The sequence below is a fragment of the Sus scrofa genome, chromosome 2 (assembly GCF_000003025.6).
Source record: "Sus scrofa isolate TJ Tabasco breed Duroc chromosome 2, Sscrofa11.1, whole genome shotgun sequence".
NCBI classification, from domain to species: domain Eukaryota; kingdom Metazoa; phylum Chordata; class Mammalia; order Artiodactyla; family Suidae; genus Sus; species Sus scrofa.
In genome coordinates this window covers 70,990,701-71,061,313 of record NC_010444.4, presented here as the reverse complement: position 1 = coordinate 71,061,313, position 70,613 = coordinate 70,990,701, and the positions used below count along the sequence as shown (strand labels likewise).

The following is a 70,613-nucleotide window of genomic DNA, read 5'->3' as shown; positions in this document are numbered from 1 at the left end:
TGACTTTGGGCCAGTGCCCTAACCTCTCTGTGCCTCAGTTTCCTCACTCGCAAAAGGATAAGAGTACCCACCTCACAGGGCTGTTGAGGGATCAAACAAGTTTGTTTAAAATAGTCTCTGGGGAGTTCTTTTGTGGCTCAGTAGGTTAAGGACCTGGTGTTGTCACTGTAGCAGCTGGGGTCGCTGCTATGGCACAGGTGCAATCCCTGGCCCAGCAACTTCCGCTTGCCTCAGGAATGGCCAAAAAAGAAAAAATAAATAAAAAAAAGGAGATCCCATTGTGTCTCAGCAGTTTATGAACCCGACTAGTACCCATGAGGACAAGGGTTCGATCCCTGGCCTTGCTCAGTGGCTTAAGAATCTGGCGTTGCTGTAAGCTGTGGTGTAGGTCGAAGATGTGGTTCAGATCCCACGTTGCTGTGGCTGTGGTGTAGGCCGGCAGCTGTAGCTGATTAGACCCCTTGCCTGGGAACCTCCATGTGCTGCAGGTATGGCCCTAAAAAGACAAAAAAAAAATTTGGCACCTAACTGCCCCATGATGGTTTCTGGCTGATGTTATTTTTAATGGTTGAGAGTCGGAGGACAAGTCCTGCATTTGAGAAATGGTCAGTAAAAGCCATTTCCCCCTCCCCACTCTGCCTCTCTGTCCCCAGGCTACTTTGTCCCAGGAAAGTTTGGAGAACAAGTTCAAGGTCTGAATTGATCCTTCAACTGCTGACCTTCAGCCCCATCTGTCCAGCAAAATTGCTCCGTGGCCTCCCCTGCCTGGGTGCTGAGGGCTGCCCATCCCCCCTCCCCTTGCCCTCACCCACAGAGGCTGGCAGTCATGGGGCTTCCTGCTACCCCATGCCTCTCCCCCTGGGCTGACACCAGGGACACCGCACATCCAGCTCAGACAGACACACCTGATCTCCAGTGCCTGCCTCATACATATATCCAGATGTCTCTTGTCCAATCCAGCCCCTTCATTCCAACCTGTTGTTACCCTGTGCCCCCACTCAGCAGGGCACAGAGAGGGACATCGTGCCACATGCACAAAGTCTGCCCTGCAACCTCCCTCCCACCCCTTCTCCTTCTTTTCCTGGTCCCACCAGCCTCCAGACACCCTTAGAAAACAGGCCCCTTTCACTCAGTTAGCTCCATGCACTGCCCACGTGGAGCCCCGTGATTGCTAATCAGAGCGTGATGCTCTCCTATAAAAACCAATTGTGGCTCCAGGAAGTCTGAGCCCTGGCCCCCCAGGCCTGAGTGGACGGTCACCCTCCAGCTGCCCCCTCGGGGCACACTGGGCTTCTGTTTCAGTGGAACCCTCTCTTGCCCAGCCCCCTGCCTCTCTGCCCACCTGCCCCTTCAGCTGAGGGACATTTAGTCCTTGGGAAGTTGACTCTGACCTCCTACCCACATCCTGAACATCCTGTTCTCACCCATGCCTCCCCCTACCCCCACCACACTGACCTGGAATGACCAAGGTCATTCATTAGCTTCGGATCACGGGTCCCAAGAAAAGCCCCTCCAATTAACACAGGCACCAAAACCCCAGAGCAAGGAAATAAAAGGGTTGATGGGAAGGAACCGTAACTTTCCAAAACAGAGTCCAAATTATGACAAGGAATTCGTTCTCCTTTGCGGTGAACAAGATGTGGGTTACAGTGGAAACTACTGCTAATTACCTGAAACAAGTTCATTGGGCTTTGGGGAAGGAGCATCCCCCCATGAATTTGTATTTAGTAATTCACATGTATAGAGTTCCCATCGTGGCTCAATGGTTAACGAATCCGACTAGGAACCATGAGGTTGTAGGTTCGATCCCTGGCCTCACTCAGTGGGTTAAGGATCCCACGTTGCCATGAGCTGTGGTGTAGGTCGCAGACTCGGCTCGGATCCCGCTGGCTCTGGCATAGGCTGGCAGCTACAGCTCCGATTCAACCCCTAGCCTGGGACCCTCCATGTGTTGTGGGAGCGGCCCAAGAAAATGGCAAAAAGACAAAAAAAAAAAATTCACATGTAATATTTCAGTAGCATTCTGAAAAGAGTCATTGGAGTGGGGAGGGGGAGGACCAACACTCACACACAAGAAAATAAACAGAAGCTACTTGGAGGGTATTGTGAGTTGAACAGTGTGTTCCCCCCTCCAAATGATAGGTTGAAATCCTAAACCCCAGTAGCTGGGTGTGTGACCTTATTTGGAAATAGGGTCTTTGCAGATGTAATCAAGGTAAGATGAGGTCATCCTGAAGTAGCATGGGCCCTAAACCAAATAACCAGTGTCCTTCTAAGAGAAATTTGAAGGAGTTCCCATTGTGGCTCAGCGGGTTAAGAACCCAGTTAGTATCCACAATGATGTGGGTTTGATCCCTGGCCTCACTCAGTGGGTTAAGGGTCCTGGGTTGTCATGAGCTGTGGTGTAGATTGAAAATGTGCCTCAGATCCCACATTGCCATGGCTGTGCCATGGCTGGCAGCTGCAGCTCCAATTCAACCCTGGCCTGGAAACCTCCATATGCCATGGGTGCGGCCCTAAAAAGCAAAAAAAAAAAAAAGAGAGAGAGAGAAATTTGGGAGTTCCCACTGTGGCACAGTGGGTTTGGAGTCCACATACAGTGGCTTGGGTCACTGCTGAGGCATGTATTTGATGCATGACCTGGTATGGTGGGTTCGAGGATCCAGTGTTGCCACAGCTGCATCTCAGCGTCAATCCCTGGCCCAGGGAACTTCCATGAGCCTCAGGTGCGGCCATAAAAATATATTAAATAATTTTTTTAAAAGAGAAATTTGTGGTCTGAGGCTTCGCCTTGGTCCAACCTGGACACGTGGCCCTCTGTGCCCATTCTTCATTCCCTGTTGCTACGGTCCTGCTCTGCCTACCCGCCCAACCGCAGGATGGCTCCTAAGCAGATCTATTACTTGGACAAATACTTCAATGAGCATTATGAGTACCAGCATGTCATGTTACCCAGAGAACTTTCCAAACAAATACCCCAAATCCATCTGATGTCTGAGGAGGAGTGGAGGAGACTTGGTGTCCAGCAGGGTCTAGGCTGGGTTCATTACATGATTCATGAGCCAGAACCATACATTCTTCTCTTGAGACAAACTCTTCCAAAAGATCAACAAAAATGAAGTCTCTCTGGGGACCGTCAATTAAATCTTTGTCAAGCTTAATGTATATGTGCATATAAGGTATTCAGTGAATACTTGAAAAATATACGAGTTATTCATCCATACCTGTGCATGAGCTATATTCTTCACAGCAACTGAGCTCAGTTAAATGCAACTGCAAGCAGGTTGTCATAAGGTGTTTAAGATAAAAATGTCTTCTAGTCAGTTTTTCTCTGTCTCTTTCTTTTTTTTTTTTTTGTCTTTTTCTAGGGCCATACCCGTGGCATATGGAGGTTCCCAGGCTAGGGGGTCTAATCAGAGCTGTAACTGCCACCAGGCTACACCACAGTCACAGCAATGCCAGATCCTTAACCCACTGAGCAAGGCCAGGGATCAAACTCACAAGCTCATGGTTCCTAGTCAGATTTGTTAACCACTGAGCCATGACAGGAGCTGGTTTTTCTCTTAATATAAGTGCCTGTTTGACTTGACTTGTTACTTTTGTTAAAGTTTTTATGTTGCATTTTTTTTAATGATTTTTGCTTTTTTCAGGGCTATACCCGCGGCATACAGAGTTTCCCAGGCTAGGGGTCTAATCGGAGCTGTAGCTGCTGGCCACAGCCACAGCCATGCCAGATCCGAGCAGCATCTGCAACCTACACCACAGCTCATGGCAACGCTGGATCCTTAATCCACTGAGCAGGCCAGGGACAGAACCCACAACCTCATGGTTCCTAGTCGGATTTATTTCTACTGCACTGTGACAGGAACTCTAATGATTTTTTTAAACATTTATTTTTATTTTTTGGCTGCACCAGAGACATTCAGTAGTTTCCAGGCCAGGGATTGAACATGCACCCTCATGGATATGTGGGGTTTGTTAGCATGGAACCACAATAGGAATTCCCTGTATGTTGCACTTTTGGGAAGAAAAAAAAAAGAGAGAAATTTGGGCACAGAGAAAAAAAATACACAGAGAAGTGAAGACAGGCAGAAACTGGAGACATGAAAATAGGAGTGCCAGAAACTGGGAAGAAGCAGGAAAGTTTCTTCCCTCAAGCCATTGCAGGTAGCATAGCCCTGCCAACACCTTGATTTTGGCCTTTGAACTTTCCGAAGTGTGAGAGAATACGCTTCTGCCCTTTAAACCACCCAGTTGTGATGCTTTGTTTCTGCAGCCCCAGGAAAACCGTATTCTGTATTCCGGGTCTCTGAGTCTGATTCATTTGGTGTTTGCCTCCCCCTGGGAGCAGCCACTCCTGCCTTTTCCAATGGTCCCTCCCTCTGTGTTTAATTATTTTGGCCTGACCACCAAGTCTTTTTTATCAATGACTTACCAGTGTTTTGGGTCCTCCTCCACAGTTCCTTCCTTCCATTGCAGGAAATCTCTACGAGGTCGCCAGATTTGTTGTATCGTTTTGCAACCCACTTGCATTATGTTCTCATTGACTCTGTGGAATGTTTACAACATCCCACAGCCAGGGAATGACTGATCTCTCCCTGCCTCCTCCTCCCAAAAAAAAAAAAAAGTCACATTCCACTGGTGCCACTTGGTTCTGGAAAAAAAACAAAAACAAACCTGGAGATTTTGGTTGGGACTGATTTCTTAAATCACCAAACTGTTTAGTAGTAAACAATGTTTATGTTGTCACAACTCTTATTTATGTCTCTCCACACCTCAAAATTACCCTCCTTGCAGACATGACAGCTCTAGGGATCTTGCAAAACCGAATCTAAAAGATGGATAATGCAATGAGCACTCTTGGGACAACTGGGAAAACAAAGTTGGATCTCGATATCAATTCCTGATGCAACCAAGTTTTATATGGAAAAAGTAAAATCATAAAAGCACTAGGAAAAAAACACATGGGGGCTTTTTTAAAACAGTAATTTGTGGAAAAAAGGAACCCTATTATACTGTTAGTGGGATTGTAAATTGGTGCAACCACTGTGGAAAATAGTATGGAGATTCCTCAGAAAACTAAAAATAGAACTACCATTTAATCCAGTAATCCCACTCCTGGGCATCTATCCAGAGAAAACCATGACTCGAAAAGACACATGTACTTCAGTGTGCATTGCAGCAATATTTGCAATAGCCAGGACGTGGAAACAACCTAAATGTCCATTGACAGAGGTGTGGATCAAGATGTGGTACAGAGTTCCTGTCGTGGCTCAGTGGTTAACGAATCTGACTAGGAACCATGAGGTTGTGGGTTCGATCCCTGGCCTTGCTCAGTGGGTTAAGGATCTGGCGTTGCCGTGAGCTATGGTGTAGGTCACAGACAAGGCTCAGATCTCAAGTGGCTGTGGCTGTGGCATAAGCTTACAGGTCTAAGCTTAGAGGTCTTATAGGTCTAAGCTCTGCTTAGACCCCTAGCCTGGGAACCTCCATGTGCCGAGGGAATCAGCCCTAGAAAAGGCAAAAAGACCAAAAAAAAAAAAAAGATGTGGTACATATACACAATGGAATATCACTCAGCCATTAAAAGGAATGAAATAATGGCATTTGCAGCAACATGGATGGACCTAGAAATTATCATGCTAAGTGAAGTCAGTGAGACAATGAGACACCAACGTGAAATGTTATCACTTACATGTGGAATCTGAAGAAAGGACACAATGAACTTCTTTACAGAACAGATACCAACTCACAGACTTTGAAAAACTTATGGTTTCCAAAGGAGAGAGTTTTAGGGGGTGGGGGGATGCTGGGGGTTTGGAATGGAAATGCTATATCATTGTACAACTATAAATAAATTCATTAAGTAATATAAAAAATTTTTTTAAGTAATTTGTGGAGTTCCCTAGTGGTGCTGCAGCAGGTTAAGTGGCATTGTCACTGCTGTGGCTTGGGTTCAATCCCTGGCCAGGGAACTTCTGCATGCTATGCAGGCAGCCCAAAAGAAAAAAAAGAAAAAAATTTTTTCCAGGAAAAGAATATAGAATCCACCTTTTAAAGCTTGAGAAGAGGGAGTTCCCGTTGTGGCTCAGTGGTTAACGAATCCAACTAGGAACAATGAGGTTGCGGGTTCTATCCCTGGCCTTGCTCAGTGGGTTAAGGATCTGGTCTTGCCTGAGCTGCGGTGTAGGTTGAAGACTCAGCTAAGATCTGGCATGGCTGTGGCTCTGGCATAAGCTGGCTGCTACAGCTCTGATTCGACCCCTAGCCTGGGAACCTCCATGTACCGCGGGTGTGGTCCTAGAAAAGACAAAAAAATTAAATTAAAAAATAAAGGCTGAGAAGATGCTCAGCATCACCCAAAATAATGAAAATGCAAATTAGGGCTACAAGATTTTGTTTTGTTTTTTAGGGCCACACCCTCGGCATATGGAAGTTCCCAGGCTAGGGGTTTAATCAGAGCTGTAGCTGCTGGCCACAGCCACAGCAACACCAGATCCGAGCGGCATCTGCGACCTATGCCACAGCTTATGGCAAAATCCAGGTTCTTAACCCACTCAGCGAGGCCCCAGAGGCCAGGGATCGAACCTAATACCTCACGGTTCCTAGTCAGATTCATGCCCACTGTTTCACAAAGGGAACTCCCCAGAGCTACAAGATTTTTAACCTCTCAGATCTGCAAAATCTGATAGCACCAGTGTTGTTGAGGGTGGGGAACCTTTTGGCAACAACTATCAAACTTTTAGCCTCACACAGGCCCTGACTATCAATTCTGCTTCTAGGAATTTATGGTGATCTAATCACACTGGCTAGACATCATCTTTGCACCAAGTTATTCATGACACCTTTGCTTAGATTAGAAGCAAACTTCTTATCCATGGATAGGAAACTGGTCCCCTTAAAAGGAACACAGAGGTTCCCAGCTCTTTGGCTATATTAAAAACCCTTTACTTGGAGTTCCCATTGTGACTCAGTGGGTTAAGAACCTGACAGAGTGTCCCTGAGGATGCTGGTTCGATCCCTGGCCTTGCTCAGTGGGTTAAGGATCTGGCATTACTGCAAGCTGCAGCATAGGTGGCAGATGTGGCTCAGACCTTGCCTTGCTGTGGCTGTGGTGTAGGTCAGCAGCTGCAGCTCCAATTCAACCCCTACCCTGGGAATTTCCATATGCCGTGGGTGCAGCCCTAAAAGAGACAAAAAACTTTAAAAAAAAAAAAAAAAACAAGGAAAGAAAAGCAGGCGTTCATTTACACACAAAGACCATTTTATTTCAGGAAGCTGAACCAATAAGTTGAGACTTGGTACAGAGCTGGGAGCCTGGGAGACAGACATGGTAGATGAAATTTTACTGTCATAGGAAAGATTTGTGCAGTTTGTGGATGGTAGGTATTAACTGTTCTCCAAGGGAAACCTTTTTTTTTTTTTTGTCTTTTGTCTTTTGTCTTTTGTCTTTTTGCTATTTCTTGGGCCACTCCTGCGGCATATGGAGGTTCCCAGGCTAGGAGTTGAATCGGAGCTATAGCCACCAGCCTACGACAGAGCCACAGCAACGTGGGATCCGACCTACACCACAGCTCACGGCAACACCAGATCGTTAATCCACTGAGCAAGGGCAGGGATCGAACCCGCAACCTCATGGTTGCTAGTCGGATTTGTTAACCACTGAGCCATGACGGGAACTCCTGGAAAACATTTTAATCAGAGATTTTCATCTCCTACTTTTGAAATCCTTTTAAAATAGGAGTCATGGAGTTTCCACCATGGCACCTTGGGTTAAGAATCTGACTGCAGCGGCTTGGTCACTGTGGAGGCTGGGATTTGATCAGCCTCCACAGTGGGTTAAAGGATCAGGTATTACCACAACTGTGGCTTAGGTCACACTTGCTGTGGCTTGAATTCAGTCCCTAGCCTGGGAACTTCCAAATGCTGCAGGTGCAGCCCTAAGATTCAAAATAAAAATAAATAAATAAAAATAAAATAGGACTCCCAAGTTCCTCCCAATAAAACTTAAGAGAGGGGATGGTGTCTTCGATCGGTGGTTATTGGCCTGGGGGCTCCTGTCTTGCTGTGTCACTGCTGCAAATTCACCTTCCCTCCCAGCAGGATAACCAACCATCACATTTTGCTTGGGACCCTCCCAGTGTGAGCCCTAGAAGTCCCGTGTACCAGGCACCAGATGGTGGGTTGCAGTACCTCGGCGTCCAGGGGTTTTATTTGCTGAATTGCACAGACCCTGCAGGCGTGCAGGTGAGGATGAACAGAAATGGTAAGCTTCCCAGATGCTCTTGGGGTAGTGGGGTGCCAGGCAGGAGTTAATAACCAGGGCTTCCTGTGAGCGGGAAGGTAGAGGTGGGCAGCGATGGTGGGCATGCAACAGGTGCGGGGGCTCTTTTACTTGTCTAACCCCCCAGGGGACAGAGACAGTGGGGGAAGGAGAGACTCAGCCCTGGGGGATGTGTGACTGGGAGTGTAAGTGAAGGAAGGGTGAGAGTCCTCTGTGTCCCCACCCACCCAGCAAAGGGAAAGAATGCTGATGGAGAATAACAGGTCAGGAGGAGCTGGGTTTCAAGACAACTCCTCCCCATGGCTGTGTGTTCTAGGGCAGCTTCCTGCACCCCTCTGGGCTTGAGTCACCACCTGTGAAATGGGAATTTTCAGTGCACTTGCTTCACAGACAGGGCTGCATATGTTCATCTCTGTAAATCTCTCAGCACAGCGCTTGGCACCAACCTGGTCCAGCAGCTCAAACTGGTTAGCTGGCTAGTGCCGCCCCCCTCCCACCCCCAACCCCTGCAACTCAGAGAGCAGGGATGAGCCAGACTGGGGGCAGAGGGAAGCCCTGGGGCTCTGAGCACCTATTTGGGCAGGTGAGGACACAAGCATAGAACCAGGAGGAGGGCTCTGGGGTGGGAAGGGGGGAAGGAGGAAGCATCAGGATTAGAGAGGAGGTGGATGCGGTTCTGGGGGAAAGAGTAGGAGATCCAGCATCTGCTGGACTGGGGAAGCTAAGGCTGCACTCTGTCCACGTTCAGATGTGTACACACACACATCCCCACAGACAGACACATAAAGAAACACAGGGAGGAGTCCCTGCTTGCCTAGTGGGTTAAGGATCAGGCATTGTCATTGCTGTGACGCCGGTTCAATTGCTGGCCCGTGAACCTCTGCACAGAGAAACACAGAAAGACTCAGATGGACAGAGAGACAGACACATCCAGCCAGCCTTCTTTCTAAGCCTTTCTCAGACAAACTCCATTTTTTACCTTGCCTCGCTCTACCCTCTCTGCCCTTAATGAACATTTATGAAGTACCCACTGTGTGTCCAGCACTGTTCTAAGTGGCACAGAATGATTTGACTAAAGAACCAAGAGGGTGCAGGAAAGGGCCATATGGACAAGCAGGAAGAGTATTCCAGCAGAGAGCGCAGCCAGGTCAAAGGCCTCTCCTCCCCCGATTCCCCCCATCCCATCCCCTCCCCCAGCCCTAACTCAGGCCATTTGGATAGGGAGGGCAACATAGGGAGAGTGGTCTCTCTAGGATGCCCTGGCCCCAGCTGGCCTGGTTAGCTTCCATTCCACAGAATAGGATACTATGGGGCTCAGAGAGGCTGTGTCACACACCTAAGGACACACAGCACAGTGTGGGCTCAGGAGTTCCTGATGTGCCTCAGTGGGTTAAAAACTCAACTAGTATCCATGAGGATTTGGGTTCGATCCCTGGTCTCCCTCAATGGGTTAAAGGATCTGGCATTGCCCCAAGGTGTGGTGTAGGTCAGATCCTGAGTTGCTGTGGTAAAGGCCCGCAGCTGCAGCTCCAATTCAACCCCTAGTCTGGGAACCTCCATATGCCACAGATGCAGCTGTAAAAAGAAAAAAAAAAAAGTATAGCATCTTCCAATCTCTCTGACTGTCCTCCATCCCTCTTATGAGGACCCTTGTAATGACAACTGAACAATTCCCCCATCTCCAGATCCTTAATTTTTGTTGTTTTTGTTTTTGTTTTTGTTTTGTTTTTTAGGGCCACACTTGTGGCATATGGAAGTTCCCAGGCCAGGGGTCGAATCGGAGCTGCAGGTGCCAGCCTACACCACAGCTGCAGCAATGATGGCTCCTTAACCAACTGAGCGAGGCCAGGGATTGAACTCAAATTCTCATGGATACTGGTAGTGTTCTTAACCCATTGAGCCACAACAGGAACTCCTCCTTAGTTAGATGCAAAGATCACATAGTCATAGGTTCCAGGGGTTAGAATGTGTGGACATCATTATTCTGCCTGGTACAGGGCCCACTGTCCAGGTTGCAGGGTCCAGCCGCCAGGCCTGGCCATGATGACCTCAGGGCCTAGAAAAGGTCAATATGCTTGCAACCATCCATCTGACTAGGGGAGCAGGAGGGACAAAGAAGCCCTCAGCTTATTACCTGGATCAGGGCTTATCAGCATCCCCAATCCCACCTTCCCATCTGGCACACAAAGGGTGTGAAGGCATGGAGGTGGGGAGGGGGCAAGGAGCTTCCCCTGCCTCCCTAGGGCTCACCTTCCCACTGCCCAGACACTCTACATTGGACTCACCAGCTGAGAAATGGCTCCATCTCCCCATTCCCACCAACTAGGCCTCTTCTCATTCCCTAAACCCTGGCAATTTTACCTCTGAATCTTTCTGGAGTTCCTTCACTCCTATCTGCCAACCCAGATGAGACCCCAGTCGCTCCAACTTGTCTCACTATGTTAACATTTTATTTATTTTTATGGCCACAGCTGCAGCATATGTAAGTTCTCAGGTTAGGGGTCAAATCAGAGCTGTAGCTGCCAGCCCACACCACAGCCATGGCAACACCAGATCTGAGCCGAATCTGACCTACATTGCAGCTTTGCAATGCCAGATCCTTAACCAGCTGACTCAGGGCAAGGATCAAACCCACATCCTCACAGAGACAACATCAGGTCCTTAACCCAGTGAGCCATAAGGGAACACCTGCCGTCTTATTTTAAATCTGATTGCCTTTAAATTTAAATCTGATAGTGCCTCTCCCCAGGAAGCCCAGGAGGACCTCTAGTGACTGGTCCTGCCCTACTATCCTCTCCTCACTTAACTTTGGACCTAACTTAGCTGGATCCCTCATACACTCATCTCTCAGGGTACATTTGTCATCTCCTCCAGGAAGCCTGCCCTGAATACTCAATGCTCACAGCTGGGATGGAGTAGGAGGACAGAAGAAAGGCATGGAGCATCCAAAAAGCAGCTCAACTGCAGAAGGTCCAGCCTGCATCTCTTCCTGCCAGACTGAGCCCTTTTCAGCCTCCCCACCTTTGCCCAAGTAATACCTTCCACTTGAAATTTCCCCCTGACCCCCACCCACCCAAATCTTTTTTTTTTTTCTGCCCCTCAACATATGGAGTTCCCAGGCCAAGGATCAGATCCCAGCTGCAATTGCAACCTGCACCACAACTTTAGCAACACTGGATCCTTAACATACTGTGCCCAGCCAGGGATCGAACCTGCACCCCAGTTCTCCAGCAACACTACCAATCCCATTGCGCCACAGTGGGAACTCCCCAAATCTTTTTTTGAGGGCCTCTCCTTCATATCACCAGGGATCTGCTGGTTTTCTATGGGGTTTGGATGGCCCCATTCCACCAAGTCTCCGTGTCACTTTTTTTTTTTTTTTTTTTTTGACTGTGCCTAAGGCATGCAGAATTTCCCAGGCTAAGGATAGAACCCAAGCCACAGCCATGACAACACCAGATTTTTTTTTTTTTTTTTTTTTTGTCTTTTTGCTATTTCTTTGGGCTGCTCCCGCGGCATATGGAGATTCCCAGGCTAGCCACCAGCCTACACCAGAGCCACAGCAACTCGGGATCCGAGCCGTGTCTGCAACCTACACCACAGCTCATGGCAACGCGGATCGTCAACCCACTGAGCAAGGGCAGGGACCGAACCCGCAACCTCATGGTTCCTAGTCGGATTCGTTAACCACTGAGCCACGACGGGAACTCCAACACCAGATTCTTAACCCTCTGAGCCGCCAAGGAACTCCTCTGATGTCACCATTAATGCAAATGGCTGCCATGTTCTGAGCACCCCCAGAAAAGAGGCTTTATCTCCCGGTTTCCCCCAGTGCAAAGGAGCTCTTGGTCAGGGCAGGGGAGGGATAAAAGGGTGAATGTGGATGTTGGGGCAGGAGGGGGGATTCTGAGGAGGGAACTGAGCTGAGGGAAAAGGATGCACATATTTGAAAAGAGGAAGTTTCCATGTGGTGCATCAAGGTTAAGGATGCTGCTTACAGCAGCTGGGTGCAAGCTGCACCTGTGATTCAGGTTATAGATCCTGGCCCAGGAATTTCCACGTACTGCAGGTGCGGGGCAGGAGATAGAGGGAGAAAGAATAGTCTCTCAGAGGGAAGAGTAAGTGCAAAGACTGGGAAGCTGGATTGAGAGGCACACACTTGCAACAGAGGGCTCTTCCACTGTCTCAGTTTCTGTGTGTGGAAATCAAATCTCAGAGAAATAAGGCAACTTGACTAGACCCCCACCACCAAGAGAGAGCGGACTTCTCCCACCTTACCCTGGCTCTGCTTAAGAGAGACTTATTGTCCAAAGGTGAAGCCAATTGCCAAGACAAGGTGGGGTTAGCCAGTGGCTCTGGAACCCACTTCCCTTCAACTGGTGACAGCTGTACCATGAATCCCTCAGGTGCTGCTCAGGTGCTTACAGCTGACATCTGCCTGATCCCTCACCCAAGGTCCCTGTCCCTGCACGATGGAATCACTTTCTGTTCACCTTACAAGAGGGGGCCTGGGGCTTCGCCACCACCCACTGCCGGCCTATCTCCTCGCCTTATCTTCCCAGCTCTGCCGCCTGACCCCTGCACCCCACCGAACCGCAGCCTTTGCCCAGCCGCTCTCCACACCTCCCAACCCCTAGGGTGGTTCCTTGGGTTCCCAACTCAGCGGTTGGTCCCCTCGAGCGTCTCAGTCCGTGAACCACGAGCTGGACCAGATTGGCCTGTGAGCTGGGACGGGTCGCCAGACTCGGGGCACCCGAGGAGGCCTCTGAGGCCTGGGGCGGAGTCCGGGCCTCCCCCACAACGCCCAGTGGTGCTCTCGGGCGGATCAGGGCGCCCGCGCGGTATTATGGCAGATGCGCGGATGAATTAGAGCCGGGCGGTGAGAAGGAGACCCATGAGGGAGCCGAGGAGGATATGCAGCGAACGGAAGAAAAGCGGGGCCCCGACTGAGCGCGCAGCGGAAGGTGCTAGGTTCAAAGGCAAGAGATAAAGCTAGCACAGGGAAGAAACCTGCGTTGGATCCCGGGCAAGCGCGCCGCGGGGCGTGGAGGGGCGGGGTTGGAGGCGGGGCCTGGCGGCGCGGGGCGGGGGTCGGGTAAGCGGCCTAGTCTCACGGAGGGGACAGAGCGCCGCTAGGACCCTGCGCCCAGCAGGGCTCAGCTCGGCCCCGCCCAGGCCCCGCCCCGCCCTCTCCCCCAAGCCTTCTTCACCGGCCCCCCGCCGAGGCGGTGCTGGGAGCAGAGTCCGGTTCCCTCGTGCAGACTGCGCGCGTCTCCTTTTCCTCTGTATCTGCGCCAGGCGTGCTGTCCATCGCCCAGCCTCCGGTCCCCGGTGTGCCCGGCCACCCACGCTCCCAGGTAAGCTAGCCCCCCGCTCCCGGAACGCAGCCCGGAACGCCGCGGAGGGCTCGGGCCCCGCCTCCACGGCCATGGCGCCAGCGGCGGCCCCCAGACGCAGCCGTTGTCCCCCATCACTTCTCCCGGGACGGCCTCTCGGGGCTTCCCATCTGGTCCCAGGCCTGGGCCGCCTTCCCGAGAGAACCCCGCTCTCCTGAGAACGCGGCCGCGAAACGGGCGGGAGTGAGGACGAACCTAGAACGGTGACGCGGGGGAATCCGGATGTGTGAACGCAAGCACGACAGGAGGTGTCGGTCCGTCACCCGCGAATCTGTATCTACAGGGTGCTACCGATGTGCCAGGGCTGGGGGTGCAGCCAGGGCCCTGGCCTCAGAGCCCGCCGTTTGGCCGCGTAGATGGCTAAAAACCGCGTAAACAGTCACAGATAATTTCAGTCGGTACTGAGTGCTGGGAAGACAACACATCTGGGAGATGGGTTTAGGGTCAGGGAGGGACTTTCGGAGAAGGTGTCATCCGAGCCTGAGTGGACCACCCAGCGAGGGGTTTTTAGGCCCAGAAAAGAGCAAGAAGATTCCGAGGCAAGGCCCAGACTGGTGTATTTGCAGAACGGAAAAGAGGACAGCGTGGCTGAAGTGTGGTGAGCCGGGATCCGAGGTGGGAAGACGTTGGCCGAGGCCTGGAAGATGGCGAGGAGTGTGTGGATTACGTTCTCAAGTCTGTAGGGACCACAGAGGCTTAGAACAAATTGAGTAACCGGGTCCAGTGTGTTAAGAAGATCCAGCAACTGCTATGGGCAAGAGAGATGGGAAGAGACCTGAGAGGAGGCTTCTGGTTTGGATGGACAGTAAAATAGAAAGTGGGTGAATTGGGGTTCATTTTGGCAAAAGAACACCCCTCTGCGCCTTCCTGGTCTGCTCAAAAGTGGGGCATGAAGGAGAGTGCATGGAAATTTCTGGTGTGGGCAGCTGGAAGTGTGGAGAGAGAGGGAAACTGAGGCAGAAACAGGTCTAGGGGTGTGAGGCTGTTGTGGCTGAATCTGACTTGCAAAACCTGTGAGATGGAAAGTTCCCGAAGATGCACTAGGAACCCAGGCCAGGTCTCAGGTGACTGAGTGCAGGGGTCATGTTGGCCCTTTTGGGGAAACCTGGGTCTATTATATGGGGCACCCGACATAGGAACTCTGGAGTAGAGGGGTGCCTTGGAAACTCCCAGAGGCCCCAGCCTCAACTCTAGCCCCTTCCAGGAGCAGCTGCTGTGAATAAACTCGGCAGTAATGGGAGTGCCTGGAGCCTCACTTAGCGTGCCTGGATCCCTGCAGGCCCAGCCAGTTTGCAGGCAGAAAGGGTCAAGTCTTCCTTGGCTGCCCTCCCAGCTTCAGCTGGGAGCCTTGGTCATTGAATTAGCCTTGGGACCCCAGAGGAAGTTTTCTGAGCTTCAGTTTGCCTGTCTGTAAAATGGGCCAGTAGTACCTGTATCTGAGAGTGTCGTTCTGTCCAAAGGAAGCCTTGGCTAGGAAATAGGAAAGGGCTTGGCCAGGCCTAGCCGGCAGCCTTATGCCTCGGAGGATGGGGCGTGGGGGCTGCAGCACTGGTGGGAGTTCAGGGCCCTGGGAGCTTTCATTTCCTGCTCTGAGAAGTGGGGGGAAGGCCCAAGTGCTCCTGTCTTCAGAACCCACAGCCATCTGCAGATTGAGTGAGTCAGGCATGTAAAGTGTTGGGTTGGCCCAGTGCCTGGCATGGTGCTCCCTGGGCACTGGAGCCGCTGAGCTGACTGTAGTTGGTTGGGGGGAGTGGGCCAGGGTTCATGCTCACAGGAAAGCGGGCTCCAGGGTGCATGCTCCTCTCTTACCTGAGCACTGCAAGCTGTCCCCTTTCCAGTTCTCTGGAAGCTGCCTCTGACCTTGTCTGGCCAGTTTGAATTTGGTGCTCTCAGGCTAGTGACTTTACCTTCTGGTTCAGTTTCTTCATCATCCCAGAGGTGAGCACAATGCCCAGCTGGTGATACGAACCTTGTAAAGCAGAGTGGATCCTGGGGGGCGGGGGGGAAGCTGGGAGCCCAGAGAAATGACCTGACTTGGCCTAAGGAGGGGTCAGGGAAGGCTTCTTGTAGGAGGTGACCATTGGCCAGTTTACTCAGGATTATGAAGTATTCATGGGGAGTTCCCTGGTGGCCTAGCAGTTAGGAATTTGGTGTTGTCACTGCTGCAGCTTGAGTTCCATCCCTGACCTGGGATCATTTGTATGCCTTGGGTGCAGCCAAAAAAAAAAAAAAAAAAAAAAGCTCATGGTCAGAGAGACCAGTGAACAAAGATATGGTGGGGAGACACCATGGGGAATATGGGAGAAGCCGAGGGCAGGAGCATGGAGGTGACTGCACTGGTCCAGACCATGATGAGGCTGGACCAGTTGGAGGTGTGGCTCGGTGATGTGTGGATGGATCCTGAATAGATTTGAAGTTGGACATGGGAGAGCAGGTTCAGATTGCAAGTCGGCAATCTGTTTCCCAGGATCTGGAAATTGTAATGCCTCTAGACACCCAGGTGGAGGCAGGTGGGAGGTAAGCTTTGGTAAAGCAAGCCTGCAGTTTGGGTGACATCCCTGCCCTGGGGGGAATGGGTGGAAGGAAAGAAATCAGGAGTGGGTGGCAAGCCAGAAGCCAAGGGAGCAAGGGTTTCACCATGGAAGAAGAGGTCAATCTCAGCAATGTCTCTGAATCCCCTGTGTGAATAAGTCCTCCCAGTGGCAGGGGTCTTACTCCTTTATTTGGCACCCCTTCTCCCTCTCAACCCAACCCCTGTCCCAGGCCATTAGAAATAGAGAGTAAGAAATCTTGCTTCCTTTTTGGAGTTCCCGTTGTGGCTCAGTGGTTGATGAATCTGACTAGGAAAACTGAGGTTGCAGGTTCGATCCCTGGCCTTGCTCAGTGGGTTAAGGATCCGGCGTTGTTGGGAGCTGTGGTGTAGGTTGCAGATGCGGCTCAGATCCAGTTTACTCAGGATTATGAAGAAATCATGGGCTCTGAAGAATTGCTGTGGCTCTGGCATAGGCCGGTGGCTACAGCTCTGATTGGACCCCTAGCCTGGGAACCTCCATATGCTGTAGGAGTGGCCCAAGAAATGGCAAAAAGACAAAAGAAAAAAGAAATCTTGCTCCCTTTTTGCCACCCTTGGTTTGGCCCCTAGGACCCAGCCTGGCTCTGACCAGATTGGCATAGAGGAGGCCTTTCTCCTCCGTCAGCCTGACCTTTATACCTTTGTTAATATGATCCCATCACACTAGTTCTCCACAGTGAACCAGCAGGAGCTTGCCTTTCTCCCCACTTCACCTGGGCTCCCCAAACCATATTTTGCTGCAGGACCCCATGACTGTATCTGAGGAGGAGTCAAGCCTCTGCCAGTCACCCCTTGGCGATCCCCCTCTACCCTATGCTCAGCCCCAGCAACCTTCCATCCTGTCATTTATTCATTCAGCATGTACTTATGAAGAACCTGTGTGGGGAGGCACTGGGGACAAGCAGTGAACAAAATGAAGCTTCTCTGCTGCCCCCCACCTCATGAAGCTGATGTTTTAGGAGGAGGGCTGGAGGGAGAGGGGAGAGGGAAGGCACCCAAAGGATGAAAAGGAGCCAGCCAGGTGGACACCTGGAGGAAGAGCATTTCAGGCAGAGGGACCATGTGCAAAGGTCCTGAGGCAGGACCCAGCCTGGCCTGTTGGAGCTGTAGCACAGAGGCCACTGTGGCTGGAGCAGGATGAGCCGGGGGAGAGGGGCAGATGAAGAGACTGAGGGTTCTCCGGGCCTCTCAGTCCAACAACAACAGACCCTGGGTGGGCCCTTGCTTGAGGGGTGCAAGGTTGTCGGGCCCCATGGCTGTGTGTGTTGAGGGTGGTTTGCTTTGGTACTTTGTCTTTTGTGTGGAATGGTCAGTGTGCCCTAGGACAGAGGAAGCTGCAGCAGGAAGGAAGAGAAGGCCAGTGCTTTCCTGGTGGGCAAGGCTTCTCCCTTCCTCCAGCATGTGTTGGGGATTCAGCTGACCTGCGAGGCTCGCTGGAGGGAGTGGAGGGAGGAAGCCAGGGAGAGGGCGCTAATGAGGCAGAGAGGAGGGTCAGCAGGGAGGAGGAGGCAGGGCACAGAGCGGAATGCTGGGGCAAGATGTCCTCAGGGAGGTGACAGGAGCCCTAAGGGGCACAAGGCCTGGCTGAGCCTTGAGGACAGGCAGCAAAAACCAGAGCAGGTGTTTGCTGGTTGGTTGGTTGGTTTTGGCCATGCCCACAGCATGCAGAAGTTCCCAGGCTAGGGACTGAACCCGAGCCACGGCAGTGACAATGCCACTTCCTTACTTAACACAGTGTGCCACCAGGAAACTCCAAAGCAAAGCTGTTTTTTGGTTTTTTGTTGTTGTTGTTGTTTTTTGCTTTTTAGGGCCACATGTGTGGCATATGGAAATTCCCAGGCTAGGATTGGAATCAGAGCTACAGCTGCCGGCCTACACCACAGCCACAGCAACTCAGGATCCCAGCCATGTCTGTGACCTACACCACAGCTTGCAGCAGCACTGGATCCTTGACTCACTGAGTGAGGCCAGGGATCGAACCCACATCCTCATGGATAATAGGATGAGCCACAACAGGAACTCCAAAGCAGGTGTATTTTGAGGATGGCTCCTCCACCAGCCTGCTGTCTCTCTTTCCAGAGGTAGGAGGAAGGACTCAGCGGCCTTCCTTATAACCCTGTGGACAAGGACCCGGTCACCTGGGCCTGCTCGCCCTCCCCACCTCCACCACCGGCCCGGGCATGCACCACACCCCTCCAGTTTCAGAGGCTTCACAGAGGGGATTTGGACACTCAGATGCCCGGCCTACATCCCTGGTTTTGCAGAGCTGGAACCGTGTGACCAGTACTGTCCCTGCCCCTCCTCCAAATCCAGGATGGGCATGCCTAAGGGTGGCTCCCTTTGGCTCTGGCACAGCTATGACCATGATCCTGGCAGGCACAATGGGGCCACACAGCTGGAGCAGGGCTAAGCTGTTGGGAGCTGGCAGGAGGCAAGGACAGTGGCAAGAGAGGAGAGCAGGCAGGCCAAGCTGTGGAATGTCTGCCTCTGGGTCTCACGTCTCCACTTGATCTGTTGGTTAGCACAGGTCTAAATATAAGGCTGTCACCTCCCCTCTCTCACCTCACCCCCTTCCCCCCTCTGCTCCAGCCCCATGGACCTCATCTGTGCCTTGAATCTACCAGGCATGGGCCTGCCTCAGGGCCTTTGCACAAGCTGTTCCCACTGCTTAGACCATTCTGTCCCCATGCCCACCTCCCTCACCTCTTTTGCTCAAACATTACCTCAGAGAGGTCTTCCTGATCTTCCTGTTGAAAACTGCAGCCCCCACTGCCCTATTCCTGACCTCTTTTTCTTGCCATATATATTATTTTTTGGCCTCATCTGTGTCATGTGGAAGTTCCCAGGCCAGGGATCAAACCTGCATCATGGCAGCGACCCCAGCCACAGCAGTGACAATGCTGGATCCCTACCCTCCTTAGGCCACCAGAGATCTCCTCCTTGCCTTTTTTTTCTCTCCACTACCTGATAAAATGGAACATTTTAATAAAATACTTGGTATTTGCCGCCTCCCATCCCCTACCCTGTCTAGTACCTCAGCTCCACGGCAAGCAGAATCCCAATCTAGTCTATTCTTTGCTGGGATCCCCATGTGTAGCCCCACACCTGGCACACATGAGCACCAAATAAATGTTTGTGGGAGTTCCCGTCATGGTGCAGCAGAAACAAATCTGACTAGGAACCATGAGAGGTTGCGGATTCAATCCCTGGCCTTGCTCGGTGGGTTAAGGATCCAGTGTTGCTGTGAGCTGTGGTGTAGTTTGCAGACCTGGCTTGGATCCGTAGTTTCTGGAGCTGTGGTGTAGACCAGCAACTGTAGCTCCGATTTGACCCCCTAGCCTGGGAACCTTCATGTGCTGCAGGTGCAGCCCTAAAAAGACAAAAAAAATGTTTGTGATGTGACAACAGGCATCTCACATACTTCGGGCTGTGGTCTGGGAGGCTTGGCTTGGAAGGGGAGGGTATACGGGTGGCAGGCTCTGGAGATAGGCTTAGATTGGAAAGATGCCCAGACCTCAACTTCCTACCCCGTGCCTCAGTTTCCCCAACAGTGAAACGCAGACAACAGAAACATCCAGCCCTGGACACCAGCTGCAACTTCCCCAAGGCTTGACTGGTGACTGGAAAGGGTTGGGGACAAGTTGCACCCCGAGGCAGAACACTCAGGACTTTCTCATGTATTCTAGAATTTTCCAGAAATTCTGACGTGTGGAGAGCAGGAGATTTGCTTTATTTCTGGTGGTCAGACGCTCTCTTAAAGATCATTCCCGCCCCGCCCCCCCATAGATTTTGAATCTTTCGCTTTAGGATAAGAAGAAAACACTTTTTGTGGCCCATCCTTCAAGACAAATGTGGTGACCCTTTAGGGTGGTGTGTTATTGAGACTGTCTTTTTTTTTTTTTTTTTTTTTTTTTTTTTGGCTTTTTCTAGGGCCTCACCTGCAGCATATGGAGGTTCCCAGGCTAGGGGTCCAATTGGAGCTACACCTGCCAGCCTACACCACAGCCATAGCAATGTGGGATCCGAGCCACGTCTTCAACCTACACCACAGCTCCCAGCAACACCGGATCCTTAACCCACTGAGCAAGGCCAGGGATCAAACCCAAAACCTCATGATCCCTAATCGGATTTGTTAACCACTGCGCCACGATGGGAAATCCTGAATGGCTAATTTTTAGCCATCAAGTCCAAGTTCCCCTCCACTGCTTAGTGTCAGGTTTTCTCATGGACTTCAGGTCATAAGGCAATTCTTTTTTTTTTTTTTCGGTGATTTTTTTTTTCTCTCTCTCTCTTTTTTTTTTTTTTTTTTTTTTACACCCATACCTGGGGCATGTGGTAGTTCCCTGGCCAGGGATCAAATCTGAGCTGCAGCTGCGGCCTATACCACAGTATAAGGCAATTCTTGGAGGCGGCATCAGGCTGTACTCAGATACCTGCCTCCCTCCTTTAATGTAGTTCTTTTCACTGGCAAAGAAGTGATTCTAGGGTGTTCCCATTGTGGCTCAGCAGGTTAAGAATCTGACTAGTATCCACGAGGATGCAGGTTTGATCCCTGGCCTCACTCAGTGGGTTAAGGATCCAGCCTTGCTGTGAGCTTCAGTGTAGGTCAAAGTTGCAGCTTGGATTTGGTGCGACTGTGGCATAGGCTGGCAGCTATAGCTCCAATTCAGCCCCTAACCTGGGAACTTCCATATGCTGCAGGTGCAGCCATAAAAATTTTTTAAAAACTAAAAAATTGTTGAGTTCCTGTTGTAGCTCAGTGGAAACGAATAGGACTAGGAGCCATGAGGTTGTGGGTTCGATCTCTGGCCTGGCTCAGTGGGCTAAGGATCCAGCGTTGCTGTGAGCTGTGGTGTAGGTCGCATATGTGGCTCAGATCCTGCGTGGCTGTGACTGTGGTGTAGGCCGGCGGCTGTAGCTCCCATTCCACCCCTAGCTTGGGGACCTCCATATGCCATGGATGTGGCCCTAAAAAGCAAAAAAAAAAAAAAAAAAAAAAGTTCAAAAAGAAGCAATTCCGAATTTTGAAATTGAACCTTTTTTACACAACCACATTCATCCGACTCCGCATACATGTTGTGGTTTATGGAAAAGGATGCGTTTATTTGATCTAAGAGCCTGTAGGAAGAGCCCAGGGAGGAAGGGTGTTTCCTCGAGAGCCTGAGTTTTGGGTTCTGGGTTTGGTGCAGTTGGCTCCAAGGGTTAAGGATTTTCAGAACCTTTTCCAAAGGGTACAGCCTGAGTTGTCTCTAAAATTAGGAAGATACTTATGGTGACTTTGGGAAGCCAAAAGGGCAGGAGATGCTCACCTACTTCAACTCCCTGAGATTTTTGAAATTAGGTGAAAATGTCATACCTTTAGACCTTCGGAAGTCCAAAAGTTACACGAGTCATTTGCATACAAGCCTTGCTCAAACTGCCTAGAAATTGGTCACAGGATATTTAGAAACCATTGCAGCGTACACATTTGCAGCCACTGGCTTTTACTCAGAGCAGGTTTTTTGTTTGTTTTTTTCGTGGTGCCTGCGTCATACGGAAGTTCCTCGGACCAGGGATTGAACCTGAGCCACAGCAGTGACAGCACTGGATCCTTAACCATTGAGCCACCAGGGAATTCCCAGAGTAATTCTTTTCTGAGAAACAAGCTAGATCTCTCTCTCTCTGATTACTGAAATATTCTGTAATCACCCTCCCTCCCCTTGTAAATGTTAGCGGTATTCTGTTTGTTTTTTTGCCCAGGCATTCGTTCTCCATCACCTTACTCATGCTGTTGTAACTAGGCTCCTCTGAGGAGGTAATATTTGAGCTGAGGCCTGAGTTGGACCAGGAGGTGGAAACCCACAGGAGTAGCCTTCCCCCACCCCCAGAGCCTCCTCTTCTTTAGGGAGATAGACGTATCCCTGGGCAGTTACAGCACAGAATAATCTGGACCAGATAGAGGAACCACTGACCCAGCCCTCTGACCCAGCAGTTCTGGAAGGCTTCCTGGAAGTAGCGACGGGCAAGCTGTTTACTGGAAGAGTCAGAGGAGGGTAAATAGTGTGATTCAGGTGGAGGGAACTGCCCAGGCAAAGGCTATTGCATTAAGCATCCAGGTATTGCGTTATAGCCGTGTTTTCTGAGATTTGAACAGACCCTGGGCATCTGGCCATGGACCCCAGCATGAGAACTGTGGGGTCTGTTGGCTGCAGGAGGTCAGCAGGGTAGGTGGTGGGGGGAGGGTAAAGCCAGATCCCAAAGGATAAATGCCAGGCACAGAGGGAAGGGTGCCCCCCAGGTAGTGGGAGGGCTCTCTGGTGGAGGGAAGGACAGGCTTGTAGAGTGAGCCACTGTGGAGCTGAGACGGGTGGGTGGGGAAGAGGCATCTTTGGAGAGGAAGTGCTTGGCCTCTATAGTTACACAAACACTCCAGTCCTTAAAGGGCCCACGACCAGAATCCCCCTGGGGTTTTAGAACTCCACCCACCCAGAGGATGAGGCTTCTTGTACATCTCTGTGGCTCCCCCCCTTGACCTGCGCAGGCGGGCAGGCAGGCACTAGGCTATTGACTCATCTACCCAAGGGGCTGCTCCCCTGAAGCCACCCAGCAGGTAGATCTGCCCAGATGAGCTGAAGTTCATGGTTTGCCTCTCTCTCAGCCCTCTGGCTGGGTGTCTGCCTCAGCTCCTCTGGGATCTGGACAGGTCTGTGGGCCTATGTTCAGATGCATGTCAAGTAAGGGGGGGGGGTTGCTGGGGCTCCTGTGTCTTGAGGCCATGCCCTCTCCCCATCCCCACTGTGACCCCTCTTCTCAAAGGCTGTCCCACATCCAGAATTGGCCCCCAAAGAAGTTCCTCTTGTCCTCTCCCACTCGTCAAATTCCTGCCCAAGCTGGTAGTTCCCAGATCAGGCTGCCTGCCCCAACATACTCTACCCTCCTAAAGACACCCCTATCCAGCTGTGCCTCCCCCACCCCACCCCCACTCCCATCACCTCCCAGACACCAGCCACCGGTGACCTCTTGGGGTAGCACTTCGCTCATCCGTGCAACCCCCAGGTTAAGCCCATGTGCTGGAATTAGTCACGGGAGAATCACCCCCTTCTGGGGATTTGGAGGCCCAAGGCTCCCATTGCTGATGCTGTGTCTTTAAGGCCCAGGTGACAAGCACTCGCCAGCTTCCCCTCAAACAAGGAAGGCTCAGAGCTAGGCTGACAGGCTTGCCAGAGTTCAGTACTGGCCAGGACTGGGTGTCATCCTGTTTTCATGGTGTTTGTTTTATAACCGCTGTCTGCATGTGATGCTGATGTTGGCTTTCTTGCTCTTTTTTTTTTTTTCCTTTTCCATTATAGTTTATTACAAGATATTGAATATAATTCCCTGAGCTCGGCAGTAGGACCTTGTTTATGTCTATTTTATAAGTAGTAATTTATATCTGCTCCTTTTAAACTCCTACTTCATCCTCCTCTCCTTTAGCAACTATAAGTTTGTTTTCTAGGTCTTTGAGTCTGTTTCTGTTTTGTCAATAAGTCTGTTTAGGAATTCCTGGGTGGCTCCACAAGTTAAGGATCCGGAGTTGTCACTGCTGCGGCTTGGATCGCTGCTGTGGCATGGGTTTGATCCCTGGCCCAGGAACTTCCACATGCTGTGGGTGCCGCTAAAAAGAAGAAACATTAAAAATTTTTTTTAAAGTTCATTTTTCTCCTTTTTTAGATTCTGCATATAAATGATATCATCTTAATTTTTGTCTTTCTGTGTCTGACTTCACTTGGTATGATAATCCATCCATGTTGCAGCAAATAGCATTATTTCCTTGTTTTGATGGCTGAGTAGTATTCTGCTGTATATATGTACATCTTCTTTATCCATTCCTCTGTCAGTGGACATTTAGATTGTTTCCATGTCTTGGCTATTGTGAATAGTGCTGCCATGAACATTGGGGTGTATGTATCGTTTCGAATTAGTGTTTTTTTTTTTTTCTTAATACATGCCCAAGAGTGGGATTGCTGGATCACATGGTAACTCTACTTTTAGTTTTTGGAGGACCCGCCATACTGTTCTCCATAGTGGCTGCACCAATTTATATTCCTACCGACAGTGAAGGGGGGTTCCCTTCTCTCCACACCCTCTCCAACGCCAGCTTTCTCTGTGGCAGAAGGAGATGTGGATGGAAGGAGGCAGATGGCCAGAGTGATTGAGGATGAGAGACGGGGCCTCAGCAGTAGGAACTGAGTGGACTTGCTTGATTGTTACCAGGGAGATGGATGCAATTGAAGGACTTGGAGTAGCTGAGTGTCCAGGGTGGTGGCAGGGGGGAGGCGTGGAGGGATCCAGGATGACACCTAGATTCCTGTCCCCAAAAACTTGGTGCATGCTGGGATCTTGGCCAAGGAGTACACTTGGGGTGGAGGGTGACTTGAGTGTGACCTGTCTGGGCAAGAGATGGCCAGGCGATCTTGGATTAGCAGGTTTGGCATTGGAGGAGAAGCAATTGCAAGAATCTGGAAAACCAAAGCCCAGGCACGCTGGTTGTAACCTCTGGGTGGGTAAGGTTTCCCAGGGAGCAAAGCTGGTGCGAGAGGGTGCAGTACTGGCACCATTCAGGGCCAAGGGTGAGGCAAACCAGCGTGGATTCCATTGGCCAGGCTGCCACAGTCCCTGGAAGGAGGGATAGACAAGAGGGAAGATACACCACCGGGAGGTCAGGAATCCCCGGAAGGGGAATTGACCACTGGTATTGGCCTGGACCAGGGGGTGGTCACCAGTGACCCAAGCAGAGTCCAAAGTAGTAAAGTGGAGATGGGATGAAGCACAGGCATTAAGGCAGCAGGTCCTGCTTTCTTTTTTTTTTTTTTTTTCCTTTTGGTCTTTTTAGGGCCGTACCCGCAGCATATGGAGGTTCCCAAGCTAGGGGTTGAATCGGAGCTGTAGCTACTGGCCTATGCCACAGGCACAGCAATGTGGGATCTGAGCCTCGCCTGCGACCTACACCACAGCTCATAGCAATGCCAGATCCTTACCCCACTGAGCAAGGCTGGGAATTGAACCTGCATCCTTATGGAAGCTAGTCAGATTCGTTTGCACTGAGCCATGGCGGGAACTCCAAGTCCTGCTTTCCAAGAATCCTGAGGCTGCCGCTGCTGGGCTGAGGTTCTAAGAGCCCACGTCCTTCTAGAACACCAGGGTGGTGGAGAGCGGAGTTCACATCCAGCCTGACCCTTTACCAGTATGACCCTGGGTAGACAAGTCAGTTCACCTGTACAATTCAGATGGTAACTGTATCTTCCTCGGCATGTGGCTAATGTTTCTACTGGAGGGTGGCAAGGTATGTCGGATGGTTGTTGGCACAGGGCCTGCTCCCAAACAAGTGTCGTGGGCAACACCTGGAAAGGTACCAACACCAGTATGTTGGGCAATCCCCACTGTGGGTGAGGACAAGGCCTGCTGTCCCAGAAAGCTATCTGACTTTTGCCCCTGCTCGGCCCTATCTGAACCAGCCTCCGTGTATGCTGTCACCAGGGGGCGGCAGAGGGGCCTGGCAGCCAGCTGGTGGGAGAAGAAGGAAGGTGTTAGACCAGTTTGGGTGGAGATGGGAAGCCATCATAGTACAACCTGGAGCCCACAATGTCCTCCACCCTCGAAGGTGCGAAGTGGCATCACCTTGGAGGCGGACCTTGATTGGGAATTGGTTTCTTCCTTTTTTTTTTTTTTTTTTTTCCGTCTGTGGCTTGTAGCGGCTTGATCTCAGTCTCCAGACCAGGGATTGAACCTGGGCCACAGAAGTGAATGCGCTAAATCCTAATCATTAGTCCACCAGGGAACTCCCCTGGGAATTGGTTTCTTAAATGGTGAACTACGAATGGGGGGCTCTTTGTTGGCCAGAAGGGCCCCCTCTGAGCCCTATTTCCTCTTGTCCACCACCCCTTCGGTGGAAACTTTTTCTTTTTTTCTTATATGAATATAATTTTCTATTTGAAAAGTCACCCTTGGAGTTCCCACTGTGGCACAACAAGATTGGTGGTGTCTTTGGAGCACTAGGACGCAAGTTTAATCCCAGGCCCAGCACAGTGGGTTAAGGATCCGGCATTGCCACAGCTGTGGCTTAGGTCACAAAAGCAGCTTCAATCTGGAATTGCTGTGGCTGTGGGGTAGCCTCAGCCGCAGCCTCTATTTGACCTCTAGCCTGGGAACTTACATATGCTGCAGGTGTGGACTTAAAAAACAAAAATTTAGGAGTTCCCATTGTGGCACCTCGGAAACAAATCTGACGAAGAACCAAGAATTTGTGGGTTTGATCCCTGGCCTTGCTCAGTGGGTTAAGGATCTGGCATTGCCATGAGCTGTGATGTAGGTCACGGACGTGGCTTGGATCCGGAGTAAGCTGGAAACTGTAGCTCTGATTAGAGCCCTAGCCTAGGACCTTGATATGCCAAGGGTACGGCCCTTAAAAAAAAAAAAAATTTGGAGTTCCCGTCGTGGCGCAGTGGTTAACGAATCCTACTAGGAACCACGAGGTTGCGGGTTCGGTCCCTGCCCTTGCTCAGTGGGTTAACGATCCGGCGTTGCTGTGAGCTGTGGTGTAGGTTGCAGACGCGGCTCGGATCTGGCATTGCTGTGGCTCTGGCGTAGGGCGGTGGCTACAGCTCCAATTCAACCCCTAGCCTGGGAACCTCCATATGCCGCGGGAGCGGCCCAAGAAATAGCAACAACAACAACAACAACAAAAAGACAAAAGATTAAAAAAAAAAAATTTAAGTCATCTTGAAATACACTTGCAAAAATCAGTGAATCATGAAACAAGCTGATCAGGAGTTCCCGTCATGGCTCAGTGGTTAAGGACTCCAACTAGGAACCATGACGTTGCAGGTTCGATCCTTGGCCTCACTCAGTGGGTTAAGGATCCAGCATTGCTATGAGCTGTGGTGTAGGTTGCAGACGCAGCTCGGATCTGGCATTGCTGTGGCTCTGGTGTAGGCTGGTGGCTACAGCTCCAATTTGACCCCTAGCCTGGGAACCTCCATATGCCAGGGGTGCAGTACTAGAAACAAACAAACAAACAAAACCCAAACAAGCTGATCAGTTTCCCCTCCCCCACCCTCCTGATAGAATAATTCTCCTGAGGACTGTATCCTTAGAGCAATCCAAATGTAAGTATGTTGGATCTTTTGATATTGTCCCAAGGTCACTGAGACTGTACATTTTTTTTAAATTGTGGTAAAATATACATTACATGGACATTTTAACCAAGTTTTTTTTGGCCACTCCTGTGGCATACAGAAGTTCCCAGCCCAGGGATTGAACCTGCATTACAGTAGTGACCTGAGTTGCAGCATTGACAATGTCAGATCCTTAACCCACTGAGCTATCAGGGAACTCCCAGATGCATGTTTCTATTCAAGCTTTATTTTTTTTCTTCTCTATTTTTCCATTTGGCATTTACTATTATCTAGCTCTAAATTGCTCTTTCTCCTACCATCTCCAATCAGCTATCAAGCTCACAGTGAAAAAAATAATTTTTTTGTTTTTTCTTTGGATAAATAATGCCACCTTCTTCTTTTTTTCCTTAATTCATTTTGAGTTTATTTTTGTGTATGGTGTTAGAGAATGTTCTTTTTTTTGTCTTTTGTCTTTTGTCTTTTATCTTTTGTCTTTTTAGGGCTGCACTAACAACATATGGAGGTTCCCAGGCTTGGGGTCTAATTGGAGCTACAGCTGTGGGCCTACACCACAGCCATGGCCACACAGGATCCGAGCCACATCTGCGACCTACGCCACAGCTCATGGCAATGCCAGATCAAACCCTCAACCTCACGGTTCCTAGTCGGATTTGCCTCCACTGCACCATAATGGGAACTCCTATTCTTTTTTTTTCTAGTTAGTTAATTTTATTACATTTATAGGTGTACAGTAATCATCACAACCAAATTTTACAGATTTTCCATCCCAAATCCTCAGTACATCCCCCACCCCCCAAACCTGTCTCATTTGGAAACCGTAAGTTTTTCCAAAGTCTGTGAGTCAGTATGTGTTCTGTAAAGGAGTTCATTGTGTCCTTTTTTTCAGATTCCACATGTAAGTGATAGCATTTGATGTTGGTGTCTCCTTGTCTGACTAACTTCACTTAGCATGATAATTTCTAGGTTCATTCATGTTGCTGCGAATGCCATTATTTCGTTCCTTTTAATGGCTGGGTAATATTCCATTGTGTATATGTACCACATCTTCTTGATCCATTCCTCTGTCGATGGACATTTAGGTTGTTTCCATGTCTTGGCTATTGCATATAGTGCTGCAATGAACGCTGGAGTACATGTGTCTTTTCAAGTCATGGTTTTCTCTGGATAGCTCAGGAGTGGGATTGCTGGATCAAATGGTAGTTCTATTTTTAGTTTTCCGAGGAATTGCCATACATTTTCCACAGTGGTTGCACCAATTTACATTCCCACAAACAGTGTAATAGGGTTTCTTTTTCTCCATACTCTCTCATTTGCAGACTTTTTGATGATGGCCATTCTGGCCGGTGTGAGGTGGTACCTCATAGTAGTTTTGATTTGCATTTCTCTAATAATTAGTGATGTTGAACATCTTTTCGTGTGTTTTGTGGCCATCTGTATGTCTTCTTTGGAGAATTGTCTATTCAGATAGTCTGCCCATTTTTTGGTGGGATTGTTTGGGGTTTTTTTGGTATTGAGATGTAGGAGGCGTTTATAAATTTTGGAGATTAATTCCTTGTCAGTCAATTCATTTACAAATATTTTCTCCCATTCTGTGGATTGTCTTTTCATTTTGTTTAGGGTTTCCTTTGCTGTGCAGAAACTTTTTGTTTGTTTGTCTTTTGTCTTTTTTAGGGCCGCATCCATGGCATATGGAGGTTCCAGGCTAAGGGTCTAATTGGAGCTGTAGCTGCCAGCCTACGCCAGAGCCACGGCAACACAGGATCCGAGCCGCGTCTGTGACCTGCACCACAGCTCATGGCAACGCCGGATCCTTAACCCACTGAGCAAGGCCAGGGATCAAACCCGCAACCCCATGGTTCCTAGTTGGATTCGTTTCTGCTTCGCCACAATGGGAACTCCAAAACTTTTAAGTCATATTTATTTATTTTTGTTTTTACTGTCATTACTCTAAGAGGTGGATCTGAGAAGATGCTGCGGAGGAGAGTTTATGTCGGAGAGTGTTTGGCCTATGTTTTCCTATATAAGAGTTTTATAGTGTCTGGTCTTACATCTAGGTCTTTAATCCATTTTGAGTTTATTTTTGTGTATGGTGTTAGGGAGTGTTCTAATTTCATTCTTTTCCATGTGGCTGTCCAATTTTACCAGCACCACTTATTGAACAAGCTGTCCTTTCTCCATTGTATATTCTTGTCTCCTTTGTCATAGATTAGTTGACTGTAGGTGCGTGGGTTTAATTCTGGGCTTTCTATCCTGTTCCACTGATCTATATTTCTGTCTTTATGCCACTACCATACGGTTTTGATGACTATAGCTTTGTAGTACAGTCTGAAGTCAGGGAGCCTGATTCCTCCAGCTCCTTTTTTCTTTTTCAGGATATCTTTGGCTATTCTGGGTCTTTCGCGCTTCCAATAATGCCTTTAAAAAACAAACAAAAAAAACCACCATGGGTATTGCATTTTATTTATTTATTTTTAAGGCAAAGTTAATGTATAACATTATATAATTTTCAATGTGCAACATACTGATTCACAATTTTAAAGGTTATGCTGCATTTAGTTATTATAAAATATTGGCTCTATTCCCTGTGCTGTAGCATATATCCTTGTAGCTTACTTTATATATAGTAGTTTGTACCTCTTAATTCCCTACCCCTATCTTGCCCATCTCCCTTACCTCTCCCCACTGGTAACCATTAGTTTGTTCTCTACATCCTTGAGTCGGTTTCTTTTGGGTTATAGTCACTAGCTTGTTTTGTTTTTTTAGGTTCATGTATAAGTGATATCATATAATATTTGTCTCCATCTGACTTCATTCACTAAGCATAATACCTCCAAGTCCATTTTTTGTTGTTGCAGATGGCAAGATTTCATTCTTTTTTTTGGGGGGGGTGTCTTTTTTTGCTTTTTAGGGCTGCACTCGCAGCATATGGAAGTTCCCAGGCTAGGGATTTAACGGAGCTACAACTGCCAGTCTACACCACAGCCACAGCCAGGTCCTAACCCACTGAGCAAGGCCAGGATTGAACTTGCAACCTCATGGTTCCTCTTGGTTTCGTTTCTGCTGTGCCACAATGGGAACTCCAAGATTTCATTCTTTATGTCAGAGTCCACAGTGAATTTTATTTCAACTACTGTAAATTTTCAGTTTTAGATTCTCCAATTGGTGCATTTGTATAATTTCTGCTTCTCTCCTAAGCTTTCTTATTTGTTCATTCAGTAGGAGGTAGCTTTTTCTTCACATCCTTGTGTATACTTATACTAGCTACTTCAAAGTCCTTATCTGCTCCTTCCAACATCTGGGTCACCTCAAGGTCAGTCCCCATTAATTTCCTTCTTTCTTGAGTATGGATTCTATTTCCCTGTCTCTTTACATGTCAAGTAATTTCGGATTGTATTCTAGATATTGTGGAAGATATGTTGTACATACTCTGGATTCTGTTGTGTTCCTCTGAAGAATATTGATTCTTTTTTTTTTTTTCCATTATTTTTCCACAGGCAATTAAAGTGTCTAGACTCAAGTTCCAAAGTCACTTTCCCCTGTGGTGGGTAGCAGATGAAATCTTACTTCCATTTAGTTATTAGCTCGGCTGATTGAAGTCTGCCCTGCACATGGTTCAAGGGTTAGCAAGAGACTTGCACAGCAATTTGGGGTAGAATTTGGACCTTCCTCTTTTTTTCTTTTTCTTTTGGCTTTTTCCTTTCCTGCATTTTCTGTCCCATTGTCTCATTGTTGAACTATTGTGGTTTCTTGGATCTCCGTCTTCTCATTTCTTGAGCCAGTTTCTTTCTTACTTTCTTTTTTTTAAAAATAGTTTCTTTTTATTTTTTTAATTTTTAAAAAAATTACAGTTGATTTACAATGTTCTGTCAATTTCTGCTATACAGCAAAGTGACCCAGTCATATATGTATGAGTATATAAAAGAATATGTATACATTCTTTCTCTCATATTATCTTCTAGCATGATCTATCACAAGTGATTGAATATAGTTCCCTCTGCTGTACAGTAGGACCTCATCGCTTATCCATTGAGCCAGTTTCTATCCATTAGTAAATAACAGTGAAAAAAGGGAAACTCACCCTGTGCTGTTCCCTTATTGCAAGTATAGACTTCCCTCCAACTTCTGCCTATATTCGGTCACTCTCCAGAGCAGTACTGCCCAGTAGAATTTTCTGCAATGATGGAGACATTCCATTTCTTTTTTATTTATTTTATTTTATTTTATTTTGGTCTTTTTGCCATTTCTTGGGCCGCTCCCGTGGCATATGGAGGTTCCCAGGCTAGGGGTCCAATCGGAGCTGTAGCCACCAGCCTACACCAGAGCCACAGCAACGTGGGATCCGAGCCGCGTCTGCAACCTACACCACAGCTTACGGCAATGCCGGATCCTTAACCCACTGAGCAAGGCCAGGGATCGAACCTGCAACCTCATGGTTCCTAGTCGGATTCGTTAACCACTGAGCCATAACGGGAACTCCAGACATTCCATTTCTACTCTGCCCAATATGGTAGCCACAAGCCACATATGGCTATTGAGTATAGAAATGTTGCTGGTCTATTCCGTGATAATCTATGTGGGAAGAGACTTTGAAGGAGAATGGATATGTGTATGTGTAACTGAATCCCTTTGTTGTGCCAAAGAAATTATCACAACATTGTAAATCAATTACACTTATAGAATTTTTGTTGTTGTTGTTGCTATTTCTTGGGCCGCTCCCGCGGCATATGGAGGTTCCCAGGCTAGGGGTTGAATTGGAGCTGTAGCCACCGCCCTACGCCAGAGCCACAGCAATGCCAGATCCGAGCCGCGTCTGCAACCTACACCACAGCTCACAGCAACGCCGGATCGTTAACCCACTGAGCAAGGGCAGGGACCGAACCCGCAACCTCATGGTTCCTAGTCGGATTCGTTAACCACTGCGCCACGACGGGAACTACACACTTATAGAATTTTTAAAAAATGAAAAAAAGGAAATGTTGCTGGTACAACTGAGGAACTGAATTGTAAATTTTATTTTATTTGTTTTATTTTTTTTTTCTTTTTAAGGCTGCCCCTGAGGCATATGGAAGTTCCGAGTTTAGGGATCAAATCAGAGCTGCAGCTGCCGGTCTACACCACAGCCACAGCCACAGGGGATCTGAGCTGCACCTATGAGCTACACCACAGCTCACGTCAACACCAGATCCTTAACCCACTGAGTGAGGCCAGGGATCAAACCCGCAACCTCATGGTTCCTAGTCGGATTCGTTAACCACTGCGCCATGACGGGAACTCCTGACTTGTTTTGTTTTAATGGCTGCACTTGAGGATCAGGGAGTGAACCCAAGCCTCTGCAGTCAGATTCTTAACCCACTGGGCCACAGCAGGAACTCTTCAGGTAGTTTTTTAATGTGTAGTCCAGAGTTTATCGTTGTTATCTCTGAGAGGGCTGGCCTGATGTTACCAAAGGCAGAACTCTTCTGGTGGTTTTCTGTTGCATAAATTACGAGTCAGGCCATTAGTGTCTCTGCATTTGGCTTTCATTTTTTCAATTTGGTGATCTTCCCACGTCCATGAGCATAGCTTTTCTTCCTCCCCACCCTACCACACCCCATCCCAATTTGGTAATTATTTTAATTAAAGAAATTTTTTTTTTCATTTTTGGCCATACCTACAGCATGTACAAGTTCCTGGGCCAGGAACTGAATTTGAGCTGGAGCTGTGACCTATGCCAGAGCTTCGGCAAAGCCAGAGCTTCGGCAAAGCCAGATTGCTAACCCACTGAAGTGGGCCAGGGATTGAACTGGCGGCTCCACAAAGACAAGCCAGATCATTAACCCACTGCACCACAGCAGGAACTCCTAATTAAAGAAATTTTTGGAGTTCCCGTTGTGGCTCAGTGGATTAAGGACCTTAACATAGTCTCCATGAGGATGTGGATTGGATCCCTGGGCTCAGTGTGTTAAGGATCCAGCGTTGCTGTGAGCTGTGGTGTAGGTCGCAGACGCAGCTCAGATCTTGCGTGGCTGTGGCTGTGTAGGGCGGCAGCTGTAGCTCCAACTGGACCCCTAGCCCCTAACCTCCATATGCTGTGGCTACGCCCTAAAAAGACCAAAAACAAAAAAAGCTAAGCTGAATCACACACTGTTCCATGCATGGTTTTTGCATGTTGGTTCAACTCACTGTAGTCATGTGTTTTTGTTTTTAATTGTAATAGCCCAGGTGAGCTCCTCTCACACGCCCTTCTGTATGCTTATCTCTCCTGCACAAATATCAGATCCTGCTGCCGCCCTGCCCTGCCCTCGTCTGCCGCTGGGGCTGCTCCTTTTCCCTCCCAGCCCCCAGAGACCTGATCCCCTTTCCCCCCTCAGTCCTTCTGGAAACTTCCCTGACTGGGTGGTGCTGGGGACCCCAGCCATCTCTCCTGGGTCTGACCCTCACTGTGGAAGGGAGGTGAAATGACTCAGCTCCCTAAGCTCTGTGGGGCCAGCCAGCACTAAACGAAAGCTGAGAAGAGAGGCCCAGGTGGGGATGGGGACGGGCCAGGGAGGGGACCTCTGCTAGGTGAGGGTGGGAAGGGTAGAGAAGGCCTCTTAAGTAGGGAATTTAATCTGACTCAGGTCTTAAAAGACGAGTATGAACTGGCCCAGTGAAGGAGGTGAGGGCCTTTCAGGAAAAAGGCACGTCTGGCAGTTCCCACTGTGGCCCAACAGAATCGGAGGCGTCTTGGGAGCACTGGGATGGCAAGTTCCATCCCTGGCCCAGTACAGTGGATTAAGGATCTGGTGTTGCCCCAGCTGCAGCTTAGGTCATAACTGTGGCTCGGATCTGATCCCTGGCTTGGGAACTCCATATGCCATGGGGGTGACCAAAAAAGGAGAAAAAAAAGACACTGTCGGTGCACCACCTGTGCAAAGGCCTGGAGGCTGGACCACTGGGAGGCACTCTTGGGAATTCTAGCACCTGGGCATGAAATAGTGCAAGGGCTATAACAGGGAGGGAGCAAATTCCCGAAGGCATGTGTGCCCCCAGCCAGCTCCCAGGCAGCTGCAGAGCAACCCTCATGGCCCCACTGTTGGTTGCTTTATTGGGGGGCAGAGGGGAGGATGCATTGCCAAGAGGTGGTCCCGAGAAGGTGTGGCTAGGGGAGTGGGAGGGGCAGTGGGTTGGAAGGCAGGCTGTGTTGAGGTGGGGTGGCCAGTGGGCTGGGGATTCTAGAGGACGTGACCTGGCTCACCCCAGGCCCTGAGCCTGCTGGCGTGTGTAGATGTTACGAAAGCAAAGTTAAGGAGTTCCCATTGTGGCACAGTGGAAACGAATCTGACTGGGAACCATGAGGTTATGGGTTCGATCCCTGGCCTTGCTCAGCAGATTAAGGATCCGGCATTGCCATGACCTGTGGTATCTGGCGTGGCTGTGGCTGTGGTGTAGGCCAGCAGCTGTACCTTTAATTAGACCCCTAGCCTGGGAACCTCCATATGCCTCAAATGTGGCCCTAAAAAGCAAATAAAGAAAGAAAGAAAAAGAAAGCAAGCAAAGTTAAGAAATTATGTGTAAGCTCCTGGTACCCTGAAAAGGCTCTAGGGCAACTTAACGGGGAAGAGGGATATAGGATCTGTTCCCTGGGAATGCGTGATAGGAAGAGACAGGCCTGGGGAGGTCTGCACAGGGTCCTCTGGGTCCTGAGTCCGCTGGTAGGTAAAGCAACCCCCTCCCTACCCTGGGGAGCTTCCAGCCCTGGTTGGCTTCCTTGTTGTCTGGGTGGCCTGCATTCAGCCACTTCTTGATTTGAGCCACAGGTTTCCCAGTCCTGAAACAAGAAGGCAGTGGACCTGCTTTATGGGGGTCAAACTAATCTTGACTGTTAGAGCAAGAGGTTTCTTTTTCTAGAAAATTTGACCACCTGGGAGTTTCCTTGTGGCACCGCAGGGTAAGTCACTGCAGCAACTCAGGTTGCTGCCATGGCACAGGTTCAATCCCTAGCCCGGGAACTTCCACATGCCATGGGCACAGCATCCCCCCCCCCAAAAAAAGAGAAACAGAAACAGAAAACAAGGAGGTTTGACCACCTGAGCTAAAGTCCTCCAGTCTACCCACCTGTCCAAGTGTTTGTTCTGCCCATTCCACTTCTTCATCTATTTCACAAACCTTTAGGTGGTACCCAGTGTCGTGGCAGGCCCTATCTAAGGACACAGCTGTGACTAAACATTCTTACTGTCATGAGGCTTTTGCCTTGGAATGAGGCAGACAAATAAATAAGAAAACAGGAGTTCCCCTTGTGGTTCAGTGGGTTAAGAACCTGTCTAGAATCCATGAGGATGTGGGTTTGATCCCTGATCTCACTCACTGGGTTAAGGATCGGGTGTTGCTGTGAGCTACAGCCTTGGTCACAGATGCAACTCGGACCCCAAGTTGCTATGGCTGTGGCGGAGGCTGGCAGCTGCAGCTCTGATTCTACCCATAGCCTGGGAACTTAGGTATGCTGCAAGTGCGGCCCTAAAAAGCAACAACACAAAGCAGATTGGATAAGGAGATGGAATAACATGGTGGCTTGTTTGGTAGTTACCTGAGAAGACTTTGCTGAGGAGGTTAAGAGCAATCTAAGATGTGAATGATAAGACAAAGATTAAGTATGGTAAGAGCACATGCAAAGGCCCTGGGGCAGGAATGAGCTTGGTGGATTGGAAATCCACCAGGCAGCCATTGCAGTGAGTTGAGCTAGTGGGAGAAGGAGGGGTGTATACAGTAAATTGAGCTAGTCAGGGGGAGGGAGTTGTATCAACAGGGCCAGGGTGTGGAGGGCAGGAGCGAGGCAGATCCTTAGCTTGAGGTTGTTAAAGGGATCAGCATGGTGGTGTCTCCTGGACCAGCTGCCTCTCCAGTCATTAGAACCCTGAGAGGACCCTGCTTTGAGAGTCCAGGGTGGAAGAGCCAGGGCCCAGTGCCGAGGCAGCTGTGGTTATCTACAAATAACCCCTGCTTAGCACATCATGTGTTCCCTGCCTGGGCCTCCAGCTGAAGGAGTCAGGTGACCCCGGGCAGCAGGCCAGGCTGCGGGGGCCTGGTGAGTGTGTATGTGTGTGTCTGTTCTTCCCCGGGTGCCCCAGACATCTGGAGTTGGAAATGATTTCCTTTTTTTCACAGGCCAGGCAAGCCCTGGGTTTCCAGTTAGATTTAAATAAAACAGAACAAACCTTTGTGCAGAGCCCTGCTCTGCTGGGTGGTGCTGGGGTGTTTTGCGGGGGGGGGGGTTCAGGGGAGCAGCGGAGAACCTCTGCTCATCCTCCCCCTCCCTGTGTCAGCACAAAGCCCTCATCTCTCTCTGTCCCCTACTCTGGGGTATTTTTAGTCACTGAGAAGGATTATCAGAGTCTGGCTCCCAGGTGGCAGGGCCAGGGCTGAGAGTGGGGCCAAAGAGCCTTCAGGAAGCAGCCAGGCTGGGAGATTGGGGGTGGGGGGTGGGGTGGGGGTGAGGATGAAGCCTCAAGCTGGTTAGGCTGGACCAGCCACCCACTTGGTGATTCTCCAAATGACCCCTGGGCAGCTCTGGCTGAGCCAACCAACCTGAGCTCATGCAGTACAGCTTCAAGGGAAGGAAGGCGGCAAGAGGGTGGTGGTGGGGGGACAGGACAGACAGAATGTGGGAGAGGATGGAAGAACCACCTAGACCCTGGGCAAGTGCACCAGCATCCCCCTTTCCAGGCTGCTCCCCCTCCCCTCCCTCCTCTTCTCCACTGCTGGAAATAACAGTAACTACGGGAGTTCCTGTCGTGGCTCAGTGCAAACAAATCTGACTAGAAACCATGAGGTGGTGGGTTTGATCCCTGGCCTGGCTCAGTGGGGTAAGGATCCTGCGTTGCCATGAGCTGCAGTGTAGGTCGAAGATGCAGCTTGGATCTGGCATTGCTGTGGCGTAGGCCGCCAGCTATAGCTCTGATTAGACCCCTAGCCTGGGAACCTCCATATGCCATGGGTGTGGCCCTAAAAAGACACACACACACACACACACACACACACACACACACACACACAACCCCAACAAAACAGTAACTGCGGTTTACTTAGTGCCGACTCCACTCCTAAGTATCCTTGGCAGACACTCCAGGCAGAGAGGGGCTATTGTTAGTCCCATTTTACGGATAAGGAAACTGAAACTTGAGCAGTGATGTCAATGACAGGTAAATTACAGGAATCAAATCCATTTCCATACCAGCTCGGAGTGTTTACAAACTGCGCAGCATCCTAAGCCCCCATAACAGCTCAGTAAAGTGGAAGATCTGGCTTTACCCATTTTTCGGATGGGGCAGCTAAACCCCAGGGAGGCAGCATGTCACAGGGAATGAACGGAGGAGCTGGGGTCCAAGAGAGAAAAAATAAAAATTGTCTCAGGCAGGAGTGGAAGAGAAGTTTGGGCCTTGCTGGCTGTGGATGCCTGGTTACAGCCACACCTGAGCCCCTTCTGTGTGCCAGACCTTGCCCAAGTGCTGCACATGCAGCCTCACTGGCCTGCTTGACCATAATGCAAGGAGGGCACCTGTCCCACCAACAGGTGAGTGCAGAAATCGAGGCACCCAGGGCTGTGAGCACAGGAGCTGGGACTCCAGCCAGAGTCTGCTGGGTTCTAGACCCTTTGCTTTTCAAACCTCAGTGTCTCTTTCTCTTTCTCTCTCTCTCTTTTTTTTTTTTTTTTTGTCTTTTTAGGCCGTGCCTGCAGCATATGAAGGTTCCCAAGCTAGGGGGAACCTAGCCTATGCCACAGCTGCAGCAACATCAGATCCAAGCCACATCTGTGACCTACACCACAGCTCATGGCAACGCTGGATCCTTAACCCACTGAGCAAGGCCAGGGATCGAACCTGCATCCTCATGCATACTAGTCAGATTCATTTCCATTGAGCCACGACAGGAACTCCCTGATGTCTCTTCTTTATCAAGAGGGTGAAGAGGAACAGACAGACACAGGTTAGAGAAAAGATACGGCATCTGGGGCTGAGGGCCTCTCTAGTCAGGGTGTGTCAGTCTGCAGCTCCTCTGGAGAGTTCTCAGGTTTGGAAAGTACATTTCTGTTCCCCCTCTGACTTGGGGTCTGGAAAATTACCCCTTCTGATGTGGGGGCCAGAAAAACCTAATGCCTGCTTCAGCTGAGGGGACTGGGGTTTGAGGCCCATCATGCTTCCTTCCTTCTCTTCCCCGCTGCCCAAAAGACTGCCTGGCCAGCTTCTACTGTCACAGTGAATGAGGCAGGGCTGGCAGAGGGTGCGCTACCTGGATCTGAGGTGGGGGCAATCAGGTGGTGGCTCCAGGAGGAAGTGGCAACTGAACTGGGTTTTGAAGGATGCATAGGAGTTTGCCAGGCAAACAAGGAAGGTAGATAAGCCTTGTGAGAGCTAAGACCTTGCTAGCTTTCCTCACCATTTTGTGTCCTCAGCACCCAGCATGGGGCAATAAATATTAGCTTGGCATTCTAAGCACAGAAGAGCATTTGTAAAGGCTGGTGTATATGAAATCATACACTGTGGTGGGAGCAGAGATTACCGAGTGAACAGTGGGCTTTGAGGCTGGGGATGTGGATAGAAGCCTGGGATTACAAGATGCCGTCACTCTTGTGTGTTCTCTCATATGTCCCCAAAACTCATGGCAACATTCAAGCACCACAAGTGCAGTCACCCCCATCTCAGCACCCTTGGGTGGGGGAAAAACATGGGTTCAGGGCCTGGGCTCCTGGGTTCCCACTCCAGCTCTAGCTGGATGGGGGCCTTCTTAGGACACCCAGCCCACTTACATCTGCAGTGGAGAGGTCTTCAGATTGGGGTGAGGGCCCCTAGGAGAAGGCTGTAGACAGCCATGCATTGGGTGTGGCTCTCATGGGTGCGGCTCTGGCTAGAAGGCAGTGTGGGAATGGGGCCAGGAATTCCAGGCTGAGCATGTGCCCTTGTGCCCCAGGGAGTGCACAGGATCAAGCCAGTTTTGCCCCTGAATGAAGTTGGTTTCTTTTCCTAGAGAGCTCAACCCCATGCCCCCCTCACCCCCCAGGTAGAAGTCTCTTGCACCCTTCTGTCCATCTGTCTGTTCTGTATGGACCTCCCCTTGTGGGTCTAAAGTAGCCACTGTATCACACCTGTCTTTTTTTTTTTTTTTTTTTTTTTTTTTTTTTTTTGGTCTTTTGTCTTTTTAGGGCCACACCCACAGCATATGGAGGTTCGCAGGCTAGGGCTCTAATTGGAGCTACAGCTGCTGGCCTACACCAGAGCCACAGCAACATGGGATCTGAGACACGTCTGGGACCTACAGCACAGCTCACGGCAACGCTGGATCCTTAACCCACTGAGCGAGTCCAGGGATCAAACCTGCAACGTCATGGTTCCTAGTCAGATTCATTTCCACTGTGCCACGACGGGAACTCCGTCACACACCTGTCTTAAAGAAAAATGGAGAGGTGCAAGTTTGTTTTATTCAGGGTTTTATGAAGGACTATGGCCCTGGAGGTAGCCACTCAGTAGCATTGAGTAAACTTCTCCAAAAGGATAGAGGAGTGTGTGTGTGTGTGTGTGTGTGTGTGTGTGTAAAATTTCAATTGAGTAGGGAGTTCCCTTTGTGGTCATGAGCTGTGGTGTAGGTCACAGACGTGGCTCAGATCCTGCGGTGCTTTGGCTGTGATGTAGGCCAGCAGCTCTGATTTGACCCCTAGCCTGGAAACTTCCATATGCCTCGGGTGTGGCCCTAAAAAGAAAAAAAAAAAATTTTTGAATTGAGTTTAGGAATTTTTTGGCTAGGAACTACATGTGGTCCGTGACTGCTTATGATAAAGAACAGATATCTCAAGTTAATGATTTGGGGCTTTTGTGTGTATGGGAAGATGCAAGAATCTGAGGTCATTGAAATTCTTCCTGCTGTGCGTCTTAACTATCCAGGGGCCCTTTTATCCAAAGCATAGAATGCCTCATCCTGTTTTTTCCATCCTGAGTTCCCCTCAGGGCACGCCATCTGTGGGCCACAATTTAACTCTGTATAACTGCCTGGTGAGTGATGCTCTTTGTTCCTTTTTTAAAAATCTCTTCACACCCTTGCTGTCGCCTTTTCATGTCTCTGCCGTACTAGAGTGTCTGGGGGTGGCAGCCACGGCTGGTCACTTCTCTGATGCCTGTACCTAGACGCCCATGGTGTGTGGGCTGTTCCTTCATCGACACTCCACCCCCCGACCTGGGGGATTCCCTCCATCCCTGTGGATTGATTGATTGATTGATTGATTGATTTTTGTCTTTTTAGGGCCGCACCCGCAGCATATGGAGATTCCCAGGCTAGGGGTCCAATCGGAGCTATAGCCGCCAGCCTACGCATCTGCCACCTACACCACAGCTCACAGCAACGTCAGATCCTTAACCTACTAAGCAAAGCCAGATATTGAACCCACAACGTCATGGTTCCTTCCGCTGAGCCACAACGGGAACTCCCCATCCCTCTGGATTTAAACATCAGCCATGCGATGGCTGACATGTCCACCCACCCCATCCCCATCTCACCCAACCCTGAACCCAACCCCTGGCTCCAGATACCCTCACTGTCCTGGTTTACCCAGTTTCTCAGATTCTGAGAATTTTTCTTTTCTGTACGTGATTTGTGATACTGTGATTGATAACAAGAAATATATATTTGGTCTTCCTCTGCTCTTGGCACAGAGCTTTTAAAACCCTGGGAACTTCTGGAGTTCCCACTGTGGTGAAACAGGATTGGCATGTCTCTGAAGCACCAGGATACAGGTTCCATCCCCGGCCTGGTACAGTGGGTTAAAGAATCTGGCATTGCTGCAGCTGTGGCACAGGTCACAACTGTGGCTCTGATCTGATCCTTGGCCCAGGAACTCCATATGCCATGGGGTGGCCAAGAAGAACCCTGAGAATTTCCTAAGTGAGGAGAGGAATAAAGGTACCTTTTGTCATATTGATAAGGTGACTTTTGGGAAACCCCCAGGTCACCTATAGATGGGACTGGTTGCCACCTGATTAGGGAGCGGGACTAATTAAGTCCCTCTAACCTCCGGTGGCTGACTATGTAATGAAGCCTCCATAAAAGCCCAAAAGGACAGGGTTCAGAAAGCTTCTGGGTTGGTGAACGCATGGAGATTTGGGGAGAGTGGAGCATCTGGAGAGGGCACAGGAGCTCCGTGCCTCTTCCCCATGCCTTGCCCTGTGACCCTTTCCATTGGGCATTTCCTGAGTTATGTCTTTCTATAATAAACCAGGAATCTAGTGAGTAAACTGTTGTGTTCGGTGAGCTGCGGGTACAAATTAATCAAAGGGCTTGTGGGAACCTCTGTCTTTGGCCAGATGGTCAAAAGCACAGGTGAAAACCTGGTCTTGTGCTTGGCATCTGAAGCGGGGTGGGTACAGTCTTGTGGAGCTCAGCCCTCAACCTGTGTCTCTCCAGGTAGAGAGTGTCAGCATTGAGTTGAATTGTAACACCCAGCTGGTGTTGCCGGGGGGGGGGGGGGGGGGGCACCCGTCAGAATTGAAATCAGATCATAGACTTTTAAAAAAACTTTATTTTGGAATTCCTGTTATGGCTCAGCGGGTTCCAAACCCAACTAGTATCCATGAAGATGCAGGTTTGATCCCTGGCCTCATTCAGTGGGTTAAGGATCCCTCATTGCTGTGAGCTGTGGTGTAGGTTGCAGACACAGTTTGGATGTTGTGTGGCTGTGGCTGTAGCATAGGCCAGCAGCTGCAGCTCCAATTCAACCCCTAGCCTGGGAACTTCCATGTGCTGCAGGTGCGGCCCTGAAAAAGCAAAAAACCGTAATTTTATTTTATTCAAGTACAGTCGATGCACAGTGTTGTGTTAATTTCTGCTGTACAGCAAAGTGATTAAGTTATAATATACTTAATCATACATACATACCCATATTTTTGGTCATGCTTATAGCATGCAGAAGTTCTGAGGCCAGGGTTCAGACCCTTGGCACAGCAGTGACAATGCCAGATCCTTAACCCACCGAGCCACCAGGGAAGGCCTGTATATACATTCTTTTTCATATTCTTTTCCATTATGGATGATCACAGAATATTGAATAGTTTCCTGTGCTGTACAGCAGGACCTTGTTCTTTATCCTTTTTCTGTATCCTAGTTTGCATCTGCTAACCCCAAATGCCCACTCCATCCCTACCCACCCCACCCTTCCCCCTTGGCAACCACAAGTCTGTATCTGTGAGTCTGTCTTATATGAATTCATTTGTGTCATATTTTAGCAGAATTGTAGGCTTGGGTTTTTTTTTTTTTTTTTTGCTTATGGAGATCCTGGGCCAGGAATCAGATCTGAGCTGCAGTTGTGACCTGCAGATCCTTAATCCACTGTGCCGAGCCAGGGATCAAACCCACATCCTCGTGAATACTAGTCGGATTCATTACTGCTGAGCCACAATGGGAACTCTTTGTAGACTTTTTAAAGGCAAACATTTTCATCTGCCCAAAGGACCTATAACAGAGGCACAACTTAGTGAATTTTCTCAGTGAGAATGGCACATCAATCAGGAGACAGAACCTTCCAGCCCCTGGCAACTCCTGGCCCCTCGATCACTGCCTGCCCCTAAGAGCAGTCACTTTTCTTTCTTTCCTTCTTTCTTTCTTTCCTTCTTTCTTTCTTTCTTTTTTCTTTCTTCCTTCCTTCCTTCCTTTCTGTCTGTCTGTCCGTCCTCCGTCCGTCCGTCCGTCCTTCCTCCCTCCCTCCTTTCTTTCTTTCCCTTCTTTCCTTTCTTTCTTTCTTTCCCTTCTTTCCTTTCTTTCTTTCTTTCTTTCTTTCCTTTCTTTCCTTTCTTTCTTTCTTCTGACTGCATCCACAGCATATGGAAGTTCCCAGGCCAGGGATCAAATCTGAGCCTCAGCTGCAACCCGAGCTGCTGCAAAGGCAATGCCCTTAACCCACTGTGCCACAGTGGGAACTCCTCCAGCAATCATTCTTTTGATGTGTCAGTGTTGGGAGGGTGGTGCAGAATATTGCCCCCTTGAAGATGTCCACATCCTAGAGTTCCCACTGCGATATGATTGGCTGCATCTTTGCAGTGCCAGGCACAGTGGGTTAAAGAATCAGGTTTTAACACAGCTGCGGTGTAGATTGTAAATTCATCTCAGATCTGATCCTTGGCCCAAAAAAAAAAAAAAAAAAAGTCTACCTCCTAATCCTGAACCTGGGACTAAGCTACCTCATGTGGCAAAGGGAAACTGAGGTTGCAGAGGAGATTAAGTTTGCTCATCAGCTGACTTTGAAATGAGGGAATGGTCCTGGCTTATCTGGGTGGGCCTCCATCCTGACCTCCAAAGCCATTTCCTGCACAGCCACCCACAACCCACAAATTGTCATCTTGCCTAGAACAAAACCAAGGGTCACAGAACCCCCAGACTCACAGGCCAAAGTGTAAAATGGTACAGCCACCCCAGAGGGCAGTTTGGCAGTTGCTTATGAAGGAAAACATGCAGCAGGACCCAGCCATTCCATTTCTCGGGTCAGACTGAGGAGACAGGAAACTTCTGTCCACCCAACATTCAGACATGAATGTTCTTAACAGCTTTGCTCATAACTAACCAACACTGAGTACATCCCCAAGGCCCCTGAACAAGCAGATGGTAACCAATTGCAATATATTCATTCAGTACCAATGATTCAGGAATAAAAAAGAAGCTAGTGATGTTGCAACAGCAAGGATGAATCTCGAAAGTATTACTCAAGTGAAAGAAGCCAGACATAAAGACGAGGTGTGTGATTCCACATGTGCAAAATTCTGCAAGAGTCAAAAGTAATCCAAGCTGAAATTCCCTAGGGGCTCAGCGGGTTAAGGATCTGGGGTTGTCACTGCTGTGGCAAGGGTTCGATCCCTGGCCTAGGAACTTCTGCATGCCACAGGCACACACACAAAAAAGGTAATACATTATGGAAAAAAAAAAATTGGAGCAGAGGTTACTTTAGGATGATGGAGATGGATATTGACTGGGAAGGAGCTGGGAAGGAGCTGGAGAGAGAACCTTCTGAGGGGACGGGAATGTTTGTGGCCAGAGGTCGGTTTACACAGGTGTGTGTGTTTGTCAGAACTCAACCACTGTACACAGAACATGAATGCATTTCATTCTAGAAAATTTTACCTTGAGTAAGGAAAAAAAAAAAAAACCTAAAACCTCTGTAAGTCAATATTGGACTCTAGTTAATGATCTGCATGCTGAAATATTTGGGGGTGATGTGACTTGATGCCTGCTGCTCATTGTGAAATGCACCCAGAAGAGGGACTGGTGTGTGGACTGAGGGATGGATGATTTGATGAAGCAGTAGAGCAAAGTGTGAATGATAGAGTTTGGTGGTAGATATGTAGACATTCGCCATAAATTCTTTCAACCTTTCTGTAAGTTTGGAATTTTTCATCATAAAATGTGGGAGGAAATCACCCAAATTCTCCCCCAAGTCCCACAAGCACCTGTATGACCTGCCCCGTCCCCTCCCCGCCCTCACTTCCTCCCTCTCTCCCCCTTGCTTTTTCTGCTTCAGCCACACAGGAATCCTTACAGATCTTCCAACACTCAGTTTTGCTCAGTCGTGCCTCAGGGCCTTTGCACCTGCTGCTTCTCTCTCTGAAAAGTCCTTCCCAGCTCCCTTCCCTCCACCACGACCCTCTTCTGCACAAATCCAGGCCCTCCTCACCTCTAGGTCTCAGCTCAGATGGTGTCTCCTTCCTTTTTTTTTTTTGCTTTTTAGGGCCACACCTGTGGCATATGGATGTTCCCAGGCTAGGGGTCTAATTGGAGCTATAGCTGCTGGCCACAGCCACGCCAGATCTGAGCCATGTCTGTGACCTACACCACAGCTCACGGTAACGCCAGATCCTTAACCCAACTGAGTGAGGCCAGGGATTGAATCCGCAACCTCATGGTTCCCAGTCGGATTCGTTTCTGCTGTGCCATGACGGGAACTCTGAGACTTTCCTTGATAAATCATGCCACCCTGTTTATTTTTTACCAGGCCTCATCACACTGTATTATCTCATTTATTTTTGAATCTATTTACAGCCAATAGGCTGTCTCCCCTGCGGGCTGTGAGTTTTGTGGGGACAGGAATGTGTGCTTTGTTCCCTGCTGTGTCCCCAACACCCAGCCCCAGGCTGGCAGGTACAAGCCATTCAGAAAACATCTTGTTGATGGATGTCAGACAGGAAGATGGATGGATGGGTAGGTGGATGGATGGATGGATGGACGGACGGACGGATGGACAGACAAGTAGATAGGTAATTGGATGGATGGTGGATGGATGGACTGAAGGACGAGTAGACAGCTGGATGGGTAGATTACAGGTGGGCAGGCAGGTGGCTGGCTGGGTGAACAGACAAATAGGTGGAGAGATGGGTGGATGAACAGATAGATGGATGGGTGGGTGGGTAGACAGTTGGATAGATAGATGTACAGGTGAGCAGGCAGATGGCTGGATAGATGAACAGACAAACAGGTGAATGGACAGATGGATGAGTAGATGAACAATGGGTGGGTGGGTGGACAGACAGGTAGGTAGGTAGATGGATTACAGATGGATGGAGGGATGGATGGGAAGATAGAAAAGTGGGTGGATGGGTGGTGGATGGATGGATGGATGGGTGAGCGGATAGATGGGTAGATGTACAAATAGGCAGGCAGATGACTGGATGGGTGAATAGATGAACAGGTAAATGGATGGGTGGATGAGTTGATGGACAATGGGTGGGTGGGCAGATATACAGATAGGTAGATGAATGGATGGATGGGAAGATGGACAGGTAGCTGGCTGGTTGGCTGAGTAGATGAAAAAATGGATAGATAGTTGGGGATGGATGGATGGGTAGATGGCTGGATGGATAGATGTACAGATGGGCAGGCAAATGGCTGGCTGGATGAACAAACAAGTGGATGGATGAATGGATGAGTAGATGGAACAGGTGGGTGGATGCACAGATGAACAAATGAATGAACAAACTTTCCAAGTAGGGACCAGTGTCGGGGTTTGGGCACTTGTCTTAAATCTTGGGAAAGGGAGAATATTTGGGCTCCTCAAGGAGGCTGGGCCCCACAGTGGCTCCCTAGCAGCTCTTGGTGGAAAGCTTCACTCCATTATCTGGCAACAACCTCAGTCACGTGGTAGGCTCTTGGGAGAGGGAGCAAGACAGCTGACACCACAAGGGGAGTCCATGTGTAGAAGGACATCCAGAGAGGGAACTGTGGTTTTCCTTAAATCTTTTATCTTTGGACTGTATCAGAGGCACCTTCCCACAACAGTAAAAACCATCCCAGACATTTGAGAACTCAAGTTCATGACCCCAATCAGCCATTCCCTTGACTTCTGGCCACCTTTCTCATGTCTATAAAGTACAGAATAATAACTACTGTCATGAGTTATATTTAAGGGCCCGTAGGCACTGGCCTAAGCACACTGTGTGCCTCATCAGGCTGGGCTGAGAGGTGGGTATCACTGTCCCTGTTTTACGGATGAACTTGAGGTTCAGAGAAGTCAGGCCATTTGCCTGAGGACACACAGCCCAAGTCTGTCCTTACTACTGGCTGTAATAAACTCCAGGTTGCCAAGTGCTTTGGGGATAGGGGCAGGTTGCTGGGCCCTCCCTCTGCCCCCCCAACTTGTTCTGCGTGCCAAGCTCTCCATTAACTGGACCCTGTGTCCACAGGATGTGGTCCAGCCTGAACGAGTGGCTATGGCAAGAAAGGTTCTGGCTACCACCCAACAACTCATGGACTGAACTGGAGGACCGGGATGGCCTGGTCTTCGCCCACCCCCAGGACATGCTCATGGCCCTGCCCCTGGCTCTGGCCCTGGTGGCTGTGCGCTATGTCTTCGAAAAGTGAGTGTCCCCTGTGCCCCAGCCGGTTGCGGCCCCTCATCAGCCTTGTGCCAGCCCCATCTGCGTGCTTTATCCTCTTGTGTTCCTCCTCCCATCCCACCTCCCAGTGGAGCCTGGCTTTGAGTCAAAGTGCTTTTCTGGCTCCATCCTGCCCCTAGCTGTCACCATCCACACGCTGATGGTCTCTGGTGTTTGGGAACATCGGCTCTCAGCGTGCGGGCATCTTCAGAAAATGAGTGGGGGCCCTGGAGGGGGTGTGCCTGCATTGCTGACCTGGGGTGGGTCCGCCGAGGTCCCTCAGCCAGGTAGTAAGTGAAGAAACTCCTGCCCACTCCCCTCTCCCTCCGTCCTGTCTGGGCACCCTACCCCCGCCCGCCACCCCCTCTCCTCGCTCCTTCCAACCTTCCCTTCTGCTCTCCTTTATAGCCAAAGGAAAGGGCATAGGCACTCCAGCCGCCCTCCTGGGGACCCCCTCCACTCACCCCCAGCCTCCTGCAGCCTTGCACCCGGCCCCTGAGTATATGCCTCCTGCCCAGGTTCCCAGCCTCCTCCTGGTTGCCAGACCCTATGGATTTTCAGTCATTACTCATGGGACCCAGACGCTGCTGGTGATTCCGGAAAGATGATACCGCAATCCGGGTTCTTGTTCACGGCAGTCGAAGAATGAACGCCGTGAACACACAGGCAGCAAGCAAGCAAAGTCTTTATTAAAGGAAAGCAAATAGCTCCCAGGGCTGCCGGAAGCGGGGAGAAGAGCCCCCCTTCTCTATTGCCCTAGAGGGGTTTTTATTCCTTAAAGATGGGGGGGGGTACCAGGGTGGGGTCCAGAAAGATGTGGTTTTCTCCCACTGGCCTTGCTCAGTTACCTATGTCAATCCTTGTCCAATAGGGTTTTAGGGGTGGAATTGTCCTGTAAATCTCATAGTTTCTTTGTCCTTTTCTTCCCGTAATCTGAGTCATAGGGGATTAGTGATTAGTGTCCATCTGAACAGGTACAATCCCTGCAGTAAACAAGGCCTGTGGGGATGTTACGCCCTGGAGCCCTTAAGCCACAAATGTTCATCAGCAGCCATAGCAAAGAATGCATCGAAGCCCACGCTCCTACACTGACTACCTGAGTTAATATTCTGCCTCACCCGGGACTGGAATTCCTCCTCTCTCCCTGGCTGTCCATCTCCTGGGTCCCTTCCCTCTGTCCCAAGTGGTCCCACCTTTTCCTACTTGACCAACCCTGTGGCCAGAGCTCCCAGGATGCCCTGCCAGGCCTTTTGCTGCTAGACTCCCCACTGCCCTCCCCCCGGGGCCTGCATCCCACCACCCCCACCCCAGCTCCCCCCTCTGCCTGAGGGCCCCTCCCTTCCTCTACATCTCACTTGGAATTTCAGGTCCCCCGCCTTCTTTGTGACTCCATGGCCTTGGCACTCACTCCCCTGCAGTTCCTTCAAGGCTGGGTTCCTCCTCTCCCCCCCAGAGCCCTCTGGCCCCCACTTGGGAACCCTTCCTCTGTCCTGCCCTGACCACAGGGACATGGGAGCATTCTGCAACTTACTTTGTCTCTCCCGCTCATGAGGAGCTTCCTGGGGTCTGGGATCCCTGGACATGGGCTGGACTTAGGGAACCCAGGGAAAGTCCACTGACGTTGTATTTGAGCTCCTGCTCTGTGTCAGCCTTTGCTCTAAGCAGTTTGGGGTGTCCTAACTCAGCCCTCACCGCCATCTTGTGAGGTGGTACTGTAATTGTTCCAATTTTACTGGAGAGGAAAGAAAGGCACAGAGAGGTCAAGTGACCTGCCAGAGGTCACACAGCGGCTGGTCAGCTAGGTAGGATTGAGGCTTCATCTAAGGAATTCTGAAAGGGCCAACCCAGCCAGGCCTTGAATAGTGGGTCTGTTTTCCTGCAGATTTATCCCATGGCTCCAGCTGAGGTGGGAGTGTTAACTCCTTCCAAAGGTGTCCCTTGCCTTTCTAAAGGGCAGCAGTAGGGTTGGAAGTAGCTTTTTGTAGCTTTTTTTTTTGTCCGTGGCTTGCAGTGGCTTGATGTGGGATCTCAGTTCCCCAGACCAGAGACTGAACCCTGGCTGCAGTGGTGAAAGCACTGAATCCTAACCACTAGACCACCAGGGAATACCTGGAAGTAGCTTTTCTGGAGTCAAACCAAGTTAGAGGTTTTCCCCATTAAGAGAAAGTGATTCCTGGGAGTTCCCTGGTGGCCTAGCGGTTAAGGATCTCATGTTGTCACTGCTGCTGTGGAACAGGTTCCATCCCTGGCCCCGGAACTTCCACAAATCACAAGTGTGGCAAAAAAAAAGAAAGTGGGGGGGGAGAGATGGAGTTCCCATTATGGCTCAGCTGTAATGAACCCAACTAATATCCTTGAGGACTTGGGTTCGATTCCTGGCATGAGCTGAGGTGTAGGTTACAGACACAGCTTGGATCTGGCATTGCTGTGACTGTGCCATAGGCCAGCAGCTACAGCTCCGATTGGACCCCTAGCCTGGGAACCTCCATATGCTGCAGGTGTGGCCCTAAAAAGCTGGGAAAAAAAAAAGAGAGAGAGAGAGAGAGAGAAAGTCAGCCAGTCACTCACTGTGTCACCTTGGGCATGTTTCTGACCTCTCTGAGCTTCGGATTGCCCATCAGGACAATGGGGACAATAACAATAGGGTTGAGTGAACCAGCACATGAGATGGATTTGGACACATGCTTGGTAGATCCTAAGTGTTCAATAAATATCACTACCGTCCCATTCCCACCCCCAAGCCACTCCTGCCACCCAACATTCTGGAATCAGTTACTTCCTGGGCAGCTCTGAGCCTCAGTTTCCCCAAATGAAAGCCGCTATTGGGATGGCAGACATGCAATTCAGTCCTGACCTCTGGTCTTGGGGGCCCCCTTGTGGACAATGTGGTAATTGACCAGGGTCAGGGCCCCCGGCTCTTCTAAATGTCCGTGCTGGCCAGAGGGTGGGTGGCCTGAGAGGGAGCAGACCTTCTGCCCGTGGGGAGCCCCGAGCCTGGTGGGGAACAGTCCAATACCCAGGCCACCATGAGCTAGGCAGTGAGGGGACTCTCACCCCTTGTTTGGGATTGAGTGAAGGGTACCACAAAAGCTGACCTTCATCCCCTGTCCTTTAGATCCATCCAGATGCTTTTCTTAGCTTGGGCTCAGTCCAACAGCCAGGCTCCTCCCTCCAGGATCCCAAAATGTGACCTGGCCCCACTGAGCCTCAATTTCCCCACCGGGATTGACAGGCTCTGTCTCCCCCGCACCCAGATTCGTCGGTGTGCCCTTGAGCCGGCTGCTGGGTGTGCGGAACCAGAGGAAGCAGCCAGCGAAGCCCAATGCCACTCTGGAGAAACACTTCCTTAGTGGAGGGTGGAAACCCACGGAGGTAAGATCCCCTGACCCCCTCCCCCATCCCCATCGGCCTGCTTGGCTGCCCCTAGGGCTGGTAGGTGGCACCCTGGTTAGGGACAGGGAAATCCCAGAGCACCCTCAGTGCCCCCATCCCCCCTACCCCACTAAATCCCCCATCAGCAGCCCTGCTGCTCAATGGGCGGATCCTGGGACTGGAAGGGGTCGGGGATAGGTTTCTTTCCTGTGCTGGGGAGGAGGCCTAACTGTTCTGGGCCTTCCCCCAACCAGAGGCAGTCCTGTGACCCTCTCTCTATTCCCATCCGGGGTGTGACTGGGCTGCCTCCTGGAGGGAGGCAGGGGCCCAGTAGGCTCCATCCCCTGGGCAGGGTGGGGCAAGGAGTTGGCGGCAACTCTTGTAATCCTGCGATCCCCCTCATCCGTCTCCCTCTGCAGCTCAGGGTGGGAGGCAAGGTCTCCATCATCTGCCCTGGTGGAGGTGAGATCTGATGTTCCGGAGTGGGGGCAAGAAAACCTCTGTGGGAGGTTGCCCCCACCCCAGTCCCTTTAATCCCAGTCCACATCAGTCTCCTGCTTGTCTGTGAGCAGGTCTGGGTTTTTTTTTTGCGGGGGGGGGTTGTGGTGGCATGAAGAAATTCCCAGGCCGGGGATCAAACCCGCACCACAGCAGTAGCAATACTGAATCCCCAACCTGCTGAACCACCAGGGAACTCCCAGAACTGGGTTTTTCTAAGGCCTGTTTTGGGGGTCCCCACCCCATGAAACACACTACTCCCCCATCCCCATAGGTACACAACTGCACAGGCAAGGTCTGGGGCCCCAGGGGAGGGGGAAGCAGAGCTGGGTCCTGCCTGTCCTGGGACAGGAGCGGGAAGCCACCTCTGACCCTGGCGCCATCATCCCCTTCCCCAGCCCCAGATGAGCCTCCTGGCCACTCAGTGTGGCCTTACACTGCGGCAGACGCAACGCTGGTTTCAGAGACGCCGGAACCAGGAACGGCCCTGCCTGACCAAGAAGTTCTGTGAGGCCAGGTAAGGGTCGGGGTGGGCCTGGGGTATGTGTGTGTGTGTATGGGGGGGGGGTGTCTGCTCCTTTAGCAACTGCTTCATGGTCTTCCTCTCTGCCTGCAGCTGGAGGTTCACCTTCTATCTGTGTGCCTTCATCGGTGGAGTCTCAGTCCTGTACAATGTGAGTCTACCTGACTGCTCACCTGCCTGTCTACCTGTCCCACAAGCACCTACTATGTGCTGGGCCTGGACTGGAGTCGGGAGTGGGTGTGGGGGGTTGGGCTGAGGGAGAAACACATGCAGAAACACAAGAGAGGGTGAAGAGAATGTGGCCAGGTCTCAGTGAATGTCCATTCAATGGGTGCCTGTTGAGGACCTACTGTGTGTCAGGGCTGGCAATTCTAAATAAGTCCCTGGTCTACACGGAGAGCAGAGCTATAACCAGGCAGAGAACAGATGGCTGAGTGCGAACAGCACATCAAGAACCAGGGAGCCCCAAGGAGGCCCCAGACCTGGGGTGGGGGGGCTGGGTTCTAACCTTTGGGCAGCCTCAGACTTCCGCATCTTTCCAGGAGTCATGGCTGTGGGCGCCGGTAATGTGCTGGGAAAGTTACCCACAGCAGGTGAGTGGCAGGGGTGTTTGGAGGCTGGTGGGAGGACCAGGGTGGTCGGAGTTTTGTGGAGAAACCAAAGCTGGACATCACAGCATAATTCCCCTCCAAGCCTTACTCCCTAGTTTTACCTCCCCTGGGGAATGGAGAGGGTCCCAGGAGTCAGGAGCTGCCACAAAACCACTGTCCTTGATTATCTCTAGGGATGGGGAGCTCATCCCTTCCTCACTCATTGAGATCCATGTGTCATGGGTTTGAGCAAATGAAAAGGGCCCTGCCCCACACCCCATGGGAGCCTCCACTCCCCACAGCTAACCTTGCATGCCCTGCCGTAGCCCCTGAAGCCAGCCCTGTACCACTGGTACCTCCTGGAGCTGAGTTTCTACATCTCCCTGCTGATGACGCTGCCCTTTGACATCAAGCGCAAGGTGAGGCCAGGCCAAGAGTCTGGTGGAGAAAGTGATGCCTTAGAGTGGTGTGACCCAGTCCCAGGTGGGGAGCAGTGGCCTCACCCCACACCATGAGACGCTTGGTGCCTCAGCAGGAGGTGTGCAGTCCACAAGCCCAGCAACTCCCTGGGAGGGCCTGCTTCTAGTCCTGCTGGGTGGGACCCCTCTAACTACCCCGCCTCATCCCAGCTGTGACCATCTCCTGCAGGATTTCAAGGAGCAAGTGGCGCATCACGTCGTGACCATCACTCTGATCATGTTCTCCTATAGCACGAACCTGCTGCGCATTGGTTCTCTGGTGCTGCTACTGCACGACTCCTCGGACTACCTGTTGGAGGTGGGCCAGCCCGGGTCGCCGCCTCCCAGCCGCCCGGTCCCTCTCACCTCCACCTCCTCCAGCTGCCCCCTGAGTTGAGGCCCCACCCCCTTTCAGTCTTGCTGGGAGGTGAGGCCACACCGCTGTCAGCCTTCCTGGGAGGCGAAGCTTCTCATACACACCTCACGCTTTACCTTTCTAGGCAATTTTGGGTATAAGATCCCACTCCAACTTACCTGGCCGAGCCCCGTGGCACCTTTCCCCTGGGGGGGGAAGAGGCCCCTCCCTTCCCACCTGGTCCCTCCCCCCACCCCGCCCCGCCGCCCGGCCCCTACCCACCTGCGTCCATTGCTCTCTGCTGCCCTCTCCAGGCCTGTAAGTTGTTCAACTATACCCACTGGCGGCGTGTGTGCGATGCTCTCTTCATCATCTTCTCCTTGGTCTTCTTCTACACTCGCCTTGTGCTCTTCCCCACCCAGTGAGTCAGCCCTCCTGTTAGGGAGGCGGGAGGGTGCGACTGAGATCCTTGCCTCACCCTCGCTCGGTTCCCCAATCCAGGAAGCTGGGGTTGATGGCTGGGAGGCTCCCGGGAGGAGGCAGGGAAGGGTATTCCTGGCACGGGAGCACAACACACCCAAAGGCCCAGAGGTGGGAGAAACAGAAGACTGGGCTTAAGAGTTCCCGTCGTGGCTCAGTGGTTGACGAATCCAACTAGGAACCATGAAGTTGTGGGTTCAATCCCTGGCCTTTCTCAGTCGGTTAAGGATCCGGCGTTGCTGTGAGCTGTGGTGTAGGTTGCAGACTCGGCTCGGATTCTGCACTGCTGTGGCTCTGGCATAGGCCGGCGGCTACAGCTCCGACTAGACCCCTAGCCTGAGAACCTCCATGTGCCGTGGGAGCGGCCCTAGAAAAGGCAAAAAGACAAAAAAAAAAGAAAACACTGGGCTTAGTCATCATTTCACCATGAACGTGGACTGGGAGACGGGATGGGACCCCAGCTCATCTAAAGTCTTTGCCCGGAGTTCCCGTCGTGGCGCAGTGGTTAACGAATCCGACTAGGAACCATGAGGTGCGGGTTCGGTCCTGCCTTGCTCAGTGGGTTAACGATCCGGCGTTGCGTGAGCTGTGGTGTAGGTTGCAGACGCGGCTTGGATCCGCGTTGCTGTGGCTCTGGCGTAGGCCAGTGGCTACAGCTCCGATTCAACCCTAGCCTGGAACCTCCATATGCCGCCGAAGCGGCCCAAAGAAATAGCAAAAAGACCAAAAAAAAAAAAAAAAAAAAAAAAATAAAGTCTTTGCCCGGTAGTGTGCTGAGCCTCTCCCACCAAGCAGAGGGAACAATGTGAAGGTTCCTGCTGGCAAGGACCTGACACTGGTGGATGGGGAAATATAATATATAAGGCAAACAAGCAGGCTCTAGAATATGTCGGGCAGTGATTGTGCTAAAGAGAAAACCTTGGGAAGGTTGAATAGTTGGGATAAGGATGGTCAGAGAAGGCCTCACTGACAGTGTTGGTACCATGAGCCTGGAGGGAGGTGAGAGAGAAAACTCCTGATCATAGGGGAAGAGTGGTCCTGGGGGAAAGAAGGCAAGTGCAAAGGTCCTGAGGCAGGACCACGTCCAGCATGTTGGAGGAACAGAGAAGGCCTCTGTGGCAGGGTCAGAATGAGCAAGAGGGAGAGACGGAAGAGATGAGGGCAGAGAGATGATGAGACAGAGTTTGCAGGGCTTTATGGGCCTCTGGGAGAAGTTGGGCTTTTATCCCAAGCCAGGTGGAGGCCCTGGAAGGTTGAGCAGAGGAGGGGTGGATCTCAGCACTCACAGTCTCCCCCTGGTGGCTTCCAAGGGAATAGCTGGTGAGAGGTTGAAGCAGGAGCTGGAGGCCCAGGGCAGAGGCGACAGCACTGGTCCAGGTGGGCAGTGATGGGGCTCAACCAGAGCACGTGAGAGAAGTGGGTGGATGCCCTGAGAGTCGCAAGATGGGAATGGGCTCAGAGTTGCTGCTTGAAGATCAGGAGCTCAGCTCTGGCTGGGCTGGGTTTGAGGGGCCTGCAAATATCCCCGCCTCCCCATGGATAAGTGGACAAAGCAGTGGGCACCAGCCTGGTTCTGGAGAGAGATGTCAATGTCCAGTGTTGGCAGCCACGAGACCAGATGGGGTCACTGGGGATCAGGTGTGACCAGAGAGGCCCAGTCCTAAGGCCCCCAGAAGTTTGCATGGGAGCCTGCAGAGGAGACCGAGAGGGAGCAGCCATGACGTGGGAGGATGACAGCGTGGGGTCCCTGAGGTCATTCGAGGAAAGAGCCAGCTGGGTGCCTGCTGCCTGAGCGAGGCATGTGGGTCACTGCTGACCCTACAGCTGATCTGCATGAAGGGGGCGAGGCAAGGGGGCAGAGCTGTCTGAGGAGAAAGTGTGAAAGGATCACCCAGGAAGAAACGGAGCCACTAAGCAGCCCCTGGGGGTTCACAGTCCTGTTCTATGAATTTACTGGAACTGGGTGATGGAGGTATTGAAATGCCCAGCCGAAGACCACAGGTATCAATTGGGTAACAGGAGGGGGGGGCATAGAAGTTTCTGGAGCAGGGAAAGTCACGCACGGTAGAGATTCTGAGGGCTAGGGGCTACAGCAGCTAGCGAACCCCTGCCCCTCCCTCCTGCCCACCCACTGCAGGATCCTCTATACCACATACTACGAGTCCATTGCCCAGTCGGGCCCCTTCTTTGGCTACTACTTCTTCAATGCCCTTCTGATGCTGCTGCAGCTGCTGCATGTGTTCTGGTCTTGCCTCATCCTTCGCATGATCTACCACTTCATGAAGAAAGGCCAGGTATGGAGTTCCTGTTGCGGCTCAGCAGGTGAAGAACCCGACTAGGGAGTTCCCGTCATGGCACAGCAGAAATGAATCCGACCAGGCACCATGAGGTTGCGGGTTCGATCCCTGGCCTCGCTCAGTGGGTTAGGGATCCGGTGTTGCTGTGAGCTGTGGTGTAGGTTGCAGAGGCGGCTTGTGTCTGGCGTGGCTGTGGCTGTGGCTGACAGCTGTGGCTCTGATTAGACCCCGAGCCTGGGAACCTCACCTGACTAGTATCCATGAGGATGCAGGTCCCGTCGCCGGCCTTGCTCAGTGGGTTAAGGATCTGGCATTGCCATGAGCTGTGGTGTAGGTTGCAGAGGCGGCTGGGATCCTGCATTGGTGTGGCTGCAGCCTAGGCTGGCAGCTACAGGTCTGATTGGACTGCTAGCCTGGAAACTTCCATCTGCCACAGGTGCAGCCCTAAATAAAAGGGGTTAAAAAAAGATAAGGCCAGGTAGGGCCCGGGCTGGGCTAGGGTTGGCTGGTGTGTGCCTCTCCGGAGCCCCCCAGCGCAGCCCCCACCTCCCCCCTCCTCCCTGTTCCCCAGATGGAGAAGGACATTCGCAGTGACGTGGAGGAGTCCGACTCCAGTGATGGAGAGGTGGCCCAGGAGTGCCTGCCGCTGAAGAATGGGGCAGCTCACCAGCCCGGAGCAGCCCCCACTGATGGCCCACGGATCCGGGCCACAGGGCAGTTGGCCAAGGGGCCCCCAGCAGCCATGTAGCTGGCCGAGGACTGGCCACCAGGGGCTGCCCCAGCTCCCGGCAGTTTGGCCTGGTGGAGCTGCTGGACCAGCGGCCCTGGGGCCAACTCTGTGGAGACAGGGAGGGCCCTGCTCCTCGGGGTAGCGGGGAGAGGGCTGATGATCTGTCTCCACTCTCTTCCTTCTGCCCACCCTCCCTCTTTCCCTCAGGCAACTGGACAGCTGGGGGCAGCGGGCAGCCACAGGATGCTGCAGCCTGCCAGAGCCACCTCCAGGCTGCAGCCGGGGGACCGTGAAGAGCCCCAGGCTCAAAGGGGTCCAATAAAACTTGAACGGAGCCACTTTCTCTGCCCGAGCGCTTGTGTCCCTGTCACAGCTCCTCACTCATCCCCAGAAGCCCCAAGGTGGCCAAGACTGACATACCTCACCGACAGGACACACTACCACCTGAAGACACATGCCCACCCCGCCAGGGGACCCAGACAGCAAGCAGCGCAAGGAGAACCACCTCAGTCAAGTTCCCAATTCCCAGCCAAGGCCTTCGCCAAGCCACCTCCTTCCACCTCAAGACAGCCCTCGACCGCCCACTCCCAGACCCTGAGCAGAGATAAGACCAGGTGGAGTCCTTTGCCCAAGGTCACGCAGGTCTGGGCAGAGGGGAGTCACAGCTGTCCCTGAAGCCCCTGGTCAAGGCTGGCAGAACCCCATTCGCATGGTCCCCAGGGCTTCCCTGGAGGGAGGGAAATAGGAACTGGGGGTAACTTCCTGCAAGCTTCTCAAGGGTCTGCCTGGGCCAGTTTACTCTTTCCTCAGGAGCTACGCACGAGGGTGCCCCGCCCCACCCCCCAGAAATCACCACCACAAGGTCCCCTGCAGGGCCAGAAAGTGCAAGAAAGTTCAAGGGAACCCCAGAGACAGAGTCAGAGAAGGGGGGAGGACGGATCTCACCTTCTGTGGTTCTCAGCAAAGAGGAGAGGACAGGAGTTCCCACTGTGGCTCAGCAGGTTAAGAAGCCATGAGGATGCAGGTTCGATCCCTGGCCTCACTCAGTGGATTAAGGGTCTGGCGTTGCCGTGAGGTGTGGTGTAGGTCGCAGATGCAGCTCCGGTTCAACGTTGCTATGGCTGTGGTGGAGGCCAGCTCCAGCTCCAGGTCAACCTCTAGGCTGGGAATGTCCATATGCCGTGGGTGTGGCCCTTAAAAAAAAAAAAAAAGAGGACAGGTGTGGGGAGAGATGACAGGGAGGAGAAAGCTCCCTGCTCTGTCTCCACTCAGAGATGAGGATGGAGGGGAAGGACAGCAAAGCAAAGAGACTCAAGAGGCAGGTGTTGGGGACGCCAGAAACGGGAGCTAGAAAGATGAGGAGAGAACAAATGGAAGAGCTTCGGATGACACGGGAAGAAACACACAGACAGGAAAAGAGAAGAAACAAAATAATGCCATTTGCTGCAACATGGATGGACCCGGAGATGATCAGACCAAGTGAAGCAAGTTAGAGAAGGAACAAATACCATATGAGAGCCCTTATATGTGGAATCTAACAAAAAATGATACAAAAGAACTTATTCACAAAACGAAAACAGACTCAGATTTTGAAACCAAACGTAAGGTTTCCAAAGGGGAAAAGGCGGGGGGGGGGGGAGGAGATAAATTAGGAGTTTAGGATTAACATACACAGCACTGTATATAAAATAGGTGGGTAACAAGGATCTATTGTACAGCGCAGGGAAATCTACTCAAAACTGTAATAACCTGGAGTTGTCGTGGCACAGTGGAAATGAATCGACTAGGAACCATGAGGTTGCGGGTTCAATCCCTGGCCTCGCTCAGTGAGTCAGGGATCCAGCAATGCCGTGAGCTATGGTGTAGGCTGGCAGCTACAGCTCCAATTCAACCCCTAGCCTGGGAACTTCCATAGGCCATGGATATGGCCCTAAGAGAAAAAAAAAGCAATCACAAAATGGTGTATTGCCTAGATTGTTCAGGCATGAACATCTAGCGAGTAGGATTATTTCTTTAATACACAGAAAATAAACACAAAATTCAGAAGGGGGATAAGTTTCCTTTGATCTTGAGAGGCAGGAGGATGGGATTCAGATAAACAAATTACTGTCACTGTTCTAGCTTTTGACATTGGGAGATGTAGTGACAGATACTATATTATTAATAAATACAGCTTAAAAGTGATATGCAGGAGTTTCATGGTGGCCTAGCAGTTAAGGACTTTCTATTGTCACAACTGTGGCTCAGGTTACTGCTGTGGCTTGGGGTCAATCCCTGGCACAGGAACTTCCAGATGCCACAGGCAAGGGATAGGCAAAAAGATAACCAGCAGAAGGGGAGAAAATATTTGCCAACCATGTATCTGAAAAGGGCCTAGTACTCATAATATATAAAGAACACTTACAACTCGACAACAACAACAAAAATTTAAAGATGGGCAAAGGACTTAAATTGTCCTTCCTCCAAAGATAGATAAAAAGACAATAAGCACATGAAAAAGTATTCGACATCATTAGTCCCAGGGAAATGTAAATCAAAACCACAGGATACCACTGTACACCCATAACCATGAAAGCAGAAAAACAAAAACCAGTGTTGGTGAGGATGTGGAAAAATGGGAACAACTCTTGTCATTGTTGGTGGGAACTTCCACACGCTGCAGGTGCAGCCAAAAAGAGAGAGAGAGAAGGCAGAAACAAATCAGTGGCATAGAAGAGACAGCCCAGATAGAGGCCCACATAAATACAGTCAGCTGAACTTTTGACAACAGAGCAAAGTCAATACAGTGCAGCAAAGAGAGCCTTTCAAAAAATGGTGCTGGAATGACCAGACTCCACAAGCAAAAAGATGAATCCAGACACAGATGATACACCCTCTACAAATCAATTCAGAATGGATCACAGTCCTACCTAAATGTAAAATGCATAATGTTATTGGCATTCCCATTGTGGCTCAGCAGGTGAAGGACCTGAGGTTGTCTCCATGAGGATGCGGATTCGATCCCCAGCCTTGCTCAGTGGGTTAAGGACCCGGTGTTTCTGCAGGCTTTGGAGTAGTTCACAGATGTGGCTTGGATCTAGAGTTGCTGTAGCTGCGTCCCTGCTTCAGGGTTTTTTTGTTTTTAGGGCCCACCTGCGGCATATGGAGGTTCCCAGGCTAGGGGTCAAATTGGAGCTACAGCTGCTGGCCTACATCACAGCTCACAGCAACACCGGATCCTTAACCCAACTGAGCAAGGCCAGGGGTTAAACCCACAACCTCATGGCTCCTAGTCAGATTTGTTTCTGCTGCGCCACGACAGGAACTCTGGGTGATGATTTTTTGACATAATAACAAAGGCATGATCCATTCAAGAAAGAATTGATAAGCTGGATTTTTTTTTTTTTTTTTTTTTAAGGGCCGCACCAGCAGCAAACAGAAGTTCCCAGGCTAGGGGTTGAATCAGAGATACAGCTGCCAGCCTACCATTGCCACAGCAATGTGAGATCCAAGCTGCAACTGAGACCTACTCCACAGCTCACAGCAATGCTGGACCCCGATCCACTGAGCGAGGCCAGGAATCGAACACATACCCTCATGAATCCTAGTCAGATTCTTAACCCACTGAGCCACCACAGGAATTCCAAGCTGGACTTTATTGAAATTACAATTTTTTTTTATTTTTTTATTTTTTTTTTTTGTCTTTTTGCCATTTCTTGGGCCGTTCCCACGGCATATGGAGGTTCCCAGGCTAGGGGTCGAATCCAAGCTGTAGCCACCGGCCTACACCAGAGCCACAGCAACTCGGGATCCAAGCCGCATCTGCAACCTACACCACAGCTCAGGGCAACGCTGGATCCTTAACCCACTGAGCAAGGCCAGGGATCAAACCCGCAACCTGATGGTTCTTAGTCGGATTCGTTAACCACTGCGCCACGACGGGAACTCCCGAAATTAAAATTTTTGACTCTGTGAGAAACACTATTAAGAGAAGATGGCACAAACTGGAGAAAATAATTGCAAAAACATGTAAAGAACTGTTATCTAAAATCCACCAAAAAACTCAAAACCACAGTAAGGAAACAAAACAACCCAATTAGAAAACGGCCCAAAGAGCTTACCAGACACCTCACTAAAGACGATATACAGATGGCGGGAGTTCTTGTGATGCAGCAGACATGAATCCAACTAGGAACCATGAGGTTTCAGGTTCAATCCCTGGCCTTGCTCAGTGGGTTAAGGATCTGGCATTGCTGTGACTGTGGCAAAGGACACGGCTGTAGCTTCGATTCGACCCCTAGACTGGGAACCTCCACATGCCTTGGGAGTGGCCCTAAAAAAAAAAGACAAAAAAAAAAAAAAAAAGAAGAAGAAGATACACAGATGGCAAATAAGCACAGGAAAATACATACGGCATCAAAGGAAAAAGTGTAGGAGTCCCAGCTGTGGTGCAACGGGATCAGCAGCATCTTGGGAACACTGGGACACAGGTTCGATTCCCAGCCCAACACAGTGGGTAAGGGAATCCGATGTTGCTGCAGCTGCAGCTTAGGTTGCACCTGGGACTTGGATCAGATCCCTGGCCCAGGAACTCCATATGCCGCGGGTCAGCCAAAAAAAAATAAAAGAAAGAAAAAAGGCAAATTAAAACTACAATAATGCAGTAACGTGGATGGACCCAGAGGCTATCATACTAAGTGAAGGAACTCAGAAAAAGAAAACTATCATATGTTACTGCTTATATGTGGAATCTGAAAAAACGATACAAATGAATCCATTTACAAAACAGAAATATACTCACAGACATAGAAGACAAACTTTTAGTTACCAAAGGGGAAAGGGGAGAGGGGCAAATTAGGAAGTTGGGATTAACATATACATATTACTATATATAAAACAGGTGTCCAACAAAATGTTTACTATATAGCACAGGGAACTAGATGCAATATCTTGTAATAACTTATAATGGAAGAGAACTGGAAATAGAATATACATATGACATATATATATATGTCACAGTGATATACACTTGAAATTAACATAATATTGTAAATCAGGTATATTTCAATCAATCAATTAATAAACAATAATGAAATTCCAGTCATCAGACAAATAAGTGCTAGGGATGGAATATACATGATAAATATAACTAACACTGTTGTATGCTATACATGCAAGTTGTTGAAAGAGTAAATCCTAAGAGTTCTTATTCCAAGGAAAAAAAAAAACCTTCCCTATTTCTTTAATTTTGTATCTATATGTGATAAGTGCTGTTTACTAAACTTACTGTGATTTAAGTCTCACCACGCTATACAACTTAAGCTTCTACACTGCTGTATGTCAACTACATCTCAACAAAACTGGAAGGAAAAAAAATGAGATATTGCTACACACCTGCTAGAACACCCAAACTCCAGAACACTGATAACACCAGATGCTGGAGGACATGGAGCAACAGGAACCCTCATTCACTGCTGGTGGGAATGCAACCCTTTGGAAGGTAGTTTTGAGGTTTCCTACAAAACTACACTGTTGGCATTCCTGTTATGGCTCAGCAGTAATGAACCCAGCTTAGCACCCATGAGGATTTGGGTTTGATCCCTGGCCTCGCTCAGTGGGTTAAGGATCTGGCATTGCCTCGAGCTGCAGTGTAGGTCACAGATATGGCTCAGGTCTGGTGTTGCTGTGGCTGTGGTGGAGGCCGGCAGCTGCAGCTCTGATTTGACCCCTAGCCTGGGAACTTTCATATGCCTCAGGGGTGGACAAAAAAAAAAAAAAAACTATTGGTGGGAATGTAAATTGGTGCAGCCACTATGAAGAACAGTATGGAGAAAACTAAAAATAGAGTGACTCTGGAGTTCCTGTTGTGGCGCAGTGGTTAACGAATCCAACTAGGAACCATGAGGTTGCAGGTTCAATCCCTGCCCTTGCTCAGTGGGTTAAGGATCCAGCGTTGCCATGAGCTGTGGTGTAGGTTGCAGACGGGGCTTGGATCCCGCGTTGCTGTGGCTCTGGTGTAGGCCGGAGGCTACAGCTCCAATTTGACCCCTAGCCTGGGAACCTCCATATGCCGTGCAAAAAGACAAAAAAAAAAAAAAAAAAATAGAGTGACTCTATTATCCTGCAGTCCTACTCCTGGGTAGATTGTCAGAGAAAATTCTAATTGAAAAGACACATGCATCACGACTGTCACTGCAGCACTATTTACAAGAGCCAAGACATGGAAGCAACCTAAATGTCCATCAACAGAAGCGTGGAAAAAGATGTGGTGCATATATACGATGGAATATTACACAGTCATAAGTGAGAATGAAAAAATGACCTTTGCAGCAGCTTGGATGGACCTAGAGATTATCACACTAAGTGAAGTAATACAGATACAGAAAGACAAATATTGTATGATACGGCTTATATGCAGGATCTTAAAAAATGAGACAAATGAACTTATTTACAAAACAGACCCACAGAAATAAAAATAAATAAATTTATGGTTACCAAAGGAGAAAGGAGATACAGAAGAAATAAATTAGGAGGTTGAGATCAACATACACACATTACTATATACATATAAAATAGATAACCAATAAGGACCTTCTGTATAGCACAGGGAACTACACTTGGTGTTTTATAATAACCTATATGGCAAATGAATCTGAGAAAGAATAGATATATGTACATGTATAACTAAATCAGTTTGCTGTACACAAAAACCCAACACAATATGGTGAATCAACTATACTTTAATTTTTTAAATGTCTCAACATTTCTTAAATTTGAAAAAAAAATGGAGTTCCCACTGCAGCTCACCAAAATGAACCCAGCTAGTAACCATAAGGACGCAGGTTCGATCACTGACCCTGCTCAGTGGGTTAAGGATGTGGAGTTGCTAGGGGCTGGGGTGTAGGCTGGCAGCTTCAGCTCTGATTCAACCCCTAGCCCGGGAATGTCTATATGCCATGGGTGCGGCCCTAAAAAGAAAAAAAAAAAAATCAATCATAGGCTTCAAAAAAGGAGGAAAAAAAAGAATTTTTTCTTGCAGGATGCAAAATAGCTCAGGAGTATCTCCCACAGAGCAGCACAAAGAGACGGCTTCTCTCTCATAGGTCCTATTTCTTTCAAACACATGGAATATAGATTCCCCACAGACCAACATCTGTCTAAAGTAGGAAGAGAAGAAAAGAATGAAGAAACTGAAAGAGAGGCCTTATTTGAGAGAAAGGACGGAAAGAGGGAAGGCTGGAACAGTCTCAGAACTGAAGAAACTCATGAGCACCCAGATTGAAAGAGCCCACTGTGAACCAAAGCAAGCGAATTTCCTAAGTCCCACACTGAGTCCCACACTGAGACTTAGTGGAATGAAGTTCCAAGCTATTAAGGACAAAGCCACCAGAGGAATAACGCAGATTTCCTACAGGAGAGCAGCAGTTGGAGAGCAGAATTTTTAATCAGGACAACGGATTCCTGACAACAGAGGCTCACAGGAAGTTCCCGTCGTGGCTCAGTGGTTAACGAACCTGACTGTATCCGTGAGGATGCGGGTTCGATCCCTGGTCTTGCTCAGTGGAGAAAGGATCTGGCGTTGCCATGCGTTATGGCGTAGGTTGAAGATGCAACTCGGATCTGGCATTGCTACAGCGTGGCATGGGCTGGCATCTGTAGTTCCAATTTGAGCCCTAGCCTGGGAAACTCCATATGGGGCCCTAAAAAGACAAAAAAGACCAGAAAGTATATATATATTTAAGCCAAAAATTCCATTCCCATCTAAGCTACTGTCTGAGAGTAAGGATGCCATAATGACATTTTCAGACAAACACGATCCCTCTGTGAAAGAGCTACTGACATGTGAATGGGGGGGTGGCGCCACTTTCAAGATCTAGTCTTAAGTTTCTGACTATGCCCAAAGCATGTTCTCCCCTTAAAAAGGTTTCACACTCCTTTAGCCCTCTCCACTGGCCAGTACCCAGGCATCAGCTCCCAGAGCCCTGGCTTTAGACACACAGGCTCTGTGCAACTTTACTTCTTTTTGTTTTACTCTTTATTTTGAAATAATTTCAGATATAGAAAAGTTGGGAGGATAATATTAAAAATTCTGACATACTCTTCAATTTTCCTCTAAGGTTAACATCTCACCACATCTCCACCATCTGCATCATCCCCATCATCCCCATCAGCTCCATCACCTCCACCATTTCTATCATCCCCATCATCTCCATCTCCATCACCTCCACCTTCTCTATCATCCCCATCATCTCCATCTCCATCACCTCCACCTTCTCTATCATCCCCATCATCTCCATCTCCATCACCTCCACCTTCTCTATCATCTCCATCTCCTCCATTGTCTCCTCTTCCTCCTGATCTCTCCCCCCATTGCACTCATACATATACACATAGACATGGACTATTCTCTTTGATAAAAAATATTTTTATGGCTGCACCCACAGCACATGGATGTTCCCAGGATAGGGACGGATTCCGAGCCTTGACTGAGACCTGAGCTGCATCTGTGACCTGAACTGAAGCTTCGGCAACACCGGATCCTTTCCCAAGGCAAAGGGCAGAGACTCAAACTCGCACCTCTGCAGTGACTCCAGCTGCTGCAGTCAGATTCGTAACCCACTGTGCCATAGCAGGAACTCCACCTGTACCTTTTTCTAAGAGAATAACTTTCAGGCGTGATGCCCATTAACCCTTAAACACTCAGCCTGTGTTTCCTGAAAACAGGGACATTTCCTTACGTAACCAGAAGAGTTATCAAAAGCAGGAAAATGAAGTTCCCATTGTGGCTCAGTGGTCAACGAATCCGACTGGGAACCATGAGGTTGTGGGTTCAATCCCCGGCCTTGCTCAGTGGGTTGATGATCCGGCGTTGCCATGAGCTATGGTGTAGGTCAAAGATGCAGCTTGGATCCCGAGTTGCTGTGGCTCTGGTGTAGGCCAGCGGCTACAGCTCCAATTAGACCCCAAGCCTGGGAACCTCCATGTGCCATGGGAGCAGCCCTAGAAAAGGCAAAAAGACAAAAAAAAAGAAGAAAAAAAGAAAAGCAGGAAAGTTAGCACTGATACAAGGCTATTATCCAATCTACAGACCATCAGAGTTTTCCAACTGTCCCACTCATACGCCATACAGGATGCAACCCAAGGTCACAGAGTGCATTTAGTTATCACTTGTCTCATCAAGAGTCTCTTCGGCGTTCCCGTCATGGCACAGCAGAAACGAATCCCACTAAGAACCATGAGGTTGCGGGTTCTATCCCTGGCCTCACTCAGTGGGTTAAAGATCTGGCGTTGCCATGAGCTGTGGCGTAGGTCACAGACGCAGCTTGGATCTGGTGTTGCTGTGGCTCTGGCGAGGGCGGCAACAACAGCTCCAATTAGACCCCTAGCCTGGGAACCTCCATGTGCCACGTGTGCGGCCCTAGAAAGACAAAAGACCAAAAAAAAAAAAAAAGTGTCTCTTCGATTTCATTTAATCTGGAAGAATTTCTCAGGCCCTATGTCTTGCATGACTTTACGTCCTGATCAACAGAGGTCAACCCTCTTCAGACACACACTGTTGTCACATCCTAGGTGAATATACAACGTCCCACACAGGGGATTTGATCAGGCCACTGGTGTCCCAGGAAAGGTTGTGGCTCATCCGTGGAGGGCAGGGCTGTGAGGAGCCTGCTGGGTGGAGCTGAGGTCTCTGAGAGCCTCCCATGGCACCCCAGAGCCCTCAGATCACTCAGAGGAGCCCAAGGGCATCCCAGGGGAAAACGAGGCATGGGAGCAGAGTTGCAGCTACAGGAACAGAAGGACCAGCCTGGAATCCCCCAGGACACACTGGTGAATAGGCATCCACAGCATCGCACAGCTCCAGACAGTCCTGTGCCCCCTCACAAGGAGTGCTGCTTCTAGTCCTGCCCCCTGCCTCCAGTCAGTCCTTCCTGTGCCTGTGGGCTTCCCCTTTCTCTAGGACATGCAGACATCATCAGCACCTTCAGACTCACCCACCTCAGCCCAGGCAGTGAGAGCCTCTGCTGCCCAAAATGCGATGGTGGCGTTCCAGCTGCTCTCCTAGAGGAAGCAACGTTAGGGCATCAGGTCTTTCCTCTGTTCGCCCACATCTGATACAAGCACTCCTGGATCCTGCCTGACCTGAAGGTGTCCTGTCCAGAGCCAGGAGCCCTTGGAATTCTGGTCACCTCTGTTCACTGAGGCCCATGATGCTTACATCCTACCCACGCTCCTATTTGTTCCCCAGAGTGTGTGTGTCTTCAGGTGTTTTTCTCCACGTTCTAGGGACTTAGGCATGCTGTCCTGTGTGTCCTGTGGGCCCAGGCCTATAACATGTGTGTTTGTGTGCTTTTCTCTCTTTCTTTGTTTCTTTCTGGTTTTTTTTTTTTTTTTTTTTTTCTTTTTAGGACCACACCCATGGCGTATGAAAATTCTGAGGCTAGGGGTTGAATTGGAGCTACAGCTGCCGGCCACAGCAACTCTGTATCCGAGCTGCATCTGCAAACGACACCACAGCTCACGGCAACGCCAGACCTTAACCCACTGAGTGAGGACAGGGGTCAAACCCACATCCTTATGGATACTAGTTGGCTTTGTTTCCACTGCGCCACAACGGGAACTCGTGTGTGTGTGTGTGTGTGTGTGTGTGTGTGTGTGTGTGTGTGTGTGTCTGTGTGTGTGTGTTTGTGTGCATGCGCTTTATATGAGGTTGATTTTTTTCTTAATAGGCTTCTGTGCATCTTTATAGGGGGCCTGTATGGAGGGCCCATGAGCCTTCTCCAATGGTGCTGAAAGTTCACCATTCAAGACCCACATCCACCCAATCTTCCAACTGAGGTAAGGCTACTCCTCCAGGAAGCCTTCTTGGATTGCCCCACCTCCTCTTCAACTGGGAGATGCCACACCCATGCCTGTGCCTTCAAGCTCCCAGCACCTCCCCACCACATGGCCCTGCAAAGCCTACCCTTACCTGTACAGATCCTAGAATCACAGTCCAGGACTGAGAGTCCATCTGCCGGGCCAGGACCTACTAACCGGACAACAGGCACCCAGCCAGGCACTGAGGCTGCGCTCAGTCAGAGGGGACCAGGAAGTGCCCAACAGAGAAAACCCAATGCCACAAGAAATAAGGAAATAACAGATTAAAGACAGGAGTTTCCGTTGTGGCTCAGTGGTTAATGAACCTGACCAGCATCCATGAGGACGTGGGTTTGATACCTGGCCTTGCTCGGCAGGTTAAGGATCTGGCATTGTGAGCTATGCTGTAGGTCACAGACACAGCTTGGATCCCACATTTCTGTGGCTGTGGTGTAGGCCAGCGGCTATAGCTCTGATTCGACCCCTAGTCTGGGAACCTCCATATGCTGTGAATGTGGCCCTAAAAAAAAAAAAAAAAAAAAAAAAAAAAAAAAAAAAAAAAAAAGACAAAAAGAAATTGACAAAACAGAAAGCAAAGGGACAAAAACGACAAGAATAAAACCAAACTCTGACCCTTTGGGAACATTAATGAGGTAAATCCCTGAAGAGAATGAGCAAGGAGGAAGTGAAGATTTTAAAATATAGAGGAGGCGGTTAAGAATAACTGTGTGTAGGAGTTCCCACTGTGGCTCAGTGGGTTACAAACCCAACTAGTATCCATGGGGATGCAGGTTCGATCCCTGGCCTTGCTCAGTGGGTTAAGGGCCCAGCACTGCCACAAGCCGGGTAGGTTGCAGATGCGGCTCGGATCCTGTGTCTAATTCTGGTGTAGACCAGCAGCTGCAGCTCTGATTCGACGCCTAGCCTGGGAACCTCCATATGCTGTAGGTGTGGCCCTAAAAGGAAAAAAAACAAAACGAATAACTGTGGGTCAAAAAAGAGGAGAGCAGAGTTCCCATCGTGGCTCAGTGGTTAACGAATCCGACTATGAACCATGAGGTTGCAGGTTTGATCCCTGGCCTCACTCAGTGGGTTAAGGATCCAGCATTGCCATGAGCTTGGTGTAGGCTGCAGATGAGGCTTGGATCCTCATGTAATTGTGGTGTAGGCTGGGGGCTACAGCTCCGATTATACCCCTAGCCTGAGAACCTCCATATTGGTGGGTACAGCCCTAGAAAATACAAAAGAAAAAAAAAAGGAGGAGAGATAACAAGTGCTGGCAAGGATGTAGAGAAAAGAGAACCCTGGTACACTGCTGATGGGAGAGTAAATTGCTACAGCCACTATGGAAAATAGTAAGGAGATTCCTCAAAAAATTAAAAATAGAACTTCCATATGATCCAGCAATCCCACCTCTGGGTTTTTGTCTGCAGGAAACAAAATCACTATCTTGAAAATATACATGCAGCCACATGTTCAATGTAGCATTATTTATAATAGCAAGATGTGGAAGCAACCTAAATGTCCCTCAAAAGATGAATTGGGAGTTCCCACTGTGGCATAGTGGGTTAAGGATCTGGCATTGTCACTATAGCGGCTATGGTCACTGCTGTGGCTTAGGTTCAGTCCCTGGAACTTCCACATGCCATGGGCATGGTAAAAAAGATAAAGTGCTCTGGAGTTCCTGCCGTGGTGCATGAGGTTAAGGGTCCGGCATTGTCTCCGCAGCATCGTAGTTCACAGCTGTGGAATGGATTTGGTCCCTGGCCCAGGAATTTCCATAAGCCACAGGTATAGCTAAAAAAAAAACAAACAAAACAGCTCTTTTTTAAAAAAATGGATAAAGAAGATGTGATATCAGAGTTCATATTGTGGCTCAGTGGTAACAAACCCAATTAGGATAAATGAGGATACAGGTTCGATCCCTGGCCTTGATCAGCCGGCTAAGGATCCAGCACTGCCATGAGCTGTGGTGTAGGCCACAGACACGGCTTGGATACCATGCTGCTGTGGCTGTGGTGTAGGCTGGCAGCTATAGCTCCAATTTGACCCCTAGCCTGGGAACTTCCATATGCTGCAAGTATGGCCCTAAACAAACAAACAAACAAAAAGATGTGATATGTTTACAGTGGAATACTATTCAGCCATAAAAAAGGAAACCCTACTATTTAGAACAACTTGGATAGACCTTAAGGGCATTATACTAAGTGAAATAAATAAGACAAAGACAAATATTATATGATCTCACTTATATGCAGAATCCAAAAAAAAAAAGCAGACTCATAGATACAAAGAATAAATTGGTGGGTGCCAGAGGTGGGGGAGAGGGTGGAGTGGGCAAAATGTGTGAAGCGATTTTTTTAAAATCACAGAAACTATATGTCAATAAATTGGAAAATCTAAATGAAATGAATACATTTGTGGGGAAACATAAAATGCTAAAATTGTATCAAGAAGAATCAGAAAATTTGACTAGACCCATAAATTTTTTTTTTTTTTTTTTTTTTGTCTTTTTGCTATTTCTTTGGGCCGCTCCCGCAGCATATGGAGGTTCCCAGGCTAGGGGTCGAATTGGAGCTGTAGCCACTGGCCTACGCCAGAGCCACAGCAACTCGGGATCTGAGCCTCGTCTGCAACCTACACCACAGCTCACGGCAACGCCGGATCGTTAACCCACTGATCAAGTGTAGGGACCGAACCCGCAACCTCATGGTTCCTAGTCGGATTCGTTAACCACTGCGCCACGACGGGAACTCCTAGACCCATAAATGTTAATGAGCTGGAAACACTGGGAAAAAAATATTCTCTCTCCCTAAAGCACAAAACCTAGAGGATTTTACAGTCAAGTTTTATCACCATTAGAGGTAGCAGCTGATTCCCATCTTAATCAGACTGATATCAAGAATTTCGTTTGTTTTATTTTATTTCATTTTTTTGTCTTTTTGTCTTTTCTAGGGCTGCTCCTGTGGCACATGGAGGTTCCCAGGCTAGGGGTCTAATCCGAGCTGTAGCCGTTGGCCTACACCAGAGCCACAGCAACTCGGGATCTGAGCCGCGTCTGCAACCTACATCACAGCTCACAGCAACGCCGGATTCTTAACCCACTGAGCAAGGCCAGGGATTGAACCCACAACCTCATGGTTCCTAGTCAGATTCATCAACCACTGTGTCACAACGGGAACTCCCTGATATCAAGAATTTTAAAAAAGGAGTTCCCTG

At 49.9% G+C, this 70,613-nt stretch overlaps 1 protein-coding gene, 1 long non-coding RNA gene and 1 pseudogene across 3 annotated transcripts in view; all 3 read left to right on the top strand.

Annotated features, from left to right (window-relative positions):
- LOC106509445 overlaps positions 1-11,396 on the top strand; it is an 18,676-nt gene extending 7,280 nt beyond the window's left edge. The window contains exons 2-3 of the long non-coding RNA XR_002341674.1: positions 8,104-8,247; positions 11,159-11,396. This is a non-coding gene — a long non-coding RNA (uncharacterized LOC106509445). The remainder of the gene's footprint in view (positions 1-8,103; positions 8,248-11,158) is intronic.
- On the top strand, positions 2,853-3,336 carry LOC100513396 (annotated as a pseudogene).
- CERS4 (ceramide synthase 4) lies at positions 13,346-56,896 on the top strand. Of its 2 annotated transcripts, XM_005661256.3 has the most exons (11): positions 13,346-13,641; positions 47,064-47,237; positions 50,510-50,627; positions 51,524-51,642; positions 51,742-51,799; positions 52,191-52,241; positions 52,565-52,657; positions 52,887-53,015; positions 53,366-53,472; positions 55,669-55,825; positions 56,400-56,896. In XM_005661256.3, the coding sequence occupies exons 2-11, from the start codon at positions 47,065-47,067 to the stop codon at positions 56,574-56,576; spliced, it is 1,182 nt and encodes a 393-aa protein (XP_005661313.1). In that variant the 5' UTR covers positions 13,346-13,641; position 47,064; the 3' UTR covers positions 56,577-56,896. The 2 variants fall into 2 exon arrangements, with proteins under 2 accessions (XP_005661313.1, NP_001161103.1); NM_001167631.1 differs by lacking the exon at positions 13,346-13,641 and having other exon boundaries at positions 47,065-47,237; positions 56,400-56,576.

Excerpts from the sequence above, each read along its gene's own strand:
- CERS4 (XM_005661256.3), top strand. The coding sequence starts at position 47,065 with ATGTGGTCCAGCCTGAACGAGTGGCTATGGCAAGAAAGGTTCTGGCTA. Across the intron at positions 52,242-52,564 it reads GGGAAAGTTACCCACAGCAG|CCCCTGAAGCCAGCCCTGTA; the intron begins GTGAGTGGCAGG and ends GCCCTGCCGTAG. Across the intron at positions 53,016-53,365 it reads CCTCGGACTACCTGTTGGAG|GCCTGTAAGTTGTTCAACTA; the intron begins GTGGGCCAGCCC and ends TGCCCTCTCCAG.